The sequence below is a fragment of the Pristiophorus japonicus genome, chromosome 6 (assembly GCF_044704955.1).
Source record: "Pristiophorus japonicus isolate sPriJap1 chromosome 6, sPriJap1.hap1, whole genome shotgun sequence".
Taxonomy (NCBI): Eukaryota; Metazoa; Chordata; class Chondrichthyes; family Pristiophoridae; genus Pristiophorus; species Pristiophorus japonicus.
Window position 1 is genome coordinate 208,852,061 of NC_091982.1, and position 72,089 is coordinate 208,924,149.

General features: G+C 45.5%; 1 protein-coding gene across 1 annotated transcript; it reads left to right on the forward strand.

Annotated features, from left to right (window-relative positions):
* Positions 1-10,843: 10,843 nt before the first annotated feature.
* sptssb (serine palmitoyltransferase, small subunit B) lies at positions 10,844-51,380 on the forward strand. The gene is made up of 2 exons (XM_070882331.1): positions 10,844-10,912; positions 50,046-51,380. The coding sequence occupies exon 2, from the start codon at positions 50,082-50,084 to the stop codon at positions 50,322-50,324; it is 243 nt and encodes an 80-aa protein (XP_070738432.1). The 5' UTR covers positions 10,844-10,912; positions 50,046-50,081; the 3' UTR covers positions 50,325-51,380.
* Positions 51,381-72,089: the final 20,709 nt, after the last annotated feature.

Here is a 72,089-nt window from a genome sequence, read left to right on the forward strand (position 1 = left end):
TTCTCTATCCACGTCAGTACATTACCCCCAATACCATGTGCTGTGATTCTGCACACAAATCTCTTGTGTGGGACCTTGTCAAAAGCCTTTTGAAAGTCTAAATACATCATATCCACTGGTTCTCCCTTGTCCACTCTACTAATTACATCCTCAAAAAATTCCAGAAGATTTGTCAAGCATGATTTCCCTTTCATAAATCCATGCTGACTAGGACTGATCCTGTCACTGCTTTCCAAATGCGTTGCTATTTCATCCTTAGTAATTGATTCTAACATTTCCCCACTACTGATGTCAGGCTAACTGGTCTATAATTACCCGTTTAAAACCATTTACAAAAGTCTCATCCAAAAGACAGTGGGACAGATGTTCAACTTCCAGCCTGGTCGTAAAACTGACATCGCAGATAGACCAGAGCTCGGACTCAACATTTTCTATGGCCCCTATTTTCGCCACGATTGTGTACGATTTTTTGATGTGCGCCGTTTTTTGGCATGAAATCCTCCGTTTCCAACTTTTGCCAACGTTTGCGCTGACCATGAGCGTCAGTTTAAAAAATGTTGCTGCAGACACAAGTGATTGAGCGCCGTTTTTGTGCAGTTAAGCGACTTTGGCCGTTCACAGAGCACACTGCCCAGAAGCCCCGAAAAAAAACTTCTGTAAACTTAAGGAAATCGGCGCAGCGCACAAAAGGACATTGGGGCCAGGCAAAAGAAGCCAAAATAAAGTACAAATGCATGGATTGTTTTTGACAGGGTACTCTGAAAATAACTCGGAAAGTAATTTCCGAGTTTTTGGAGCGAGACAATGTAAAAAACAAAGGTGTAATTTTTTCTGAGGGAATTGAAATAACTCTGTCGGGCTGGGTTCTTTTTCACCCAAATCGTGACTGTCCGGCCCAACACAATCGTTGCTGACCAGGCTCCAGGCACGGGTCGAAGGAGTGCCGGCTGGGCCGGATAGCAAGCTCAGCTGCACACAAGCATCAAGCCCGGGCTGCTTTTCAAGCTGAGCGTCGAATTGTTGTGCCTGTGCTGTCGAACTTCAACTCACAGGGGGAACGAGACCGGGAGCGGGGGGCCATTTGACCTAGGATTGCAGCAGGTACAGCGGGGAGAGCGGGCTTCAGCTTGCTTCAGCTGTCAGTGTGTCTCTGGTTGCCCTAGCAACCTCAGCTTTTTGCACATGCCCCCAGAGTTTTTGGCGCACACTTGAAGCTCCACCCCCAGAATTAACTTTGGGTATCGCGGCGCCAAAATTACATTTTACTTTGGGGAAAGTTGCAAATTTTTTTTGCGCAATCGGGCAAAAAAAATCGTACATTATTGTATGCGGGCGCCAAAAATCAGGAAAGTGGATTTTCTGTTATTTTTGCATGCATAACTAATGGGGTAAGTGATTGGCTGGTGATTGGTGAGTAGCTTTTCTTTTTATTTTTATATCAGCAAGTAAACTGTAACATTGTTGTTACCAATTTAAGGGTATCTAAGGGTTAAGGCATGGCAGGAGAGCTCGGTAACGGGATATGCTCCTCCTGTGCCATGTGGGAACTCAGGGACGCTTCCGGTGTCCCTGACAACTACGTGTGTAAGAAGTGTATCTGCCTCCATCTCCTGATGGACCGCGTTGCAGAATTGGAGCTGAGGGTGGATTCACTCTGGAGCATCCACGCTGCTGAGAATGACGTGAGTAGCACGTGTAGCGAGTTGGTCTTACCGCAGGTGAAGGGTCCACAGCCAGCTAGGGAATGGAAGACCAGCAGGAAGAGCAGTGCAAGGAAGGTAGTGCAGGGGTCCCCTGCGGTCATCCCCCTGCAAGACAGATACACCGCTTTGAGTACTGTTGAGGGGGATGACTCATCAGGGGAGGGCAGCAGCAGCCAATTTCATGGCACCGTGGCTGGCTCTGTTGCACAGGAGGGCAGGAAAAAGAGTGGGAGAGCGATAGTGATAGGGGATTCAATCATAAGGGGAATAGATAGGCGTTTCTACGGCCGCAATCGAAACTCCAGGATGGTATGTTGCCTCCCTGGTGCAAGGGTCAAGGATGTCTCCGAGCGAGTGCAGGACATTCTGAAAAGGGAGGGAGAACAGCCAGTTGTCGTGGTGCACATTGGTACCAACGACATAGGTAAAAAAAGGGATAAGGTCCTACGAGATGAATTTAAGGAGCTAGGAGTTAAATTAAAAAGTAGGACCTCAAAAGTAGTAATCTCGGGATTGCTACCAGTGCCACGTGCTAGTCAGAGTAGGAATCGCAGGATAGCACAGATGAATATGTGGCTTGAGCAGTGGTGCAGCAGGGAGGGATTCAAATTCATAGGGCATTGGAACAGGTTCTGGGGGAGGTGGGACGGTCTGCACTTGGGCAGGAACGGAACCAATGTCCTAGGGGGAGTGTTTGCTAGTGCTGTTGGTGAGGAGTTAAACTAATATGGCAGGGGGATGGGAACCAATACAGAGAGACAGAGGGAAACAAAAAGGAGACAAAAACAAAAGACAGAAAAGAGATGAGTAAAAGTGGAGGGCAGAGAAACCAAAGGCAAGAAACAAAAAGGGCCACTGAATATAAAAGGGCTGCAGGAGGGGTAAAAACTAAAAATCATGGTTTAAAAACTAGGATGAAAATATTCTACCTAAATGCACGCAGCATTAGAAATAAAGTAAATGAGTTGACGACACAAATCATTACAAATGGGTATGATTTGGTGGCCATTACAGAAACATGGTTGCAAGGTGGCCAAGACTGGGAATTAAACATACAGGGGAATCTGACGATTCAGAAAGATAGGCAAGAAGGGAAAGGAGGTGGGGTAGCTCTGTTAATAAAGGATGATATCAGGGCAGTTGTGAGGGATGATATTGGCTCCAATGAACAAAATGTTGAATCATTGTGGGTGGAGATTAGAGATAGTAAGGGGAACAAGTCACTGGTCGGCGTAGTTTATAGGCCACCAAATAATAACTTCATGGTGGGGTGGGCAATAATCAAGGGAATAATGGAGGCATGTGAAAAAGGAACGGCAGTAGTTATGGGGGATTTTAACCTACATATCGATTGTTCAAATCAAATCGCAGGGGATAGCCTGGAGGAGGAATTCATAGAATGCATACGGGATTGTTTCTTAGAACAGTATGTAACAGAGCCTGCAAGGGAGCAAGCCATTTTGGATCTGGTCCTGTGTAACGAGACAGGAAAAATAAACGATCTCCTCGTAAAAGATCCTCTCGGAATGAGTGATCACAATATGGTTGAATTTGTAATACAGATTGAGGATGAGGAATTTGTGTCAGAAACGAGCATACTATGCTTAAACAAAGGGGACAACAGTGAGATGAGAGCAGAGTTGGCTAAAGTAGACTGGAAACAAGGACTAAAAGGTGGCACAATTGAGGAACAGTGGAGGACTTTTAAGGAGCTCTTTCATAATGCGCAACAAAAATATATTCCAGTGAAAAAGGGCGGCAAGAGAAGAGATAACCAGCCATGGATAACCAAGGAAATAAAGGAAAGCATCAAATCAAAGACCAATGCGTATCAGGTGGCCAATGTTAGTGGGAAACTAGAGGATTGGGAAAATTTTAAGCAACAGCAAAGAATGACTAAAAAAGCAATAAAGAAAGGAAAGATAGATTACGAAGGTAAACTTGCGCAAAAGATAAAAAGATAGTAAAAGCTTTTACAGATATATAAAACGTAAAAGAGTGACGAAAGTAAATGTTGGTCCCTTAGAAGATGAAAAGGGGAATTTAATAATGGGAAATGTGGAAATGGCTGAGACCTTAAACAATTATTTTGCTTCCGTCTTCACAGTGGAAGACATAAAAACCATGCCAAAAATTGCTGGTCATAGGAATGTGGGAAGGGATGTCCTTGAAATGATCACTATCACTAGGGAGGTAGTGCTGGACAGACTAATGGGACTGAAGGTAGACAAGTCCCCTGGTCCTGATGAAATGCATCCCAGGGTATTAAAAGAGATGGCGGAAGTTATAGCAGATGCATTTGTTATAATCTACCAAAATTCTCTGGACTCTGGAGAGATACCAGCGGATTGGAGAGCAGCTAATGTAACGCCTCTGTTTAAAAAAGGGGGCAGGCAAAAGGCAGGTAACTATAGGCCGGTTAGTTTAACATCTGTAGTGGGGAAAATGCTTGAAACTATCATTAAGGATGAAATAGCGGGACATCTGGATAGGAATAGTGCAATCAAGCAGACGCAGCATGGATTCATGAAAGGGAAATCATGTTTAACTAACTTACTGGAATTCTTTTGAGGATATAACGAGCATGGTGGATAGAGGTGTACCGATGGATGTGGTGTATTTAGATTTCCAAAAGGCATTCGATAAGCTGCCACACAAAAGGTTACTGCAGAAGATAAAGGTACGCGGAGTCAGAGGAAATGTATTAGCATGGATAGAGAATTGGCTGGCGAACAGAAAGCAGAGAGTCGGGATAAATGGGTCCTTTTCCGGTTGGAAATCAGTGGTTAGTGGTGTGCCACAGGGATCAGTACTGGGACCACAACTGTTTACAATATACATAGATGACCTAGAAGAGGGGACAGAGTGTAGTGCAACAAAATTTGCAGATGACACTAAGATTAGTGGGAAAGAGGGTTGTGTAGAGGACTCAGAGAGGCTGCAAGGAGATTTGGATAGGTTAAGCGAATGGGCTAAGGTTTGGCAGATGGAATACAATGTCGGAAAGTGTGAGGTCATCCACCTTGGGGAAAAAAACAGTAAAAGGGAATATTATTTGAATGGGGAGAAATTACAACATGCTGTGGTGCAGAGGGACCTGGGGGTCCTTGTGCATGAATCCCAAAAGGTTAGTTTGCAGGTAATCAGGAAGGCAAATGGAATGTTGGCCTTCATTGCGAAAGGGATGGAGTACAAAAGCAGAGAGGTGTTGCTGCAACTGTATAAGGTATTGGTAAGGCCGCACCTGGAGTACTGCGTGCAGTTTTGGTCACCTTACTTAAGGAAGGAAATACTAGCTTTGGAAGGGGTACAGAGACGATTCACTAGGCTGATTCCAGAAATGAGGGGGTTACCTTATGATGATAGATTGAGTAGACTGGGTCTTTACTCCTTGGAGTTCAGAAGGATGAGGGGTGATCTTATAGAAACATTTAAAATCATGAAAGGGATAGACAAGATAGAGGCAGAGAGGTTGTTTCCATTGGTGGGGGAGACTAGAACTAGGGGGCACAGCCTCAAAATACGGAGGAGCCAATTTAAAACCGAGTTGAGAAAGAATTTCTTCTCCCAGAGGGTTGTGAATCTGTGGAATTCTCTGCCCAAGGAAGCAGTTGAGGCTGGCTCATTGAATGTTTTCAAGTCAAAGATAGATAGATTTTTAAGCAATAAGGGAATTAAGGGTTACGGGGAGAGGGCGGGTAAGTGGAGCTGAGTCCACGACCAGATCAGCCATGATCTTATTGAATGGCGGAGCAGGCTCGAGGGGCTAGATGGCCTACTCCTGTTCCTAATTCTTATGTTCTTATGTTCTTATGTTCTTATAACACCCACTTAACATCTATTTTCCTGCTGAAATGAGGTATAATGCCCAGATATCGCCCATTTAGCCACAAGATGGAAACTGATGCCCATTTTTCGGATACTTATCGCCGAGCGGTACTTTCACCATGTACATAATGCTGGGAAAAAATAATACCGCCCACCCACTTTGGGCACCATTTTTCAAATCGCAGGTCGCTTCATTGAAAAAGCTGCTTCAACTTCAGGGGAGTTTGCATTGACTCTGGAGTCCTTCTCAGGTGAAGTGACCATCTCAACAGACATATTTTCAGACTCTTGACGATTGGGTTTTACTGTAGGTGTCTTTTAGTGTGGAAGTTATTGCTTCTGATCAATCGCAATTATACTTTCATTGGAATGGAGCCAGCTATTTCCTAGCCTGCATCAATTAATACGCAGATGCTGCAGCGTGCAAATGGCACAACGTCTAATGCACATCATTATGTGCCCAATCTAAGACATGCCAGAATGAGGAGGAGATCCAGACCATACACACCCCGCACTTACAGGGAGAAGAGATCTTACCTCGACGTGCCCGAGCACACCTGCCTTCGGAGACTGCGCTTCCACAAGATGGTGATCAATGAAATATGTGAGCTCATCAGGTCACATATGCAGCCTGCCATCAGGACATTACTGTCCGTCGAGGTCAAGATCACCGCGGCACTATATTTCTATGCGTCCGGTTCCTTTCGGGCCTCCGCGGTCGAGATTTCCCCTCTGTCTCACCATGCCACACATCGCTGCATTAGACAGGTCACAGAGGCCCTGTACGCACGTCGGATGGACGTTATCAGCTTCCCCATCACCACGGAGGCTCAGACTGACAGGGCTGTAGCATTCTACTGCATTGCTAAGTTGCCCAGGGTGCAGGGAGTTATACAGTGCACTCACATCACCATGCGGACACCTTCTCAGGACCCTGAGCTTTTTTGTAACAGAAAAGGATTTCACTCCCTGAAGGGTCAACTAATTGTCGACCACAACCAAATCATAATGGCAGTGAATGCCAAATGCCCGGGCAGCTTCGATGAGGCCCACATCCTGCATGAGAGCGCTGTCTCTGACATGTTTAAGAGTCAGCCACAAGGACAATGCTGGATGCTTGATGATAACCGATATGGCCTAGCCACCTGGCTGATGACCCCCCCCTGCGTGAGACCCATACCGAGGCCAAGAAGCGATACAACCAGAGTCACAGAGACACATGCAATGTGTTCCAGAAAACAATTACTGTGCTTAAGCAACACTTTAGATGCCTGGAGCACTCAGGAGGGGAGCTACAATACAACCCTGAGCAAGTAGGAAATTCGTGGTCGTGTGCTCCATGCTGCACAACCTGGTGATCAGTAGGGTACAATAATTGCCAGAAGAGACGGATGGTCCACCTCAGAAGAGGAAGAGGAGGACAAGGGGCTGCATGTTGACCTAGGGCCAGACAATCAGGCTGACTATACAAGCATGCCCACACCCCCCCCTCCAGACTGCAGAAAAGGGCCCATGGTGGCTACATAGCTGCAGGATTCTTACATCAGGAGCTCATAAATGAGCAATTTGCCTGAAAGAACATTGCTGTAATTGACAAAGATGACACACTGCTGTGTGTGTGCAGCTCAGACATCAATGATGCCCATCACCTTGGTGCTAGTTAAAGTTTAAGTTGATTCAAGTTAAGTTTTATTTAACCCTTTCATGTTAAGGAATCATCAATGTGTAACGGTCCAGCTATCTGAGACAATGCACAACAAGGTTATGTTGAATAAAAAACATTTTATACGACCATGGGCTGAAATCATAACTATCACGGGCAAAAACGTCCCACCCCACCCCACTTTTTCGACCATTGACATCAATCAAATGGTCAACATACCTAGCAACACAGAATACAAATGCAAAGCAGGAGGGTGGTTCCCTCCTCCCATATATTACAACAAATTGCATACACTGCGATGGAAATATAACAAAGCCATCATCTGCAGACATGTACCTCTTTTCCTTCCCCCCTCCACTTCTTCTCCCCACCTTTACCCCTTCCCCTCCTCATTCCATGCTGCCTGGCCAAAGAGCTCCTCAGGTGGTGCCTCATTGGGGGGAGATGAAGACAGAGGCAGTGGTTGTACGAGTACAGGAGCGGGGGGTGCCGAGGCAGGAACATTCTTGGATCCAGAAGCAGGATCTTGGTCCTGCCTCTCATGTGTCATTGGCACTGGTGGTGCGGAACCTAGGGATGGAATGGCGCGCTACGGGACCATTGAGAGGCCTGTACCAGCAGTGTTTCCTGGCTATTGCCTGCAGGGCCTCTGCCATCCGCGGAACGTACTTAGTCATGGTGCCAGAGATGGTGGCCAGCTGTCGGGATATGCCCTCCAATGCATTGATGAGCTGGTCACCAATGTCTACAGTTCTCCTGGACAACTTAACCATCTCTCCGCTCTCATCCAGCGCTCGTGGATCAAACCTGCCGCATCCACGAAACCTCCGCGGGGTCGGCGGAAAAATGGGGTGTCCTATGGTGAGTGGTTGGGCCCGGTACCTCTAGAATGGAGGCGGGAATGGCCGGAGGAGCACTAGATGGCCTTGGGGTGGAATGCCTTCTGGAGCATAGCGATGCAGGTTCCTCGAAGTCGGCACTCTCATCCGTGGAGAACAGACCCAACGGATTGATGGGCGACAATCGGAGCTCCTCAGCACCAGATGTAGGATCATCTGGCGAGTCCGGCCCCACACCCCCACCTTCTGGCCTCTGTGGTCTTGCCTGGGGCCACGCTGCTGGCTAAGCTTCAAAACACAAATGAGGTTATTAGAGGAGACGGGGATGCTAGGGTCACAAGGTGAGTCCAGCGCTACACACAGCATTTGCACGACAAAAGCACCATCGCTATCAAAATCATCACAGACATCACATTTCATGACCATCAACACATTATTCATTGCAATGATTTTCATTAGGCCAGCATTATTTATAGGACAATTTTAGAACCTATCTATCATATATTATTCTTCAGATATGTGGGTGTGGCATCAATTGAATTTACATCACGCAATGGTGTATAATTTACTCACGTGGCATCACTTCAGGGTCTACAGCTGCTTGCGAGGCTGTCCGGATGGTGCTTCCCCATGATATCGGTGATGTCGCTGATGACTGGTGGCCCCCCACCCGTTCACCTCTGCATGGACCTCATTGTCGATAGCTTCTTCTGTAAAAGGTAACAGGACGACATGGCATGAGATCATTATGTGATATTATTGCTAGGTACCATCACAGACACTGATACTACACATAACCGACAGATTTATTCATGCTTATTATGATCATTATCATTCTTTACCTAAAGACGTACACCGTGAACGTAGGCTTTGAGTACAACATTCCGATAAAAGTGAAAGACCTCACATTTGATTATAGTCACTGATGACTCTTACAAATCAAATTATATAAATATATAAGTACATGTAAATAAATGTAATACTTACTCTTGCGGATCCCACAAGGTTGTTCCATTGCTTGCGGCATTGGTTGCCCTCACGCACCTCGTTGGTCGCCGATGAGACCACCTCTGCTGTCTCGGCCCATATCTTCTGGTGTGCCTTTGGTGTGGGCTTCCCACGCCCTCCCTGGGTCAAATCATCCCAGCGTAACTCGACCTCCTGCAGGAAGGAGGCATTTGCCTCGTCCGAGAACCTCCTCGCTCTTTTGTGCCTTCCAATGTGCTCCTCTCCCAACTCACTGCTCTCTCCAGCGTCAGTCTCCACAGTGTGCTGTGTCACCTCCTCCTCTCCCTCCATTATAGGCACCAAATTTGGGCAAATATCTGGCTGGTAACAGCTAATTTTTTTTTCCCAATTTGCTCTAAAGCTCTATACTCTCCCTCCGTCCTCCCAAAGCAACCACACCACACCCACACACGCTTTCATTCCCTCTCAGCTCCCTCTCTCTCTGTCTCCTCTTATGAGCATGTCATGATGACCCTTGACCTCCTGAATCACGGGAATAGAGCATTGCCATGCCGTTGCTAAGGACGGCGACACTTTACGGCAGAAAGTCAAAGAGATTTAATGCTAACGCCCATTTCATATCGCTTGCGGTAACGCCCAATTTCAAAAATGGAGACTAGGGGCTTTGAGAATGGGCGATAAGCCGGATGGAAATAATGCCCATTTTTGGGCGATCTGCAGTGTAAAATCTAGCCCTATATGTTTTATAAAATCCCTCTTTCCTTTGAAAATGTAACAATGGGAAATATTACCGCTTACTGACATTGACGTTTAGTTCAGGGAGTGGAAATCTTCAAAAATTGCGAAGTCGGCATTTCCCGCAACATCCCAATCAACAGAACCAGGACTCGCCAAGAGAATCTATGTAAGAAAGAATTGCGGAGGCAGATAAATTCAAACTCCTGAAAAATTCATGGATAAAAGCGAGTTTGTTTCATTTTTCAATAAATATAAACATTAATTCAAGCCCTTGTCCAGAGAGAAAATAAAGCATGTATTTCAACTGCATAATGATTATCATTAGTGTTTAATATTCTCGTGTTGGGTAGCTGTCAATCTGAAATATTTATCTTGACCTACATCTGAAGTCTGCTGGCGCTTCTTGCTGCTATGTGATAGGGCCATAGACGGGATCACACACACGTGTCAGTTTATTTCGGGGAATCTTACTGACTTTTTTTTGAAAGGGACTCAGTGACACGCACAAAAACAGGTGTACAACTGGTATAACCAAGTTATTTCCAGCCTTCTCGGTCACATTTCAATCAAACAGCACTCCTGATTCGCATTTTATTCGCTAATGGTCGTAAAAAAAAAATTCTGAATATATATTGTGATGCACACAACGACAAAATACACCTTGAATATATAAAACAGGTTCCTACCTTTTTAGATATTTCCCATTCTCTGCCTGGCTATAATGTTGCAGTAACGCCACAGTCATTATTGTTTGTCACTGCATGTATCAGTCTAGGGTTGTGACAAGTGCGGTAGACCTAAGTAGCTGTCGGGTTACACAGCCGTCTTGGTGTCGCAATTCTCCCGTGGCCGGATTAATCCGTAGCATAGCGATAAATCTACGGTTCCTTTGATTGCATCAATGCAATCTTGGGGAATTTGGGAGGTGCCTGATTCTCCAAGGAGACGCGTGAGTTTCTGTATTTACTGCAGGTTATCAGCAACTCTTGTGTTTTTATTAGTCAGTCGCCTCAGCTGCTCGCAGTTACAGTAAATGGGGGAAGGTGTGGCAAAGACATCTGCCTAACAGGTACGGGACCAGTTTCACTTTAGATAAACTAACTTCACGCAGTTGTGCCTCTCCCATCCAGAAGCAGCGACCAGTTTTATTAAATATACCAAATTTTGGAAAGGTGAGACTTTATTCTTGTTGCTTAAATTCTGAATGAAATCTGTGTTAAAACTAAAATGTAGGTGAATGCAAGATGTTTCTGGTGCAAGTATGTGGCAGGACCTGCCTTTCTAGGTTTTTGTACAAAATCTAGTCCAAAGGTCCATTCCCTCAACAGGCGTTAGATTAACCGTTGTTTTTAGTTACTGTTCAAATTTACTGTAACTTAAATTAATACATACAAATAAACTAATCCTGATTCAATCTGTCCGAATGCCGACTTGCCATGTTTAGGCAAGCAGTGATTTGTTTAGGTGCTGGGACATTCGGGCTGTATAAATGACGTTGATTATGAAACTATAGTAACAAGTATCTCAAAAAGTAACAAGAAGATGAATAATGTAGGAAATGGTGAACAAGTCCCTAAAGGAAGGGTTAGAAATTGAAATGACTAGTGGCTTGTTTTACACATTGTTGTGACTGAAGGTTGATTTGCTATGTGTCACTTAAAAAAAAAAGTTGCTTGCAAGTCTCAAGTAATCAGAAGTAGAGGATATAAGATAAAGATTCTTATTTTTTTAAGGGATAAAATGCATGCTCTTTAGTATAATAAGCAGAATGTAAAAATGTGTTATGATGAACTAGCTGTGTTAATGCACCTGCAGTGATAATTATTTTGTGCTAATAAGCCTGGTGTAAATGTAAACAAATTGATAATCTAGGTGGTAAGTTCACAATTGTTCAATGCCATTTGACAACCCTGGTTTACCAACTAAGCATTGCGTATGCTGGTAAAGTTTGTTGCAGAGAAACGATAGATTTTTGGTGGGGAGGGCAGCTACCCACTATTCAAGGAAGGCACCAATATATTTCTGAAAGAGTTGGCACTGTCTCAACAATAACTTGCATTTATATAGCACCTTTAATGTAACAAATCATTCCAAGATGTTTCACAGGAGCATTATCAAACAAAATTTGACACCGAGCCACAAAAAGGGATATTAAGACGGGTGACCAAAAGCTTGGTCAAAGGTTTTAAGGAGCATCTTAAAAGAGGAGAGAGAGGTAGAGGGGCAGCAAGGTTTAGGGAAGGAATTCCAGAACTTAAGGTCTAAGCAGCTGAAGGAAGGCCACCTCCCCATTCGATTCCTCACCCCCCTTTATTTTGTTGTGCTAAAGTTGTACACTAATAATGCCACATTACTACAGTGGAGCAGTTCTAGTTGTATTCTTGTTATAAGTTTTGCAACACTAAAAGCAGTGGAAGAGCACCATCCCAAAAATGTTTTAACATAAAGGTTCATATATTCAGATTTGGTAAATATTAACCTGGAATTAGCTGTCCTGATGATGCTGAACTGGCAGTGTTCACCGTCATTTCGCCTTTGAAACGTACCGCAACTTCAGGATTTAGCACATGCTCAGCCTGATGCAGAAATCCTGAAGTTGCAGCCTGTCGTTCTCTACTCATCCACAGGCTGTGCTGTGCCCATCCAACGCCACCCCCGCCCCCCCCCCCCCCGTCCCCACCCCAACCCAAACCACCCCCCTCCTCTCTCCCAGAGCCGGCAATCACTGAAATCTGGGAAATTGACAAAAACTTCAGTTCTTCCACAATAATTACATTGTTAAATATACCACTAAAAGTTAGACACAAAGGGATTTGGTGTAACTGGGGTTTTAACAGGGTATTGACTGCTAAGCAAAGGTTATGGACCTGAAAAACTAATTTTAATTTTGTGCAGTGTCAAATTTATCATTTTAATAAAAAATAAACATATTAAGAAACTTAAAGTTTTTTCATCTTTATTTTAGGTTAGCCTTTTCCCCATATGAGAGCCCTAATCTTTGTTCTGCGCTCTCTAATATATTGGAAACATTAGAATTTTAAGAACTTACCCACTTCCTGGTTCTAAGCCTGTGAGAAATCTGCAATGTGATTGGTTGCTTAGACAGCTTGTTGACGTCACAGCAGCTCACACTATGGGATTCCCACTATACTATATTAATTTGAATTAAGCGACAGAAAACCCGAACTTCTCGACACAGAGACCGTGATATTTTTGTGCAAAGGTTACTTCGGTGTCAGCAGCAGAAGCCTTTGCTTCACCGCTGACCGCAAATTACAGGTTATTATAGAAGAAAAAATATCAATTTGGAAGGCTGTTACCAGTAAAACATGAAGGTAAGAATGCCTTAGATTGCTGTGTAGCACCATCATAAAGGAATTTATCAAGCTTTACTCTGTAAAACTAAATTCTTCTCGAAATTGTGTATCATTTTTCTAGAAATACAAGTACAGAACATCTTCACAAATGCATTGCTAATTTTGTTGTTTGACTTAATGACAAGCAGAATTCTTACCATTATTTGAAGTACCACTGGTATATTAGTTTTAAACCTACCCCTGTTCTGCAGTATATAGGGTTAAATAATAGATCCTGGTCTGCTTTTATAACTCACATACTAGAAAATTCAGTGTTGGTTAGATGACACTCTCCATAAGTTCACTTCTGTCCTTTGTCATCAAAGAAAGAAAAGAAAGACTTGCATTTATATGACACCTTTCACAACCACCAGACATCTCAAAGAGCTTTACAGCCAACAAAGTACATTTTGATGTGTTGTCACTGTTGTAATGTGGAAAACGTGGCAGCCAATTTGCGCACAAGCAAACTCCCAAACAGCAGTGTGATAATGACCAGATAATCTGTTTGTTTGTCATGTTGATTAAGGGATAAATATTAGCCAGAACACCACGAATAACTCCCGTGCTCTTCTTCAAAATAGTTGCATGAGATCTTTTATGTCACTTGAGAGGGCAGAAGGGGCCTCGGTTATCAGAACACAATCTGCTTCAAAAATTAAAATGAAATACTCCAGGAATTTTTGGCTTCATAAAGGATAGCAATAAAATGATCAGCCTAATACTTAAATCTCCATTGTGCAATACTCTAATGCTGGTGCCCATATTCTAATGCTGTTCTTTGAATCTTTTTCTTGGTTTCTGTTACGTGTGGGAGAAAGCAACTTCCAGAGTGTGGCTAGCATCATTGTAATTGTGCAAATTAGGCTACTGTGAACTTAAAGTTAAAAATTCAAACTTCCCTGTTCCATTCAGGTGGGTCAATAGTTCTTGTGAGGCTATACTACATGAGGTTTCCTCTGTAAAGATGGCTCCTGAGACATCCAGTAACTCTAACATTGACTGTCAGCTGAAACTTTCCATAAAGTAATTTTAAAAATTTGAAGTTTAATCCTAAAAATCTGTTGAATTGTGGAAAAGCTCCCTCACCTCGAGTGGTTCACTGACTTTTGTGGTAAGGATTTAACTTTCTTCAGTGCCAGTTTCAGTTTTGAATCTCCAGAATCCGTGTATTTGCAAAGTCAAATCTGAACCTGACATCCAAAAGTTGAAAGCACAAAACCCAACTCAGAAAGGCAGTGGTGATTATCCCACATTATGCATTCAATCATTTAAAAACCTTTATTAAAATGGTATAGCTTGAGTAAGAGTCACTTCTATTTTCAATGCTGAACCAAATTGGCACACTGCTATCACAAAATTGTCTACCTACAGCCTACCAGGACTGGGTGAAAGTACTAGAGATTTAATATGTTTCTGTTTGGAAAGCCTGCAGTTAAAACACTCACCCATTGGCTAAGCAATCATGTGGTTTTAAACAGTCACTCACATCAATCACCACAAACTTTATGGTAAAATAAATAGGGGACTTTTTGCATCTCTGCATCTGTATGTATATGTGTTTAATGGAAATTTCACTTGCGCTATTTCTACTGCACATTGTTTGGCTACAAAGCAATTTGGGCTACAGAGTCAAAAAATATGCAATATGATTTAGTCTGAAGCCAAATTGTTCAGGATGGCATCAGGTGTGAAACCATCTGGAGTAAGCTGCCTTACACTGCTTCAGCTTTGTGCTCACTGCAGTATAACTTCAATAGGTACAAAGCTAGCTTAAACATTAAAATGTAATTTGTTCGAATAGTCTGCTGGACTGACTTTAAAATGTTTAATGTTAAAGAACCATTCCATAGAAACATAGAAAATAGGTGCAGGAATAGGCCATTTGGCCCTTCGAGCCTGCACTACTATTCAATATGATCATGGCTGATCATGCATTTCAGCATCCCATTCTTGCTTTCTCTCCATACCCCTTGATCTCTTTAGCCATGAGGGCCACATCTAACTCCCTTTTGAATATATCTAACGAACTGGCCCCAACAACTTCCTGTGGTAGAGAATTCCACATGCCCACAACTCCCTCTGAGTGAAGAAGTTTCTCCTCATCTCGGTTCTAATTGGCTTACCCCTTATCCTTAGACTGTGACCCCTGGTTCTGGACTTCCCCAACATCGGGAACATTCTTCCTGCATCTAACCTGTCCAATCCCGTCAGAATTTTATATGTGTCTATGAGATCCCCTCTCATTCTTCTAAATTCCATTGAATACAAGCCTAGGTGATCGTCTTTTTTCATATGTCATTCCTGTCATCTCGGGAATCAGTCTGGTGAACCTCCGCTGCAGTCCCTCAATAGCAAGAATGTCCTTCCTCAGATTAGGAGAACAAAACTGTACACAATATTCAAGGTGTGGCCTCACCAAGACCCTGTACAACTGCAGTAAAACCTCCCTGCTCCTATACTCTAATCCTCTCGTTATGAAGGCCAACATGTCATTTGCCTTCTTCACCGCCTGCTACACCTGTATGCCAACCTTCAATGACTGATGTATCATGACATCCAGGTCTCGTTGCACCTCCCCCTTTACCAATCTGTTACCATTCAGATAATAATCAGCCCTCCTGTTTTTACCACCAAAATGGATAACCTCACATTTATCCACATTATACCGCATCTGCCTTGTATTTGCCCACTCACCTAACCTGTCCAAGTCACTCTGCAGCCTCTTAGCATCCTCCTCACAGCTCACACTGCCACCCAGCTTAGTGTCATCTGCAAACTTGGAGATATTACACTCAATTCCTTCATCTAAATCATTAATGTATATTGTAAATAGCTGGGGTCCCAGCACTGAACCTTGTGGTACCCCACTAGTCACTGCCTGCCATTCTGAAAAGCACCCGTTTATTCCTAGTCTCTGCTTCCTGTCTGCCAACCAGTTCTCTATCCACGTCAATACATTACCCCCAATACCATGTGCTTTAATTTTGCACACTAATCTCTTATGTGGGACCTTATCAAAAGCCTTTTGAAAGTCTAAATACACCACATCCACTGGCTCCCCCTTGTCCTTGTCCACTCCACTAGTTACATCCTCAAAAAATTCTAGAAGATTTGCCAAGCATGATTTCCCTTTCATAAATCCATGCTGACTTGGACCGATCCTGTCACTGCTTTCCAAATGCACTGCTATTACATCTTTAATAATTGATTCCACATTTTCCCCACCACCGATGTCAGGCTAACCGATCCATAATTCCCTGTTTTCTCTCTCCCTCCATTTTTAAAAAGTGGGGTTACATTTGCTATTCTCCAGTCCATAGGAACTGATCCAGAGTCTATAGAATGTTGGAAAATGACCACCAATGCATCCACTATTTCTAGGGCCACTTCCTTAAGTACTCTGGAATGCAGACTATCAGGCCCTGGGGATTTATCGGCCTTCAATGCCATCAATTTCCCTAACACAATTTGCTGTTTGCAAAAGCTTATCAAACTGAGTTTGCAAAGGCTGACCATGTGTGAGGAGCTTGAGGCATGCTTGTGGTTTCTTGCCTGCTCATAGGTATCTATCAAGGTCTTTAATTGTTGGACTGTGATCCCGAATGACAACATCTGGGAAAGTTAGAAAATGCAGGGATGTTCATTTTAATTTTACTTTCTGTCATCAGGAGAGATGTGGGCAGTTGCTCTATCTGCCCAGGTTAGGATATATGCCGTCCAGGGTGGGGGCAGGGGGTTGAAGGGAAGGGGGAAGGCTATTTGTATAAGCCAATAAGTTTAATGTTTTAAACTTTTAAATAATGAACTTAGAAAATCTGTTCCCTCTGGGTATTTTGAGAACAGATGACTACTTAACAAGATATGTGCTGCATATGTGGGGCCGTATCCTGGGTGAGGGCCATTCCTATGGATTTACCAAACTTTCCAATTTTACTTTTGTAAGATGTTGGAGTGTGAGGTTAGTTACGTCAAGTAGGATACCATCAGCATACAGTGATATATTGGTTTGGATTTTTCTCGGCTCCAAGTGGAAGGAGAGGGCCTTGTACTAGCCTCCTTCCTCTCCAACTCGCCTCTCGCCCAGCCAATGCCTTCAGTGGTCAACTAGGTCCAGTTCTTTGAAGTCTAGATTAGAGATATAGGTCCGTATGATGAACAGGAGATGTGGCTATTGCCTTTTTAACACATTAGTATGTGCTTTAAAAGTGTCTGGAAGGGTGCCGGCCTCTTCAACATGGTAAAGGAGTTTCAACAAAGGAGATGTCAGTTCAGGAGCAGGGTCTGGTAGAAATCAGCTGAGTAGATGTTGGTTCCAGTTGCTTTCCTGGACTGTAGGTACTATATTGCTGCTTTGATCTCCTTGGCTGATATTGGGGAATCCAGTGGCTGCATCACTTGGCAAATTGGGAGCACTTGGCAAGGTGGTCGGGAAGAGGGAGGTTGGTAGGTGGTGGGAACTTGCCTGATGGGTGGCCTGAGACTTTGAAGAGGTCAAAGAACCAAAGAAGTACATAAATCCCTTGTTGATCTCATTTGGATCTAAAGTTAGCAATCATTCTGAAGTTTTAATTGGTGCCACTGTTCATTCTACACTTGTCACAGGGTCTATGCAAGGAGCTTCCCAAGGTTTGTTTCCTTGTTTATAATATTTTGCCTTGGTGTAGCAGAGATGCTTTTTGGAATCCACTGTTAATGGGTTTAATTCACCACTGGCCTGTATCAGAGATCATTAATTGGTGTTGAGCTTCTAGGCCCACTGTTGGGTGCTGGGTTGCTGGCCTAGCTGAAACCCTCCATGGTGGCCCAGTGGGTGCAACAGTGCTGACCCTAGGCTTCGCAGCATCCCTCCCTTTTAAGAGAGGGGGAGGGATGTTGCGTCGCACTGACTCACAGCACCACATGCCTGCGTTTCTCTTGCCCCGGGAGCATCTGAGAGCACCAGCATCTTTTTTTTTCAGGTAAAGAGCCCAATTGCGGGCTCATGCCTCCTTCTACTGGTGGGCAATAAACAAATCGGATAAATCAAATTCTGCACCCCAAATCCAGCATGGGGCAATTTTGCCCCCATATCATCATTATCATCATCATCATAGGCAGTCATTCGGAATTGAGGAAGACTTGCTTCGATCCTGAAGTGAGTTCTTTGGTGGCTGAACAACCCAATATGAGAGCTACAGACTCTGTCACAGGATGGACAGATAGTCATTGAGGGAAAGGGTGGGTGGGACTGGTTTGCCACATGCTCTTTCCACTGCCTGCGTTTGATTTCTGCATGCTCTCCGCGTTGAGACTCGAGGTGCTCAGCGCCCTCCCGGATGCACTTCCTCCACTTAGGGCGGTCTTTGTACAGGGACTCCCATGTGTCAGTGGGGATGTCGCACTTTATCAGGGAGGCTTTGAGGGTGTCCTTGTAACATTTCCACTGCCCACCTTTGGTTCGTTTGCCATGAAGGAGCTCCGAGTAGGGCACTTGCTTTGGGAGTCTCGTGTCTGGCATGCGAACTATGTGGCCTGCCCAGTGGACCTGATCGAGTGTGGTCAGTGCGACAATGCAGGGGACGTTAGCCTGGATGAGGGCGCTGATGTTAGTGTGTCTGTCCTCGCAGGGAATTTATAGGATCTTGCAGAGACATCATTGGTGATATTTTTCCAGCGACTTGAGGTGTCCACTGTACATGGTCCATGTCTCTGAGCCATACAGGAGGGCGGGTATTACTACAGCCCTGTAGACCATGAACTTAGTACCCCCAAACCATTCTAATAAATACATAAGAAATAGGAGCAGGAGTAGGCCATTTGGTCCCTTGAGCCTGCTCTGCCATTTAGTAAGATCATGGCTGATCTGATCATGGAATCAGCTCCACTTCCCTGCCCGCTCACCATAACCCTTTACTCTCTTATCGCTCAAAAATCTGTCTATCTCCGTCTTAAATATATTCAATGACCCACTGCTCTCATGGGCAGAGAATTCCACAGATTTATAACCCTCTGAGAGAAGAAATTCCTCCTCAGCTCAATTTTAAATGGGCAACCCCTTGTTCTGAAACTATCTATAGATTCTCCCATGAGTGGAAACATATTCTCTGTATTTACCTTGTCAAGCCCCCTAATTATCTTATATGTTTCAATAAGATCACCTCTCATTCTTCTGAATTCCAATGAGTACAGGCTCAACCTGTTCAACCTTTCTTCAGAAGTCAACCCGTTCATCTCAAGAGCCAACCTAGTGAACCTTCTCTGAACAGCCTCCAATGCAAGTATATTTCTCCTTATATAAGGAGACCAAAGCTGTACGCAGTACTCTAGGTGTGGCCTCACCAATACCCTGTACAATTGTAGCAGGACTTCTCTGCTTTTATACTCCATCCCCCTTCCTATAACAGCCAACATTTCATTTGCCTTCCTGATTATTGCTGTACTAGCATACTAACTTTTTGTGTTTCATGCACAAGGACCCCCAGGTCTCTCTGTACTACAGCACTTTGCAATTTTTCTCCATTTAAATAATAATTTGCTTGTTTATTTTTTCTACCAAAGTGGATAACCTCTCACTTTCCCACATTATACTCCATCTGGCAAATTTTTGCCCACTCACTTAGCCTGTCTATATCCCTTTGCAGGTTGTTTGTGTCCTCCTCACAACTTGCTTTCCCATCCATCTTTATACTATCAGCAAACTTGGCTACGTTACACTCAGTCCCTTCATCCAAATCATTAATATAGATTGTAAATAGTTGGGGCCCCAGCACCGATCCCTTTGGCACCCCACTAGTTACTGTTTGCCAACCGGAAAATTACCTATTTATCCTGACTCTCTGTTTTCTGTTAGTTAGCCAATCCTCTATCCATGCTAATATATTACCCCCAATCCCGTGAACTTTTATCTTGTGCAGTAACTTTCTATGTGGCATCTTATCGAATGCCTTCTGGAAATCCAAATACACATCTACTAGTTCCCCTTATCCACCCTGCTTGTTACAACCTCAAAAGAACTCCAGCAAATTTGTCAAACATGATTTCCCTTTCATAAAACCATGCTGACTCTGCTTGACTGAATTATGCTTTTCCAAATGTCCTGCTACTGCTTCCTTAATAATGGATTTCAGCGTTTTTACAACAACAGATATTAAGCTAACTGGTCTATAGCTTCCTGCTTTCTGTCTGTCTCCTATTTTACATAGGGGCATTACATTTGCGGTTTTCCAATCCACTGGGATCTCCCCCGAATCCAGGGAATTCTGCATTTGTCTATGTAGCTGTGGCCATCAAAGCTGTGTTATTCAGCAAACTCGATCTTGCCATTGATTTAATGGGGAAGTGCTATGGTAATTAGCTGTTCAACTTTGTTGGCAAGGGTCTTTATGGAACAGCACAAAAGTCCCAGCAAATTATGACATGGTGTAAATAATGGCATAAGTCACTCATGCCATAATTTGCTGGAATTTCTGCACCAAAATAATGCCATAGATGAGGCATTACTATGGTGCAGGTTTTCAGTAAATTCTGGCTCATTAAAAAAATTAGAACGGATTATTATGTTAGCTTAAAATAGAAAATATTTGAAAGCAAAATTCAAAGTAAAAATAGTTTAAAGAATGAGAGTAGAATTAGTATTTAAAATGCATAAATTAGTTTTAAGTGGTTATTTTAGTGTTCTGGGCTAATAATACAGTGAGGAAACTGTTTACATTTGAATAGCTTTATTACTGTAATATTAGAATTTGTTTCAGCATTACAGTGCGTGATATGAAGCAAGAACTGAATTACCCTCCCAGTAATTACTGGCAATCTAAGGATTAACATACAAATCAAATAAAATCAACAATATCTATAGGATAGAATTTATATCCCACTTGTTTAACCATAACCTATTTATCAAGGCCATCATGAGTTACCATTCCTGGGATACTGTGTTCCACAAGTCTTTATAATATGTCTTCTACATTTACATAACCTTGTCAGTTTAATAGGAGAACAAACATTAGGGAAGGACATTTACCAGATCATAAATTGGCTGAATAATGGGGTGCAGTGGCAGAAGGTGGGTTTATTTGCAACATACATCAGAAGGCAGGATTCATGTAAACACTAGTTGTTAGAAAGCTCTGGAATTAATCACTATCTTGAGATTTGATAATAAACAAAACAGTTATTATTTGCATAAGGACCAAGAGTTTCCCATTCTCAATTAAACCCAGAAAAGTGGAGTAAAAATGCATTGTTAAGTTCATGTAAATTGAACCACCGTGAATTACTTTTGGCAGTGTTATCGTAACACTTGAACAGACATATAATGACTATAGTATTCAAAAGCTAATGTAAATAAAACCCTGGTTTAACCAGTTTTTAAGTACACTGCTAGCAACGTTTAGTCTATGCAGATCTTGTTTATCAGAAACTTGCCGCTGCACATGCGCAGATTGCGTGTGTATTTACATAGATGCAGCAGCACTCATAGTTGTGGAATAAACCAGAACAACTGGCATATGTGGCCTATTTCCCCTGAATACATGGCAAGTGTACTAGCCACAGAAAGTTGGACATCCAGCAAGCAGGGTGGTTTCAATATGGAGTAGGATGTTGGCATTATTGTATTATTTGAAGTTCTACCCTCTATACCTGTGTTCGGGTCATTATATATCAAAAAGAGCAGTTTCCTAATACTGACCCCTGGGAGACACCTCTGTAAACTTCCCTATAGTCCAAAAAACAACCGTTCACGCCAACTCTTCGCTTTCTGTCTCGCAGTCAATTTTGTATCCCACACTGCCACTGCCACTTTATCCAAAAACAGTTAACCAGGAAAGGATACATGGCAGTAATCTGTGTGGTTCGGGTGACATTATAAATTCTGAGCAAAAGTGCAGCTGTTTATAATAAGTATTTGATCCATGAAATTAAATTATTGGCCTGAAAGTAATTCCATGCACATTATGTTAATTATACACTGCAATAGAGTGGGATGTTTTTATTTTTTTTGGCTAGGGAATCTGTTTTGATTCAAAATCTTTTGACAGTGAACTCCTATTTCTGGCTGAACATTGACGGCCAGGACATTCCATGCACTTGAAAGAACGGGAGCAATCTGATAAGTACGAAGTTTTTAATTACCAGCGTATATCAACAACGTTTTGTTCCAAGCCTTACCCTGGAGCAAGGGTGTTAAACCTACAAATCCAGTTTAATTCATGACGCAGTTTAATCCGGCCCATGCCTGTTATGCTGAAGATTGCTGTATCTTTTGGAATGAACCTTTTAACCTTCATGTCACAGCAGCATCCTGCTGCCAGAGCCATAGACAGAGAGGCAGTCAGTGCCCGCTGGAAGGAGCACTTCGAAGATCTCCTTAACCAAGACTCTGTCTTTGACGTGAGTGTCCTCGACTCCATCCCCCAGCATGCTACCCGCCACGACCTCAGCACAACCCCAGCCCGTCATGAGGTGAAAAGGCCATCCGGCAACTGAAGAACAACAAGACCTCAGGAGCAGATGGAATCCCTGCCAAAGCACTAAAGCATGGTGGAGAAGCTCTATTGGCACGTATCCATTAATTCATTTCTCTTATTTGGAAGGAGGCGAGCATGCCAGGGGAGCTCAGAGACACTGTAATCATGACCATCTTCAGGGCAAGTCCGATTGTGATAATTACAGGGGAGTTTCCCTGCTGTCTGCTACAGGGAAAGTCATCACAAGAATCCTCCTTAGTTGCCTTCTCCGAGTGGCTGAAGAGCTCCTCCCAGAGTCCAATGCGGATTCCACCCACTAAGGGGCACATGGACATGATCTTCACCGTGCGTCAAATCCAAAAAAAATGCAGGGAGGAGCATCAACCTCTGTATATGGCCGCCTTTGACCTTACAAAAGCCTTTGACACTGTCAACTGTGAAGGATTGTGGAGCGTCTTTCTCAAACTTGGCTGCCCTCAAACGTTTATCACCATTCTCCACCTGCTTCACGATGACATGCAAGCCGTGATCCTGATCAATGGATCCACCACAGACTCAATACACGTGCAGACCGGGGTCAAGCAAGGCTGTGGCATCGCACCAACACTCTTCTTGATCTTCCTTGCTGCAATGCTCCATCTCACCCTCAATAAACTCCCCGCTGGAGTGGAGCTAATCTACAGAACAAACGGGAAATTGTTCAACCTCCATCGCCTCCAGTCCAGATCAAATGTCATCCCATCCTCTGTCACTGAATTACAGTATGCAGACGACGCTTGCGTTTGCGCATACTCGGAGGTCGAACTCCAAATCATTGTCAACACCTTCACCAAAGCGTACGAGAGTATGGGCCTTACATTAAACATTCATAAGACAAAGATTCTCTACCAACCTGCCCCCGCCACACAGTACAGCACCCCCCCACAATTATCAAGATCCATGACGAGGTCTCAGACAATGTGGACAATTTCCATATCTTAGGAGTCTACTGGCAACAAGGGCAGATGTCGATGGCAATCCCGTGTGGTGGCTGGTGTGCAACGGCCACCCCATGTTAAAAGAATCCACGCACAGGTATCTTCCACCCTTCAGTATGTAGTTCGGGACCTAGAATGTCAGGTCCCTCATTGAAACACCTGTGAACTCATCCCTTTTTGGTGTGGAAGTGGGTCATCCTCAATAGGAGGGACTGCCTAATAGTATACGATGGCAAAGTCCAAAAGCACCTTCAGTGTGCTAGGGCAGTCTTTGGTCGCCTAAGGAAGAGAGTGTTTGAAGACCAGGATCTCAAATTCGGCACCAAGCTCATGGTCTACAGAGCAGTAGCGATCCCCGCTCTCCTATATGCTTCAGAGACAATGGGCTAGAAGCTCCAGTTTTATTGCCTGCTTAACGCTCACTTAATACCCAGTTAACCGCTGAAATGACATATAACACCCAGATATCGCCCATTATGGCACACAATGGAAACTGATGGGCTTTTTTAGGAGACTTATCGCCGAGCGTTACTTTTCCAATGGGCTTAATGCCAAGAAAAAATATTACCGCCCGCCCACTTTTTTAGGGCGGAATCAGCAGAATGGACGATTTCAACGCCCATATTATCGCCCAGCGTTACTTTCCTCATGACCTTATCGGCGAGATTCAGTTTTAGTCGTAAAGAGCATATTTACTAGCGGCGATGGAGATCTTCCACTGTCAATTTCACCACCTCGCACACATATCGCCCAGAATATCGCCGCTCAAAAAAAACACCCACAAAAGTAGAACTAACCGGGACGGATGCCAACGGTGTGACTGGCATTTGTGTGTACAGCTCTGACATCAATGATGCTCATCATCTTGATGCCAGTTAAAGTTTACGTTGATTGATGTTAAGTTGTATTTAACCCTTTCACGGTAAGGAATGACCAGTGTGTAATGGTCCAGCTATCTGAGACAATGCGCAACAAGGTTATGTTCAATAACAAAAGTTTAATACCAACATTGGTCTGAAATCATAAGTAACACAGCCAATAACACCCAACCACTGCCTACATCCCACATTTTCCACCAGTGACATAAACCGCATGGTCAACATGTCCAGCAACACAGAAAACAAAGGCAAAGCAGGAGGGTGGTCCCCAACCCCCATACATTGCAACAAATTGCATGTACCCAGATGGAGATATAACACTGCCATCACCTGCGGACATACACCTCACTTTCTTTCCCCACCTCTATTCCTTCCCCTCCTCGTTCCACAGCGCCTGGCCGAGGAGCTCCTCGGGCCGTGCCTCATTGGGAGGAATGAAGGCAGATGTGTTGGTTGAACGGATACGCGAGCGGGGGGTGCCGAGGGGGCAACATTCTCTGATGCAGAAACTGGATCTTGGTCCTTGCTCTCATCTGTCGTTCGCAGTGGTGGTGCGGGACTTAGGGGTGGAGTGCCACGCTCTGGGACAACTGGAAGGGCTGTGACAGCAGTGTTCCTGGCTATAGCACCAGGGACTCCGTCATGCGTGGAATGTACTCGGACATGGTGGCCAGGTGTCGGGATATGCCCCCCAATGCTTCGATGAGCTGGTTACCAATGTCTACAGTCCTCCTGGACAATTGAACCATCTCTCCGCTGTCATGTCGCAATCATGGAACAGACCTGCCGCGTCCACATGGCTTCCGCGGGGTCGGCGCCGTCCTGGAGACAAATGGGGTGCATTATGGAGAGGTGCTTGGGGCCGGCACCTCCAGAGTGGAGGCGGGAATGACCGGAGGACCTATAGATAGCCTTGGGGTGAAATGGGTTCTGGAGCGTGGCGATGCAGGTTCTTCGAAGTCTGCGCTCTCATCCGTTGAGAACAGACCCAGCGGATTGACGGGTGACAATCGGAGCTCCTCAGCACCAGTGCAGTAGGACCATCTGCCAACTCCTGCCCCGCGCCCCCATCTTCTGGCCTCTGTGGCCTTGCTTGGGGCCACGCTGCTGGCTGAGCTGCAAGATACAAATGAGGTTGTTAGAGGAGAAGGGGGTGCTATGGTGACAAGATGAGACCAGCACTACACACAGCATATGCACAACAAAAGCACTACTGCTCTCAAAATCATCGCAGACATCACACTTCATGACCCTCAACACATTGTGGATTGCAATGATTTTCATTAGGCCAACATTATTTCTGTGACATTTTTAGAAATCATCTATCATATATGATTGGTCGGATATGAGTTGGTGTGGCATCTATTGACTTTACATCACGCAATGTTGTAAGCTTTACTCACGTGGCATCACTTCAGGGTCTGCAGATGCGTCCGTGGCTGTCCGGGGGTGCATTCCTTGCACTCACTCCTCCATCTCAGTGATGTCGCTGGGGACTGGTGGCCCCCCACCCGTTCGCCTCTGCATGGACTTCATCGTTGATAGCTTCTTCTGTAAAAGGTGAGAGGACAACATGGCATGAGATCATTGCGTGACATCATTGCTAGGTACTGTCACAGAGACTGACACAACACATAACCGACAGATGCAAACATGATATTATGATTATTATCATTCTTTATCTAAAGATGTACACCGTAACCGCAGGCTTTGAGTACAACATTTCCGGTAAAAGTTAAGGACCTCACATCTGCTGATAGTCACTCATGACTGTTACAAATTAAATTATATAAATACATAAGTACATGTAAATCAATGTAATATTTACTCTTGCGGATGCCACAAGGTCGTTCCATCATTTGCGGCATTGGTTGCCCTCACGCACCTCGTTGGTCGCCGACAAGACCACCTCTGCTATCTTGGTCCATATCCTCTGGTAGGCCTTTGGGGTGGGCTCTCCCTGTGTCAAATCATTCCAGCATGACTCGACCTCCTGCAGGAGGGAGGCATTTGCCTCGTCTGAGAACCTCCTGGCTCTTTTGCGCCCTCCAATGTGCTCCTCTCCCACCTCACAGCTCTCTCTAGCGTCAGTCTCTACAGCATGCTCCTCTCCCTCCATTATAGGTCAAATTCGGTCAAATATGTGGCTGTTAACAGCTACTTTTTGTTTGCCTACTTGCTGTGAAGCTCTAAAGTCTCCCTCCTTCCTCCCAAAGCAGCCACACCACACCCAGCCACACCTTCAGTCTCTCTGAGCTCCCTCTCTCTCTGTCTCCTCTTCTGCACATGTCATGGTGATCCTTGACCCTTGAATCGTGGGAATCGAGCGTTGCCATGCCTTTGCTAAGGACGGCCACACTTTATGGCAGAAGGTCAGAAAAATTTAACGCTACCGGTCATTTGATATCGCTCACAGTAATGCTCATTTTCAAAAATATAAACTAGGTGTTTTGAGAGTGGGCGAGAAACCAGCGATCTGAAAACCCTTCTTTACCGCACACGCCGGAAATAACACCCATTTTTGGGCGATATGCTCAAAAGTGGAGGTTCTATCCCATGGACTATGTACAGCAGGCACCTCAAAGCACTGGAGAAGTACCACTAATATTGCCTTTGCAAGATCCTGCCAATCCATTGGCAGGATAGGCACACCAACGTCAGTGGTCTCGCTCAGGCCAACTACCCAGCATCGAAGCATTGACCACGCTCTATCAGCTCCGATGGATGGGCCACATCGTCCCAAAACAAGCACTCTACTCAGAGCTCCGACATGGCAAGCGAGTCCCTCAAAGCTTCCTTGAAAAAGTGAAACATCCCCACCGACACCTGGCAATCCCTGGCCCAAGACCGCTCAAAGCGGAGGAGAAGCACCTGGGAAGGCGCCAAACACCTTGAGTCTCTTTGCCAGGAGCACATGGAAGCCAAACGTAAACAGTGGGAGGAGCGCACGACAACCCAAGCACCCGTCCCTTCAACCACCACCTGCCTCACCTGTGACAGAAACTGTAGGTCCCACATTGGTCTCATCAGTCACCTGAGAACTCATATATCAGTATGGAAGCAAGTCATCATCGACTCCGAGGGACTGTCTAAGAGATCCCGTTTTTCGCTCCCCCTACTCCATAAAGCCAGTCTACATATGGGGCATATTCAAATGTTTATTCAAACGTTTTCCAGAAAGGTCCTGACTGAAGCAGGTGCAGAACCCTTCTTTACATATTTAAATTGTTCCAATGCTGATTTGAGGCAGCCACCTGGTACGCCTAAACACAGTGAGGACCAATATGGCGCAGCCATACCACTGCCGCAGATTAGGCTCTAGAATTCCGCACTCAGAAATTTGTATACATTACACCTGTTTTACGGCCAAAAAGTGGGCGAGACGTATACCAATTTCTACCCCAGTGTGTCGAAATAGGTTTTGCTGAATGTGGCCCACACCAAGTGCCAGGATTATGGATCAGGCCCACCATGTAAATTGAGTTTGATACCCCTGCCCAAGAGTGCCATTTTAACAAGAACACATTTTATACCAACAATTCAATCTCTAAACCGTGCTGCAGTTAGTGCGTGAAATACAGCTGGAAATGGAATTAAAGGGAATGTGACCACGTCAATTGAGGAATGGTTCGAAGGGTAAGTTTCTCAGACTGAAAAGATGTGAGTGGAGGCCCATCGTCCTCTTCTTCGTTCTGCCTTCAACATGGCGTGCCGCACTTCTGCCCCTCCCTGCCTCTGCTTGATCAGGTTGAGCAGGAGGGCAGCCAGATCTCTGCAGACATGTCCGGCTTGGCAAGAAGGTAGGGGGCGTGACTGAAAGCAGCGGCATCTCCGGATCCTTAGGATCTGTGTGCCCTGAGGGTATGGGATCGGAGGCTTACACGACCTGCCCAGAAGCCATCGCTTGCCTCATTACCTCAGCAGACTGGGTGTTGCGCTCCACTGCACTAATGAGCCACTCCATGCTGTCAGAATGGTGCTGAGCGAGGGATTCGATGCTGGCAGCTATCCCAGCTATGGTCTGCAGCAGATTGCGACCTAGGTCGATGTTCGTCCTCGGACAGCTGGACTATTTCCTGAATAGCCATGAGCCGTCCTGAATCCTCAGGTGATTGTTTGGTCTGTGTGGGTGAATGCGGCGTGGTTGGTTTAATGCCAAGCCTCTGCTCTTGCCAGCATTTGTTGCTGGTTCTTCCAGTTCGAAGCCCATGAATTCAGATCCCGACGCCGAGACTCTCCGGACAGGTGGTACACATGTCAGGAGGCTGGTGTCTTCCTCTTCCAGCTCCTTAAGCTCAATTGGCTCGACCACAGGCCCTTCTCCCTCCTCTCCCTCCTGGTCTTCCTGACTCTGGCTGGCAGAGATGGGTGCGGTGGACATGGGTGATCTTTGGGGGGGGGGGGGAGGTGGAGGAAGGAGCCACTGTCTTGGGCTGGTGACAACGTCGGGGTGGGAGAAGTTGGGATCACACTACTCCTTTGTGTGCTAGAGGTGGATGGTGTGCATTGCTCATTGCTGTCCGACTCACCATCTGCAAATAAAAGACAACATTTCAGTCTATAGCTGGGGGCTGGGGTTGGTCAAGATGACATGAGAGCCGTCCAATCTCACATTGCGCCATCAAAGAGTTCCATCGCTACATCGGCACACCAATAATGGCCGACAAAGTGTGCGTTAAAACGCTTTTGACTTAAGATTGCATGATCTTTCATGACATGAGTGTCACGCACACCGGAGATTAATATAACCTTATCATGCTCTATCACGGAATCTGCATCACCCTTTGTGGTTGCACGGCGGTGGTCACCCACCAATGCCAAGGCACGCTCCTCCAGGCTGCTCAACTCTATCACCTCTGCTGGGCCCTCTCCCGTGGCACTCAGGCTTGCTGCCTTGGATGTATTTTTCTTCTGTCGAAAGAAATGTTGCAGCCTTTACCCCTCTTTGCTCATGCCCCACACACAAACTTACACACACAGACACATCTGGCACAGAACCTTTTGCAGTTGTACAGGAGGGCTCCAATAAATGGTTATTCACTCTTGCTGACGTCACTACATTGTTCCAGTGTTTCCTACACTGGTCTCCATCCTGCGCAATGTTGCCCATTGAGGACACGGCCTCACCAATCTCCTTCCAAATGCGTCTGTATTGCGGTGCTGGAGGTTGCCACGACCATCCCGAGTGAGGTCTTTATACCTGCGCTCCACCTCTGATACAAGCTCCTCCAGTTCTTCATCATTAAACCAGGGAGCTCTGGGCTTGGGTTCAACAGTCTTCCTTGAAGCTTTTCGTCCACTCATTTTAATTCCGTAGATGAATGGCTGCTGATCACTTTATATCGCTGTATTTCCAACACTCTCCTCTCTCCAACTGGCAGATACAAGGGAGTGATCAGCAGTTAAGCACATGCGCAGATGTCCCATCAACCCGAATTGCATCAACACTGAAGTAAGCTGGCGAATGAAACTACAAAAAAAAACAAGTCTCATGCATGTGCGGTGCACGGCCTCCGAAGTGTTCCGATTCAAGAGGCCTGCACCTACCGCCCACTGCTGCGGTGGGGAATTTGATGATGCTAATGTAAAGTCCTGTCCCCTCAGTACAGATTCACACAAGGCATGTAGTGAAGTCAAGGTCACTCTGGACCTGCACCTTTATTTCACAGCTCTGGAATGCTGGACTTGCCTGAGACCTGTCCTTATATACCTGTCTCTTGCAAGTGCACCCCTGGTGGTAAGGTATGCTGGTGGTTACAGGTCATATCTTATTACAGTCATGTATAGCATGTTAGGATACAGTTATATATAATAATGCAAGATACATGACATCACCCTCCCCCAAGGTCTTATTGTCTTTATAGGTTCAATCTCTCAGGTGGTCTACGCTCTCGCGTGGAGCGTCTGAGTTGTGGTTCAGTTGTTTGCCTTGGTGTCTGTTTTTCTTTGGGTGTGGTTGCTGGTATCTCGCCTAGGCTGTCTGTTTCGATTGATGTGATTGTTGTTGACTCGCCTGGGCTGTCTGTTGGGATTGCCCTTTCCTCAGGTTGTTCCCTCTGTCTGTCCACCAGGTGTGGTGCGAGTTCCACATTGTAGTCTGCCTCTGGTTCCGCAGTGTTGTTGGTAAATCTGCTTTTGACTTGGTCTACATGCCTCCGGCAGGATTTGCCATTGTCCATTTGTACTACCAGTAGCCTGTTTCCTTCCTTGTTCGTTACTGTCCCTGCAAGCCATTTGGGATCCCTGCCATAGTTTAGTACAAACACTTTGTCCCCTATCTCATTCCATCTCCCCCTCGAATTTCTGTCATGGTACTCAGTCAGCTTACGGCGCTTTGCCTCAACGATTTTGTGCATGTCTGGGAGGATTAATGAGAGCCTTGTTTTTAAAGTCCTTTTCATCAACAGTTGCGCGGGGGGAATCCCAGTCAGTGAGTGCGGACGAGATCTGTATGCCAGCAGCAGTCGGGACAGGCGACCCTGCAGCGTGGGACCTTGGATTTTAAGCATGCCTTGTTTAATGATTTGCACTGCTCTCTCCACCTGGCCGTTGGAGGCCGGCTTGAACGGTGCCGTCTTGACATGATTTATGCCGTGGTCAATTATAAAGTCTTGGAATTCTGTGCTGGTGAAGCACGGACCATTGCCACTGACCAATATGTCAGGGATTCCGTGCGTTGCAAACATGGTTGCGAGGCTCTCCACAGTGGTGGAGGTTGTGCTCGAATTTAAAATGGTGCATTCGATCCACTTTGAAAATGCATCTACAACTACGAGAAACATTTTTCCCATGAATGGGCCCGCATAGTCTACGTGCACCCGCGACCACGGTTTGGTGGGCCAGGGGCTCAGTGGAGCCTCCCTGGGGGCATTGCTGAGTTGGGCACAAATGGTGCACCTTCGACGCAGAGCTCCAAGTCTGCATCAATACCAGGCCACCAGACGTGGGATCTGGCTATGGCCTTCATGAGAACGATCCCCGCGTGCTCGCGGTGGAGCTCCCGGACAAATGCCTCTCTGCCTCGCAGAGGCATGACTACTCGGCTGCCCCACATCAGGCAGTCTGCTTGTAGTAATAGCGCATGCATGCGCCTGTGAAAGGGTTTTAATTCCTCGGGGCAGGCACCGCGAGCCTCTGCCCAGTCACCGGTTAGGACACATCTTTTTACTAAGGATAACGTGGGGTTGCTGGCCGTCCAGGCTCTGATTTGGCGAGCCGTCATGGGCGAACCTGTGGACTCAAAGGCATTGATTGCCATGACTATCTCACAGTCCTGTTCGTCAGACCCTTCCATGGTCGCCAGGGGTAACCTGCTGAGCGCGTCGGCACAGTTGTCTGTGCCTGGTCTGTGCCTTATGGTATAGTCGTAGGACGCCAGCATGAGTGCCCACCGTTGAATTCGCGCCGAGGCGTTGGCATTTATTGCCTTGCTCTCGGATAGGAGGGACGGGAGGGGCTTATGGTTGGTTTCTAATGTGAACTTGGCCCTGAAAAGTTATTGGTGCATCTTTTTGACACCGTACACGCACACGAGCGCCTCCTTCTCTACCATTCCGTACCCGCGCTCCGCCCGCGAAAGTAACCTGGAGGCATAAGCTATGGGTTGTAATTTGCCCGCACTATTGACATGTTGCAAAATGCACCCGACCCCATACGCTAACGCATCGCATGTGAGAACTAGCTTTTTACCTGATCAAAGAAAGTCAAAACACTGTTGGAACACAGAAGGTTGCGTGCTTTATTGAAGGCGCGTTCCTGGGCGTCCCCCCAAAACCAATCGCACTCCTTCCTGAGTAGCACGTGGAGAGGCTCCAGCAGCGTGCTTAAGTTCTGCATAAAGTTCCCAAAGTAATTGAGTAGCCCGAGAAAGGCGCGCAGTTCTGAGACATTCCGGGGCCTGGGTGCCAGGCGAATTGCTTCTGTTTTGGACTCTGTTGGGCGGATTCCATCAGCGGCAATCCTTCTGCCCAAAAATTCAACCTCGGGTGCAAGAAACAGGCACTTGGATTTCTTGACTCGTAGGCCTACCCGATCCAACCGCTTTAGTACTTCCTCGAAATTACGGAGATGGGAGTCGGTGTCCCTGCCCATGATAAGTATGTCGTCTTGAAATACAACCGTCCCCGGGATGGACTTGAGCAGACTCTCCATGTTGCGCTGGAATATGGCAGCTGCCGACCTGATGCCGAATGGGCATCGATTGTACATGAAAAGGCCTCGATGTGTGTTGATGGTGGTGAGTAGCTTGGATTCCTCGGTCAATTCTTGCGTCATATACGCAGATGTGAGGTCTAATTTTGAGAAAAGTTTACCTCCAGCCAATGTGGCAAATAAGTCCTCCGCTCTGGGCAGCAGGTACTGGTCCTGTAGGGAGACTCTGTTTATGGTAGATTTGTAGTCCCCACAGATTTGTACGGATCCATCAGGCTTCATGATTGGGACGATGGGACTTGCCCAGTCGCTAAATTCCACAGGTGATATAATGCCTTTCCGCAGAAGCCTGTCTAGTTCGTGTTCAACGATGATATGCCGGCTCCACTGTTAAAGAATGCTAACTTGTCTGAATCCAAGTCCCGTGAACTATATCTATTTGTTATTTAGTACATGCGAAGAATGTACAAGGATGCCAGACTGCTTCATGCTGATCTCAGTGAATTTAACCTGCTGTACCACAATGGGGAGATTTATATAATTGATGTATCACAGTCAGTGGAACATGATCATCCATGTGCCTTGGAGTTTCTCTAAGGGTTACGGAGAGCGGGCGGGTAAGTGGAGCTGAGTCCACGGCCAGATCAGCCATGATCTTGTTGAATGGCGGAGCAGGCTCGAGGGGCTAGATGGCCTACTCCAGTTCCTAATTCTTATGTTCTTATGTTCAATCTTTTCCCTCATCACATCGGGTACAGCTCTGGCCTTGTGATGGACCGGTCTAGCATCCTGTGTGATGTAGATTTTGACTTTGGCCCCTTTGAAAGTGCCCACACCTGGCTGAAAGAGATGTTCAAATCGCTTTATAACTGTTGAGCAGGAGGTCCGTTCCTCTAATGACATGGCATGGACATCATCCCATTTCCAGTTTAGTTTTGCCAGCCAGCTTCTCCCCAGCAGTGCTGGGGGCTCTCCGGGGACAATCCACAGGGGAAGTCGGTTCACTGTCCCTTTGTGTGTGACAGAGAGCATGGCACTGCCGAGGACTGGTACGATTTCTTTGGTATAGGTCCTTAGTTTGGTGTCGACCCTTGTGAGTTTTGGTCTGTCTCTTTTATGCAGCCACAGTTGTTCAAATTGTTGAGCGCCCATGAGAGATTGACTCGCTCCCGTATCCAGCTCCATGTTGACAGGTATCCCGTAGAGTAGGACCCTCATCATTATAGGAGGTGTCCTGTTGTAGGAGCAGCGGCCATTGATCGTGTTGACCCGCTGTACATCGGTGTCCCGGGTACTGTCCCCACCAATATCTGGTCCGCTTTCCGACCCATCCGATTTGTATACCAGCTGAGCTGCCGTTTTTTTGCACATGCGGGCCAAATGCCCTGTATATTCACAATTTCTGCAAACAGCCTGCTGAAATCGACATCCCCTTGATGAGTGCCCACCCCCACACCTCCAGCTCAGACCTGTTCCATTGTTCAAAGTGTTCCCAAAGAATGAGCTGCGTCTGGCTGATCTCTCTTGAGCTTCTCTCAGTTTGCAGTTGATTGCTCGCATTGTGGGTTGATGAGGTGTGAACGCCGTTCCTGTGGCCCTTGATGGCTTCTGCCTGCTGTCGAGAGCCTGTTCTCCCGGTTTTGTCTGTGTGTGGAAGTAGCAGCTTGTTTAATACTGTGAACTTCTTGTTCCGATATTTCGTTAGTTGTCATACCTGCATTGTAAATCAACCTCGTCTCTTCTTCTCCTACCAAGAATGTCTGTGCAACCAGTGCTGCTGCCTCCAAGGTCAGGTTCTTGGTCTCTATGAGCTTTCGGAATATGCCTGCATGGCTTTTTCCTTCAATGAAAAAGTCTCTCAGCATTTCTCTCCTCAGTTCATCGGAGAACTCACATAAACTAGCCAACCTCCGAAGTTCCGCCACGAAGTCGGGTATGCTCTGGCCCACACAGCGTCTGTAGTTGTAGAACCTGTGTCTGGCCATGTGTAGGCTGCTTGCTGGCTTCAGGTGGTCTCTTACCAGTGTGCTCAATTCTTCAAAAGACTTGCTTGCTGGTTTCTCGGGTGCCAACAGATCCTTCATTAAAGCGTATGTTTTCGAGCCACAGCTGGTCAAGAGATGGGCTCTTCTCTTGTCTGCCTTATCGTCGCCTAACCAATCTTTGGTTACAAAGCTTTGCTGGAGCCTTGCTGTAAAGTCCTCCCAATTGTCTCCCGCATTGTACTTTTCATCTGATCCGTTGTTCGCCATTCTGTGGATTCTGTAATCCCGTAACTCGTCGCCACTGTAAAGTCCTGTCCCCTCAGTACAGATTCATATGAGGCATGTAGTGAAGTCAAGGTCACTCTGGACCTGCACCTTTATTTCACAGCTTTGGAATGCTGCACTTGCCTGAGACCTGTCCTTATATATCTGTCTCTTGCAAGTGCACCCCTGGTGGTAAGGTATGCTGGTGGTTACAGGTCAAATCTTATTACAGTCATGTATAGCATGTTAGGATACAGTTATATATAATAATGTAAGATACATGACAGCTAATGCCATTGAATATCATGGGGAGGTGGTTAGACTCTCGCTTTTTGGAGATTATCGTTGTTTGCCACTTGCGTGACCCCAATATTACTTGCCACTTAACAGCCCAAGCCTAAATGTCGTCCAGGTCTTGCTGCATGCGGCCATGGACTGCTTCATTATTTGAGGAGTAGTGAATGGAACTGAACACTGCAGTCATCCGCGAACATCCCCACTTCTCACCTTATGATGGAGGGAAGCAGCTGAAGATGGTTAGGCCTAGGACAGTGCCCTGAGGAACTCCTGTCGTAATTTCCTGGGGCTGGGATGATTGGCCTCCAACAACCACAACCATCTTCCTTTGTGCGAGGTATGATTCTAGCCAGTGGAGAGTTGTCCTCCTGATTCCCATTGACTTCAATTTTACTGCGGTTCCTTGATGCTACGCTCGGTCAAATGCTGCTTTGATGTCAAGGTGTGTCATTCTTACCTCACCTCTGTAATTCAGCTCTTTTTTTCCATGTGTGCACCAAGGCTGTAATGAGGTCTGAAGCCCAGTGGTCCTGGCGGAACCCAAACTGAGCATCGGTGTGAAGGTTATTGGTGATTAAGTGCAGCTTGATAGCCCTGTCGATGAAACCTTCCATCACTTTGCTGTAGACTGATGGGACGGTAATTGGCCGGATTGGATTTGTCCTATTTTCTGTGGACAAGACATACTTGGGTAGTTTTTCACTCTGTCGGGTAGATGCCAGTGTTGTAGTTATATTGGAACAGCTTGGCTAGAGGCACAGCTAGTTCTGCAGCGCAAATCTTCAGCGCTACAGACGTGATGATGTCGGGGCCCATAACCTTTGTATCCAGTATGCTCAGCCGCTTCTTGATATCACGTGGGGTGAATCGATATGGCTCAAGTTTGACTTTTGTGATGATGATGGGGTCGATATGAATCATCCACATGGCACTTAGAAACATAGAAACATAGAAAATAGGTGCAGGAGTAGGCCATTCGGCCCTTCGAGCCTGCACCGCCATTCAATGAGTTCATGGCTGAACATGCAACTTCAGTACCCCACTCCTGCTTTCCCGCCATACCCCTTGATCCCCCTAGTAGTAAGGACTACATCGAACTCCTTTTTGAATATATTTAGTGAATTGGCCTCAACAAATTCCACAGGTTCACCACTCTCTGGGTGAAGAAGTTTCACCTCATCTCCGTCCTAAATGGCTTACCCCTTATCCTTAGACTGTGACCTCTGGTTCTGGACTTCCCCAACTTTGGGAACATTCTTCCTGCACCTAACCTGTCTAAACCCGTCAGAATTTTAAACGTTTCTATGAGATCCCCTCTCATTCTTCTGAACTCCAGTGAATACAAGCCCAGTTGATCCATTCTTTCTTGATATGTCAGTCCCGCCATCCCGGGAAGCAGTCTGGTGAACCTTCGCTGCACTCCCTCAATAGCAAGAATGTCCTTCATCAAGTTAGGAGACCAAAAAGTTACACAATACTCCAGGTGTAGCCTCACCAAGGCCCTGTACAACTTTAGTGACACCTCCCTGCCCCTATACTCAAATCCCCTCGCTATGAAGGCCAACATGCTATTTGCTTTCTTTAGCGCCTGCTGTACCTGCATGCCAGCCTTCAATGACTGACGTACCATGACACCCAGGTCTCATTGCATCTCCCCTTTTCCTAATCTGTCACCATTCAGATAATAGTCTGTCTCTCTGTTTTTACCACCAAAGTGGATAACCTCACATTTATCCACATTATACTTCATCTGCCCTGCATTTGCCCACTCACCTAACCTATCCAAGTCACTCTGCAGCCTCATAGCATCCACCTCGCAGCTCACACTGCCTCCCAACTTAGTGTCATCCACAAATTTGGAGATACTACATTTAATCCCCTCGTCTAAATCATTCATGTACAATGTAAACAGCTGGGGCCCCAGCACAGAACCTTGCGGTACCCCATTAGTCACCGCCTGCCATTCTGAAAAGTACCCATTTACTCCTACTCTTTGCTTCCTGTTTGCTAACCAATTCTCAATCCACGTCAGCACACTACCCCCAATCTGGTATTGTAGAATGCCAGTCTTATGGAAAGAGCTGAAGGATTGTGGTGTCAGATCTAAGTGTCCTACCAGATGCTGCAAAGGAATTCAACATACCGTCACTGTTTCATATAAGATTATGAGGGGGCTTGACAAGGTGGATGCAGACAGGATGTTTCCACTGATAGGGGAGACTAGAACTAGAGGGCATAATCTTAGAATAAGGGGCCGCCCATTTAAAACTGAGATGAGGAGAAATTTCTTCTCTCAGAGGGTTGCAGATCTGTGGAATTCGCTGCCTCAGAGAGCTGTGAAAACTGGGACATTGAATAAATTTAAGACAGAAATAGACAGTTTCTTAAACGATAAGGGAATAAGGGATTATGGACCTGAGTCCATGATCGGATCAGCCATGGTCGTATTAAATGGTGGAGCAGACTCAAGGGGCCGTATGGCTTAATCCTGCTCCTATTTCTTACGTTCTTATGTTCTTATCTCCTTAGTTCACTTGATGGCTTGCTTTTTCTATCATCTTAGCTCCATGAGCTGCTCACATATACGTCCAGAGTTCCACCACAGAACCTCACCGATAGAATCTAAAATGCAAAAATTGACATGTCATCTAGCGAGCTCCCCCACCCTTGAGTTCAAGAAGCCTTGGCCAAATTGGAGAATCGTGATATGTGGCATCACTCTCTAAAACTCCTGAAAACATTGATGAAGGCATTATCAATTCCCTGTTGAAGCTATCAACTCAAGTATTGATAGATGAACTGTTCCCTACCAGTGACGCCAAGGCATCCTTGTGTATTTTTACAAAACCAAAGGATTCAAAACACACCAGTAAATACAGGCTTATTACCCTGCTGTCAACAGTGGTTAAAGTATTTGCTTGCCCACATCAAGAACCCTCAGGGACAAAAGCCAAAAATAGGCCGAATTCACAGAAAATAGGTCAACCATTGAACAAATATGTACGCTACTGTAGGTGGCAACCAAATGGATTTAATTCCAGATTGCTTTGCACACTACTAAAGGCCAAACCTCAGGACAAAATCTTAAATGAGACTGTACCTAACTTGACTAATCAACCAGTGATAGAAACATAGAAATTTACAGCGCAGAAGGAGGCCACTTCGGCCCATCGTGTCCGCGCCAGCTGACAAAGAGCCACACGGCCCTCGGTCAGCAGCCTTGAATGTTACATATAAACCTATGAACAATGATGTCCTGGATGGTTGATCCATAGCAACTCCTCTGGTATAAACACCTCATGCACAGCCTCGAGTTTAACTCTGTCTGAGCATTTGCCACTAAACCACCATGGAAGAGGCCATGGGGCAGACCAGAACAAGATGGGAAGACAAGTGTGAGACGCTCATGGACTTCTTCGTTACTAAGTTTGAGACCATCTGTTCAGCTGCCTTTGTCACTACCCTCCCTTCCCCTAGCCCACCGGGCCAAACGTCCTTTAAGGTTCCCCCCGGCCCTAACCCTGAACTTGCAACTTTCTCTCGTTTCTCTCCTATCCCCCCTCTTTCCCTTTCCGAACTCATCTTGTCTATGAAACCCACCTCCTGATCCCTCGACCCTATTCCTGTCAAACTGCTGACCACCCAGCTTCCCTGCATGGCCCACACGCAAGTTGATATTGTTAGCAGTTCTCTCTCCTCGGGTACTGTCGTCCCCCGCCCCCCCCCCACCCCCCGCCCAAATCTGCTGTCATGACACCATCCTCAAAAATCCCACCCTTAACCCCTCTGTCCATTAAACCACCGCCCATCTCCAACCACCCTTTCCTTTCCAAAGTTCTTGAACATGCTGTCACTTCCCAAATCCGTGCTCATCTTTTCTGGAATTCCATGTTTGAATCCCTCCAAACAGGTTTCCACCCCCTGAAAAAAGCTAATTTCAAAGTCACAAATGACATTCTATGTGACTGTGACAAAGGTAAACTATCCCTGATCATCCTTCTCGACCTGTCTGCAGTCGTTAACACAGTTGATCACACCATCCTCCTCCAACGTCTCTCCTCTATCGTCCAGCTGGGTGGGACTGCACTTGTCTGGTTCCAGTCTTATCTATCCAGTCAAAGCCAGGGAATCACCTGCAACGGCTTCTCTTCCCTGTCCCACAGCATTACCTCTGGAGTCCCCCAAGGCTCTATCTTTAGCTCCCTCCTATTTCTTATCTACACGCTGCCCATCGCGACATAATCTAAAAACACAGCGTCTGATTCCACATGTACGCTGGTGACATCCAGCTCAACCTCACCACCACCTCTCATGACCCCTCCACTGTCTCTAATTTATCAGACAACTTGTACGACATCCAGTATTGGACGAGCAGAAATTTCCTCTAACTAAATATTGGGAAAACCGAAGCCATTGTCTTTGGTCCCTGCCATAAACTTCACTCCCTAGCCACCAACTCCATCCCTCTCTCTGGCAACTGTCTGAGGCTGAACCAGATCATTCCCAACTTTGGTGCCGTATTTGACCCTGAGATGAGCTTCTGACCACATATGCGCTCCATCACCAAGACTGCCTACTTCACCTCCGTGACATTGCTTGACTCTGCCTCGCCTGAGCTTACTTGCTGCTGAAGCCCTCATCCATGCCTTTGTTACCTCTAGACTTGACTATTCCATCGCTCTCCTGACCAACCTCCCATCTTCCAACCTCCATAAATTTGAGCTCATCCAAAACTCTGCTGCCTGTATCCTAACACGCACTAAGTCCCATTCACCCATCACCCCAGTGCTCACTGGCCTACATTGGCTCCCAGTACGTCAACCCCTCAATTTAAAAAAAACTCATCTTTGTTTTCAAATACCTTCATAGCCAACACTCCCAATCTCGCTACTCTTTTTCAGCTCTACTACCCTCCGAGATCTCTGTGCTCCTCCAATTCTGGCTTCTTGCGCATCTCCTATTTTAATCGCTCCACCATTGTCAGCCATGCTTTCAGCTGCCTAGGCCCTAAACTCTGGAAATCCCTCCCTAAACCTCTCCAACTCCCTACCTCTCTCTCCTTAAAACCTACCTCTTTGACCAATCTTTTGGTCATCTGCCCTAATATCTCCTTATGTGGCTCGGTGTCAAATTTTGTTTGATAACGCTCCTTGGAACGTTGTCCTATGCTAAATGCATGATAAAAATGCAAATTGTTATTATTGACAACATAAAGGGAGCGAAATTCGGCAGTGCCACATTTGGGGTGCTAATTTTTATATGATTCACCATTTAGCACCTGGCAAGATGGGCTGCAAAATTGTGGATAATTAGAAACAGAGAAACATAGAAAATAGGTGCAGGAGTAGGCCATTCGGCCCTTCGAGCCTGCACCACCATTCAATAAGATCATAGCTGATCATTCCCTCAGTACCTCTTTCCTGCTTTCTCTCCATACCCCTTGATCCCATTAGCCATAAGGGCCATATCTAACTCCCTCTTGAATATATTCAATGAACTGGCATCAACAACTCTCTGCGGTAGGGAATTCCACAGGTTAACAACTCTCTGATTGAAGAAGTTTCTCCTCATCTCAGTCCTAAATGGCCTACCCCTTATCCTAAGACTATGTCCCCTGGTTCTGAACTTCCCCAACATCGGGAACATTCTTCCCGCATCTAACCTGTCCAGTCCCGTCAGAATCTTATACGATTCTATGAGATCCCCTCTCATCCTTCTAAACTCCAGTGAATAAAGGCCCAATTGATCCAGTCTCTCCTCATATAACAGTCCAGCCATCCCTGTAATCAGTCTGGTGAACCTTCGCTGCATTCCCTCAATAGCAAGAACGTCCTTCCTCAGATTAGGAGATCAAAACTGAACACAATATTCCAGGTGAGGCCTCACTAAGGCCCTGTACAACTGCAGTAAGACCTCCCTGCTCCTAAACTCAAATCCGCTAGCTTTGAAGGCCAACGTACCATTTGCCGCCTTCACCGCCTGCTGTACCTGCATGCCCACTTTCAGTGACTGATGAACCATGACACCCCAGATCTCGTTGCACCTCCCTTTTTCCTAATCTGCCTTCGTGTTTTTGCCCCCAAAATGGATAACCTCACATTTATCCACATTATACTGCATCTGCCATGCATTTGCCCACTCACCTAACCTGTCCAAGTCACCCTGCAGCCTCTTAGCGTCCCCCTCACAGCTCACACCGCCACCCAGTTTAGTGTCATCTGCAAACTTGGAGATATTACACTCAATTTCTTCATCTAAATCGTTAGTATATTGTAAAGACCTGGGTCCCAGCACTGAGCCCTGCGGCACTCCACTAGTCACTGCCTGCCATTCTGAAAAGGACCCGTTTATCCCAACTCTCTGCTTCCTGTCTGCCAACCAGTTCTCTATCCACATCAGTACATTACCCCCAAAATCATGCGCTTTGATTTTGCACACCAACCTCTTGTGCGGGACCTTGTCAAAAGCCTTTTGAAAGTCCAAATACACCACATCCACTGGTTCTCCCTTGTCCACTCTGCTAGTTACATCCTCAAAAAATCCGAGAAGATTCGTCAAGCATGATTTCCCTTTCATAAATCCATGCTGACTTGGTGCGATCCTATCACTGCTTTCCAAATGCGCTGCTATTTCATCCTTAATGATTGATTCCAACATTTTCCCCACTACTGATGTCAGGCTAACCGGTCTATAATTACCTAATTACCCATTTTCTCGCTCCCTCCTTTTTTAAAAAGTGTTGTTATATTAGCTACCCTCCAGTCCATAGGAACTGATTCAGAGTCGATAGACTGTTGGAAAATGATCACCAATGCATCCACTATTTCTAGGGCCACTTCCTTAAGTACCCTGGGATGCAGACTATCAGGCACCCGGGGATTTATCAGCCTTCAATCCCATCAATTTCCCTAACACAATTTACCACATAATAAAGATATCCTTCAGTTCCTCCTTCTCACTAGACTCACTGTCCCCTAGTACATTCGGAAGTTATTTGTGTCTTCCTTCATGAAGACAGAACCAAAATATTTGTTCAATTGGTCTGCCATTTCTTTGTTCCCCATTATAAATTCACCTGAATCCGATTGCAAGGGACTACATTTGTCTTCACTAATCATTTTATCTTCGTATATTTATAGAAGCTTTTGCAGTCAGTTTTTAAGTTCCCTGCAAGCTTTCTCTCGTACTCTATTTTCCCCCTTAATTAAACCCTTGGTCCTCCTCTGTTGAATTCTAAATTTCTCCCAATCCTTAGGTTTGTTGCTTTTTTGAGCCAATTTATATGCCTCTTCCTTGGCTTTAACACTGATATGTCCTTACTCTACAGTATAAATGCACACGAGGCCCATACTTGAGAGAAGGTCACTCTGTGACTAGTCACCTTTATTCCCAAGACCTCAAATGATGAAGGTGGGTGGAGCTTCCCCTTTTATACCTGAAAGTCCAGGTTAGGAGTGTCTCCCACAAGTTCACCTCCTTGTGGTCAATGTTCTCAAGGTGTACAACTTAGGTCAGCTTATACATGGGTTACAATGATAGTTGAATACATGACATCACCTCCCCCTAAAGGTCTTATTGGGATCACAGGTTAAGTCTCTCTGGTGGTTTACGCTCCCTTGTAGAGCGCCTGAGTTGGGGCTCCGGTTGTTGGGCGCTGGCCTGAGTGTCTGCTGTTTGCGGTGCCTCAGGCCTGTCCGGACTGCCCACAGTGACTGGGCTCTCCTCCACTTGGTTCCAGTGTTCAGTCACCTGTGGTGGAGTAAACTCTACCTCGTGTTCTTCCTCTGCTTCTTTTATGGGGTTGCTGAACCTCCTTATAGTTTGATCCACGTGTTTGCGGCAGATTTGTCCATTGGTAAGTTTAACTACCAAAACCCTATTCCCCTCTTTGGCAATCACAGTGCCTGCAAGCCATTTGGGCCCTGCAGCGTAATTAAGGACAAAAACAGGATAATTGACATCAATACATCATGCCCTCGCATTCCTGTCATGGTAGCCACATTGTGACTGACGCCTGCTCTCAACAATTTATTTCATAGTAGGGTGTATAAGGGATAACCTGGTTTTGAGTTTCTTTTTTCATTAGCAGCTCTGCGGGTGGAACCCCTGTGAGTGAGTGTGGTCGGGATCTATTGGCCAACAGGAGGCGTGATAAGCGGCTTCATAGGGAACTTCCTTGGATTCTGAGCATCCCCTGTTTGATTATCTGCACTGCTCGTTCCGCCTGGCCATTTGAGGCCGGCTTGAACGGTGCCGTTCTGACATGGTTGATTCCATTGCCTGCCATGAAGTCCTGGAATTCAGTGCTTGTGAAGCACGGTCCATTGTCGCTGACCAAGACATCCGGTAGACCATGGGCGGTAAACATTGCCCGTAGACTTTCTACCGTGGCAGAGGATGTGCTTGAATTGAGAATGTCACACTCGATCCATTTGGAGTAGGTGTCTACTACAATCAAAAACATTTTTCCCATGAAAGGACCTGTGCAGTCCACATGGATGCGTGACCATGGCTTGGCAGGCCAGGACCAGGGGCTAAGGGGGGCTTCCCTGGGTGCGTTGCCCAGCTGAGCACGTGTTGCACCTGCGAACACAAAGCTCCAGGTCTGCATCTATCCCTGGCTACCAAATGTGTGACCTGGCAATTGCCTTCATCAGACAATGCCCGGGTGCTCATTGTGAAGTTCTCTGATAAACACCTCTCTGCCCCTCTGCGGCATGACTACTCGGTTTCCCCATAGTAGACAATCGGCCTGAATCGAGAGTTCATCCTTGCGCCTATGAAACGGTTTAAATTCCTCAGGGCATGCCCCGTATGTGGCTGCCCAGTCCCCATTCAGGACACATTTCTTAACTAAAGACAGTAGCGGGTCTTTATTTGTTCAGTCTTTAATCTGATGGGTTGTCACAGGTGAGCCTTCGCTTTCGAAAGCTTCAACAGGCATGACCATCTCAGCATCATGCTCGGTTGCCCCCTCAGTGGTGGCTAGTGGGAGCCTGCTGAGTGCATCGGCGCAGTTTTCAGTGCCTGGTCTGTGCCGAATTGTGTAGTCATAGGCAGCTAATGTAAGTGCCCACCTTTGTATGCGGGCCGATGCATTCGCATTTATGGCCTTGTTGTCGGCCAAAAGGGACGTTAGGGGTTTGTGATCTATCTCCAGCTCAAATTTCCTGCCAAACAGGTACTGGTGCACTTTTCTTACTGCATATACACATGCTAGCGCTTAATTTTCTACTATCCTGTAGCCCCTTTCTGCCTGGGACAGACTTCTGCAGGCATAAGCTATCAGCTGTAACTGACCATTGGCATTCACATGCTGCAAGACACACCCGACCCCATAGGACGACGCATCGCACGTTAGAACAAGTTTCTTACACAGGTCATATAACGGTAACAGTTTGTTGGAGCATAACAAGTTGCGTGCTCTATCAAAAGCCCTTTCCTGGCTGTCCCCCCAGACCCCATCGCGACCTTTACATAGGAGCACGTGTAGTGGCTCTGACAGCGTGCTCAATTTGAGAAGAAAGTTGCCAAAATAGTTCAGGAGCCCAGGAACGAACGCAGCTCCGTCGTGTTACAGGGTCTGGGTGCTCTCTGGATCGCTTCCGTTTTGGACGCAGTAGGGCTGATCCCGTCTGCTGCTACCCTCATCCCCAGGAATTCTACCTCTGGAGCTAAGAAGACTCACTTCGCCTTTTTCAGTCGCAACCCTACCAAGTCCAGTCTGCGTAGCACCTCCTCCAGGTTATGGAGGTGTTCTTCAGTATCGCGACCCGTGATGAGGATGTCGTCTTAAAAAACCACCGTCCTTGGAATCGCTGAAAGATCGCGGCGGCCGAACGAATCCCGAACGAACATCTGTTATACTCAAACAACCCCTTGTGTGTCGCGATGGTGGTCAGCTTCTTCGACTCACTCGCCAGCTCCTGGGTCATGTAAGCTGAGATCAGGTCCAATGTTGAAAGATGTTTGCCACCGGATATCGTCGCAAAGAGATCCTCCGCTCTCGGTAGCGGGTACTGGTCTTGGAGTGACACCCGATTGATGGTGGCCTTGCAATCGCCACATATCCTGACTGACCCATCTGCCTTGAGCACCGGCACGATCGGGCTCGCCCAGTCACTGAATTCGACTGGTGAGATGATGCCTTCCCTCAGCAGGCGGTCCAATTCGCATTCTATCTTTTCCCGCATCACATATGGCACCGCTCTGGCCTTGTGGTGTACTGGCCTGGCGTCCGGGTTTATGTGAATCACTACCTTGTAAAGTGCCGATGCCGGGTTGAAATAACGAGTCAAATTTGTCCAGGACCTGTGAGCATGATACTTGCTCCACAGAAGAAATTGCATTGACATCACCCCATTTCCAGTTCATGGTGGCAAGCCAACTCCTCCCCAGTAATGTGGGACCGTCCCCCGGGACAATCCAGTGTGGCAACCTGTTCTCCGAATCTTTGTGGGTCATGACTACCGTGGCACTGTCTAGCACCGGAATGATCTCCTTTGAATATGTCCGTAGCTGTGCATCAATCGGCAATAATTTTGGCCTCCTGGCCTTGGACACCCACAACCTTTTGAACTGTTTGATACTCATCAGGGACTGGCTGGCCCTCGTGTCTAGCTCCATTAATATTGGGATGCCATTGAGAAGCACTTTCATCATTATCGGTGGCGTCCTGGTATATGAACTGTATATGTGCTCCACATGAACTTGCTGAACTTCAGCTTCCAGCAATTTCCCCCAGTATTCATTTGGCCTCGTAGGGCTTATATCGGGCCCGTCCTACTCGTACATCAACCTGGCTGCAGGCTTCCTGCACATACGCGCCAAGTGACCGCTGACATTGCATTTCTGCAGATATATTGCTGATACCTGCAAGCTCTGGCTGGGTGTTTGCCTCCACATCTCCAGCATGAGCTGGAGGCCCCGTTGTTGGAAACAAAAGGTCCATTACCAGTCGATCATCTCTGACTGTCTCTGTAACTGTCCTTAAGCCCACCATTAACCGGTGTTGATGGCCCCATTACTGGCCGCATTGTCCATTGCGATGGCATGAATCGCTGTTCTGCTAGCCATTGCCTCTGTTGAATTTCCCCTTTGGGTTCGACTACATGCTGGGGCATGTCCGATTGCCCTTGTCTGCCTAGAGAACTGTGTGCCGTGTTAACAATGTTGACTCTCTGATCGTTTGTCGCATTTGAGCCAAGATTTTTGTCATACATCATTCTGGTCTCTTCCTCCCCTGAAATAAATGTCCGGGCTATCAGAGCCGCCGCTTCCAAGGTCAAGTCTTTGGTCTCAATCAGTTTCCTGAAAACCCCAGCATGCCCGATGCCCTCAATAAAAAAAAGTCTCGTAGCATTTACGCTCTGCATGCATCTGTGAACTTACATAGGCTCGCCAGTCGCCGGAGATCTGCCACAAAGTCAGGAATGCTTTACCCTTCTCGCCGCCGGTGCGTGTAAAACCGGTATCTCGCCATGTGCATGCTGCTCGCTGGTTTAAGGTGTTCCCCGATCAACTTACTGAGCTCTTCGAACGCCTTGTCCACTGGCTTCTCTGGCGCTAGAAGGTCCTTCATCAGGGAGTATGTTCTGAAACCGTCAGGAGATGAGCCCTGCGTTTATCGGCCGAATTCTGTCCCAACCATTCCTTAGTGACATACCTTTGCTGTAGTCTCTCAATAAAGTCGTCCCAATCATCACCAACACAGTACCTCTCTTCTATGCTGCTAGTGGCCATGCTCGCGTGGTTTAAATCCCAGTTTCTCATCGTCAATGATATGTCCTTACTATACAGTATAAATGCACACGAGGTCCATACTTGAGAGAAGGTCACTCTGTGACCAGTCACCTTTATTACCAAGACCTCAAGTGATGAAGGTGGGTGGAACTTCCTCTTTTATACCTGAAAGTCCAGGTTAGGAGTGTCTCCCACAAGTTCACCCTCTTGTGGTCAATGTTCTCAAGGTGTACAACTTAGGTCAGCTTATACATGGGTTACGATGATCGTTAAATACATGACAAACACTATCCTTAATTTCCCTTGTTAGCCATGGTTGAGCCACCTTCCCCGTTTTATTTTTACTCCAGACAGGGATGTACATTTGCTGAAGTTCATCCATGTGATCTTTAAATGTTTGCCATTGCTTATCCATCGTCAATCCATTAAGTATCCTTTGCCAGTCTATTCTAGCCAATTCACGCCTCATATCGTCGAAGTTGCCTTTCCTTAAGTTCAGGACCCTAGTTTCTGAATTAACTGTGTCACTCTCCATCTTAATAAAGAATTCTACCATATTATGGTCACTTATCCCCAAGGAGCCTCACACAACAAGATTGCTAATTAGTCCCTTCTCATTACACATCACCCAGTCTAGGATGGCCAGCTCTCTAGTTGGTTCCTCGACATATTGATCTAGAAAACCATTCCTAATACACTCCAGGAAATCCTCCTCCACCACATTGCTACCAGTTTGGTTAGCCCAATCAATATGTAGATTAAAGTCGCCCATGATAACTGCTGTACCTTTATTGCACGCATCCCTTATTTCTTGTTTGATGCTGTCCCCAACCTCACTACTACTATTTGGTGGTCTGTACACAACTCCCACTAGCGTTTTCTGCCCTTTGGTATTCCGCAGCTCCACCCATACTGATTCCACATCATCCAGGCTAATGTTCCTCCTTACTATTGCATTAATTTCCTCTTTAACCAGCAATGCCACCCCGTCTCCTTTTCCTCTCTCCCTATTCTTCCTAAATGTTGAATACCCTTGGGCACTTTTCCCTCAGAAATGCAGGGAGGCAGTATCTGAGGCGCTAATGGACTCAGTGGGGCATTGCAGGGCTGCTAATGCCGGAGATACACCCAATTTCAGTTGACTTTCAATCACCGATCATGAGGCTGCTGTTCATTCCATTTCTTAATGGGGATGTTGTTTCAGGCAGCACCTGGTCATTCTCATCATTTCTTGAGTTGACTGAGCTGCAAGGAAGCTGTGTGATGGCTGCTCCAAGAGATCATGCAAAGGCCACTTGGTTCAATGACCTGGCATTGGAGACATTGGTGGGGGCAATGGAGAGAAGGAGCAAGGCATTGTTCCCGCCATCTGGGAGAAGGCCAACGCCGCAGGTTTTTGGGCTTTGTGGGCAGGCGTGGCTGTGGAGGTGTCGACCAGCACGGTTGTGGATAAAACGCCAACACAGTGTCACAAAAAATTCAACAACCTAATTCGGGTGGTCAAAGTGAGCACATGTTTCCACAAATCTTACATACCAGCCTCTGGCTATGCACACTCTGCAAACCAGCACTTAACCCAGCAGGCAACCACCACCAACCATCTGTGGCTACTCACAGCCACAGTGTCATTTCATGCCTTGCCTACATTCACAGCTATTTAACCACAGCAGGCATATCTTCCACATACATACAGCTTCCTTTCTTTTGCAGGCCAAGATGGCACACAACAGGATGGAGCAGCAGCAGACTGAACGGGGGGAACTGCGCCTGTTTTCTGACCTGGAGGAGTGAGTACTGCGGTTTATTGGCCCGCAGGTGGTGGGCACCGTGGCCGGCGGAGAAGTCGAGCCTGCTGGGGGCAACAATGGCATTTTATCCCCTCTTCTCATCCCACTTCCCTGTTAAACTACAAGGCCTATCACTTTCCAACTCCTCATTCTGTCTGCCTTCCTTGCTCCATTCCTGCCCTCACTTTAACACAACTCTTGTGGCATTTATGCTTTCAGATAATCAGCCAGGAGATGAGCAGACTGTGCCTGAGCCCCCCCCCCCCCAACCCAGTCTTGAGGGAGAAGAAGAGGGGGATGAGGAGGAGGAGGAGAAGGGGGAGCCAAGCACTGCGTCACTGCTTCTCTCACCTGCAGGCACCAGCACAGATACTGCCACAATGCGGTCATTAGAGGCTAGCTTAGGATACGGTATGCTCTGGGTGATGCACTGGGGCCTAGCGGGCTGCAGCACAGTCAAGGGGAAAGGGAAGTGCAGGAACCATCTTGGAAGGCAAGTTTGCACGCGAGTTCTGCTGCGCAGGACTCCGATGAGGACCTCGATGGGGAGGCATTCACATGAAGGGCAATGGCCATGCACTCCGACTTGCTAGGGGCAATGGCAAGAGTGCCTGAGAGCCTATCGCAAGTGGTAAGGGGTGTGGAAGAGTCCGCCTCCCGTATTGTAGACAGCTCTGCGCACACCATGGAGCCCATCATTGCCAGTGTGCAGACAATGGTGGACTCTCAGACAGACTGTGCAGATCCAGACCTCATGCCGCATGTCATGGGCAATGTGGCAGCTTCCATTGCAACACAGGCGAAGCAATGCAAGGTCTTGGTGCTGCAATAGAGTTAATGGTTACTCACATGGATTCTCGGACAGTTCTAATGCAGTCTCAGCTTGATGCCACGCAACGTCTTGGTAATGTTATGCAGTCTCAGCTGCATGCCACACAAGTCCTGACTGCTGCCATGCCCCCCTGGGTCCACCCATTACAGTTACATGACACATTAAGGATCATATGTTGCTGCAGTAAGTCTGTTGTGTATATACACTCTACAGGTATATAAAGTTAGAGATATTACTGATATTAAACTCATTAATTTACAAATCTCTCTATCTTTTTACTCCTCCATCTTCTATTCTATTTAGCAGGATGATTTTGTCTATTAATTACGATTCCACATTTGAAATATTGAGTAATACAGCTGCAGGAAATGGGTGTGCTATGGTTGGGATTTTTTTAAACCAGTAAAATATTTTAACCTATTTGGATTGTTCTTAGAAATGTCTTGTTTAAATAGTCTTTATTTTCCCTAGTTAATTTTCAAGAAGTGACACTGGACAGTTTTTCAATTGTGCAAAGGTAAAGCAACAATGACAAGTGTTGCATTTATCTGTGGCTTTTATCCTAATTTAGTTCTCTCTTTATTCAGGTAAACTTTCCTCTGCTCACAAACAAAGTGAGAAATATGGATGTGAAAAGCGTGAAGGAAACTCTGTCCTGGCTGTATTACCAATACCTGCTTATTACATGCAGCTATGTGCTGGAGCCCTGGGAACAGACCGTTTTCAATTCTGTTTTGCTCATCATCGTGGCTATGGTTCTATATACAGCGTATGTCTTCCTTCCAATTCACATTCGCCTGGCACTGGAGTTCTTTTCTGGCCTAGGAACGGGCCAGCCTGAAAGTACAGTTGCCATCATGACTTAGCCCATATGGTTTTAAATATCAAGACTTTTTAAAAAGAAAAATCTGGTGAATGTAAGGACCTGCTGACAACTCTGGGATGGGCTTTGAACTTGTTTCGTGGCTACAGTCTTAATTGCACCTTAATCATCTTGTGATCTAAATAATGCAGTAACTGGCATTCTATGTATAAAAAAAGAAAGCGGACAGTAGTTAAAGTTAGGAATCCACAGTCACGAGGTAACAGAAATGTCACTTCAGTGTGAAACTAGCTATAATATAATAACATCCACAAGGAACAATAGCCACGGGAGTTAAATATTTACTTGTCAAATTTTATATTTGTCTAAATTCAATTCTGACAAATCGTTCATATCTACTACCTTCCCTATTTGTGTTTTATGCAGACCTGTTATTGTAATGCTACAGTTACATTTTAGTTTTTTTTAAATAAAGAAAAAGATTCAATTTGCTAAGACATATTTGTGTAAGTTACTCATGGCTTTGAATCTGATTGTCTCAAAGTGAACAAATTGTGAAGGACAAACAGCTCAAACATATCAGGCCATAATACAAAAGGTGACATTTGGGTACGATAACAATGTTGCTGCTTGATGTTAAAATTCAGGGGTTGCTCTTTAATAATTCTAGCTATTTGCAAAGAAAGATTATTGAGATATATCTATCTGTTTAAGAAGGGAGCCTTTTTTATAATTAAATTGATTCAATGCTAGACTGATTATAAAGAAACATAGAAACATTTTAAAATGTCTTTTTTTTTAATTCTGTTTTACAGCAATGCATGAAATGTGCTTTATGGCACTATACTCCCAATGGAGTAGAAAATGCCAATGATTGTAGATTAATACTTTGCCAATAAACCATGAGGTAGCTTACCATATGAAAACCTTGTATGCAACTAAGGTCTGCTTAAAGTATTGTACTATTCTCCCTGTGCTGGGAATAATTAATCAAATCCGATCCAGTGGAATATTTGTTGCATAAGCAATGTGCCTATTGTCCAGATAAATGCCTTGTAAATGAACATTAACTTTTTTACTACTGTATTACTCAGGAAAATTGATGGTTATACTTTATGGATTTTCAATAAAGTTTGTTTAAAATATCAGCTTTCTCATGTCACAATAGTTTGATACGTTTAGATTCAGTTCTTCCTTATTTTGTAGCTGCAAATACAAGAACAAGCAGAGGGTAACATAGTCTCAATCTGTGTGAGTGCACAGGTGGTCTGTTCTTCCAACTCAATGCATACATAGAATCATAGAGGAGGTCATTCAGCCATGGTGTTTGTGCTGCCCTTTTGAAAGAGCTATCCACTCGCACTCCCCTGCTCTTTCCCCATAGCCCTGCAATTTTTTTCCTTTTCAAGTATATATACAATTCCTGTTTGAAAGTTATTATTGAATCTGCTACCACCATCTTTTCATGCAATGTATTCCAGATCATCATAACACACTGTAAAAACATTTCTCCTCATTTCCTCCTTGGATTTTTTTGCCAATTGTCTTAAATCCGTGTCCTCTGGTTATAGAGCCTCCTGGCAGTGGAAACAGTTTCTCACTGTCTACTCTATCAAAACCCTCATAATTTTGAACACCTCTATTAAATTTCCCTGAATCTTCTCTGCTTTAAGGAGAACAATCGCAGCTGCTATAGTCTCTCCACATCCTATAATACATGAATCCACAAGACCTTGGATCATTTGTACACAGGAGAAATGATTGTGTGCATGTTCCATAAGACCAGAAATGTTCTTCTATTTATATTTTAGGGGTTGTTTGTATTTAACTTTTAATGACGAGTTTTTAAATTTTGCTTTATCAGAGAGGTGGAAAATGACGAATGGTTGGAGGAAAGTGCTCTGTAGATGCTTTCAGCAATTTGTTCAGCCAGCATCTGAGCACGCAGTCACCAGCTACTTTGTATTTATACTACAGAGAGAGGGGAAATTCTGACCTAAAGGTAGTCTAGATTTTGTGCTCATAGCAGGTATAAAATGTATTGTATTTGACATCCAACAAATAGGGTATATTTTTGAATCCTAATCCACTATCAGAAAATCACAGTTGAACTGCCCTCAATTTTCTGATGCAGGTATCTGAACTTTTCTTGTTCAAGAAGATGTTAATGGGGAAACTTTCCTCGGTCCGTACCCAGTTGCACTTGGTTGCCTGGATGCAGTCAACATTGGCAAATTAGGCGTGTCAGAGCGCATAACTTTTAAAAGAACCCACCCAGAATTATTATTCTTCTTCTTAGGCAGTCCCTCGGAGTTGAGGATGACTTGCTTCCACACTAAAAGTGAGTTCTCAGGTGACTGATGAGTCTGATGCGGAACCTACATTTTCTGTCATAGGTGTTGTCCATGAGGGTCCTGACGTTCCAGGTCCCAAATTTGGGTTTAAATGATGGAAGATGCCTGTGCGTGAATACTTTTAACGTGGGGTGGCTGTTGCACACCAGCTACCACACGGGCTTGACAGAGCAAAGACTTGGTCCAGTGGCAAGGGGATCCAAGACAACTGGAGACCAGGCTCTGCTGCATGGGTCTAGTACATACACACAAACGTACTCCAGAATACCCAACCTCTGACCTGCTCTTGCAGCCACAGTATTTATATGGCTGGTCCAGTTAGGTTTCTGGGCAATGGTGACCCCCAGGATATTTATGATAGGGGATTTGACAATTGTAATGCTATTGAATATCAAGGGGCAATGCTGAGCACAAATTTCACCTACATGCAACTTTTCATTCCCACCACTGCTGTGCACAATCATGCACTGGGCTAACACCAGACAGAGTGCAAATAACACATTATCATTCGGATGAGATTCACACCAATTCTGCAACAATCATTTAAAATGGACATACGCCAGTACATGCAAATAGAAAAAGGACGAGGCCATTTAGCCCCTTGAGCCTGTTCTGCCATCTGTAATGACCATATCCAACAAGCGAGAGTCTAGCCACCTCCCTTGACATTAAACAGCATTACCCTCATCGAATCCCCACCATTAGCATCATGGGGGTCACCAGTGACCAGAAATTTAACTGGACCAGCCACAAAAACACTGTGGCTACCATAGCAGGTCAGAGGCTGGGTATTCTGCCATGAGTGACTGACCTCCTGACTCTCCAAAGCCTTTCCACCATCTCAAAGGCACAAGTCAGGAGTGCAATGGAATATTCTTCACTTGGATGAGTACAGCTCCAACCACACTCAAGAAGCTCGACACCTTCCAGGACAAAGCAGCCAGCTTGATTGGCTCCCCATCCACCACCTTAAACATTCACTCCCTCCACCACCAGTGCACTGTGGCTGCAGTGTGTACCATCTGCAAGATGCACTGCAGCAACTCGCCAAGGCTTCTTCGGCTGCATCTCCCAAACCCACGACTTCTACCACCTAGAAGGACAAGGGTAGCAGGCACATAGGAACACCACCAGCTGCAAGTTCTCCTCGAAATTACACATCATCCTGACTTGGAAATATATCGCCTCCTCGCAGCGGGTCACCCTCGTTCTGGCACCAACTCCCGCCTGCATCAATATGAGAGCTTGGCGAGCGGGAGGTCAGTTGCGCCACTTGGCCATCCACTGATGTCAGCGGGTGGCTCTCCCCTCCCACCCGCTCCAGGCCAACTCGAAAGTGGCACTGGGCGGATCTGCAAGAGCAATGTCGGCGGCAGTGGGCGACAGCGGGTGATGAGTTGATGAATTTCGGCCTCCATGTATGGTATACATTCAAAGGGCTGTATTGTAGGTTTCTTTTAATTATTCATTCTCAGTATATGGGCGTTGCTGGCAAGGGTGATGTTTATTGTTCAGCCCTAGTTGCCCTTGAGAAGGTGGCGGTGAGCCTTTTTCAGTCCGTGTGGTGAAGGTACTCCTACAATGCTGTTCTGTAGGGCATTCCAGGATTTTGATCCGAAGACAATGAAGGAATGGCGATATATATCCAAGTTAGGATAGTGTATTAACTTGGAGAGGATTTTGGAGGTGATGGTAATCCCATGCACCTGATGCTCTCGTCCTTGCCACTTTTCCTGTCTATCATTTCAAAACAATTATTTCAGAGTGTTGCATCATGGATCGACTGCAACATTATGTGAGATGTGGCAGTAGAAAGTGGGTTCATGACTGTGATTCGTCACCCATGTAACCATGAACAGGTCCCTATTGGAGGCTGAGTGCATTCCTACAGAGAATAAAGGACAATCAGAGGAACAGTCACTCATAGTCATTAGCTACACATTGGCATTTATTTCATCCAATTTAGATAAATCATTTTCAAGCATGGTAAGTCTTACCTAAAATCATTTCACACATTTTGACAATAGGTAAATGCAATTTATTTACTGATGTCAGAGCTTGAGAGCTGCTCAAACATTGCACTTCCGAAATAAGTCTCTGGAAAAGCACGAGCTAAACATTAAGCTCTTTGTGACTATAGAAGTCATCACATTTATCAAACAGGTTTTAGTATATATGCCATACTTAAACAGATTTAGTACTGCAGAGCATCAAGGACATGGTCAATGACAGCCAGGCAGTGAGCTTCTAATGAGGATTTATTAAAAGCTGAGCGACACTTTTTTTATTTTATGTAGCATAGCTAAAATCCTTATAATACTTTATTCTGTTTCTTACAGAAATTAGATGAATATCACTTATTCTTGTGATAAATATTGTGCTAGGTTGCAATTATGCTTTTGTGATCATTGATGTTATTGTGTGGATATTCTGGGAGTGAAATTTATCTCAGGTTGTTGAGACAAGCCCCCTAAACCCCCTCCCCCCACCCCCACCGTCCCCCGTCCCCCATCCCCCCCCCACACCCGCTCCCCCCATATGATTGTGAATGGGACATGGGAGTGGAAATATGGGTTTCAGAGATTTTATTCAGGCTTTTCTTTCTTCATACATTTAAAATGAGCATAGCATAAGAACATAAGAAATAGGAGCAACAGTAGGCCATCTGGCCGCTCGAGCCTGCTCCACCATTCAATAAGATCATGGCTGATCCGATCCTGGCCTCAACTCCATTTCCCTGCCCTTTCCCCATAACCCTTGAGTTTCTTATCTTTCAAAAATCTTGTCTATCTCCAATTTAAATATATTCAATGACCCAGCCTCCACTATTCTTTGGGGTAGAGAAGTCCAAAGATTCATGACCCTCTGAGAGAAGAAATTTCTCCTCAATTCTGTTTTAAAGGGGCAATCCCTTATTCTGAGACTATGCCCCCTAGTTCTAGACTCCCCCAAGAGATTAACTATCCTCTATGCATCCACCCTGTCAAGCCTCCAGAATCTTATATGTTTCAATAAGATCACTTCTCAGTCTTCTAAATTTCAATGGGTATAGGCCCAACCTGCGCAACCTTTCTTCATAGGACAACCCCTTCATCTCAGGAATCATCTCATGAACCTTCTCTGAACTGCCTCCAATGCAAGTACATCCCTCCTTAAATAAGGAGGCGCATACTGTACGCAGTACTCCAGGTGTGATCTCAGTACAATTGTAGCAGGATTTCCTTACGTTTATACTCCATCCCATTTGTAAAAAAGACCAACATTCCATTTGCTTTCCTAATTACTTGCTGTACCTGCATGCTAACTTTTTGAGTTTCATGTACAAGGACTCCAGATCCTTCTGTACCACAGCATTTTGTAATCTCTCCCCATTAAATAATAATTAGCTTTTTTATTTTTCATTCCAAAGTGGATAACCTCACATTTTCCCACATTCTACTCCATCAGCCAAATTTTTGCCCATTCACTTAGCCTATCTATATCCCTTTGCAGATTCTTTGCATCCTTCTCACAACTTGTATTCCCACCTGTCATTGTATCATCAACAAATTTGGCTACATTATACTCGGTCCCTTCATCCAAATCATTAATATAGATTATAAATAGTTGAGGCCCGAGCACTGATCCCTGTGTCACCCCACTAGTTACAGTTTGCCAACCTGAAAATGACCCATTTATCCCGACTCTCTGTTTTCTGTTAGTTAGCCAATCCTCTATCCATGCTAATATATTACTCTCAACCCCGTGAACTTTTATCTTGTGCAGTAACCTTTTATGTGGCACCTTATTGAATGCCTTCTAGAAATTCAATACACCACACCTACTGGTTCCCCTTATCCACACTTAATTATGACTTCTCAACATGCACCTAATCACTTCTGCTGTACCATTCCTTTTTAATTACTTTGTTGTGTGTGAGCTTTCGTTTTATATCTTCTGCTGAAATCTCCTTAATTTCTAAATGATACCAGGGCACAAAAGAGGAAAAAATAAATCTTAGAATGTGGAAAGGGTGTAAGATGCAGTAAATTTCATGATAACTGTACATTAATACAACATTTGGTCCATCAAGACACCTAAACTGTGATATAAACATGCGAAAGGCTCCCTGGCTTGCATTTGTTGGATTGATGAGCCGCAATTTTCCTCTAAACTGCCTGTGATATATTCACAGAGCACAGCACACACAGCTTCCTACATAGCAGGCAGCTCTCTCGGAAGCCTCCGGAAATCTGCCTGGTTCTGTTTATTATTAACCCTGCAATTGCAGTACACAATACGTCCACATCCACAGTGTGGAGCTACAAACATTACAAGCTTACAGACATTACAGTGCCCTCCAAATTTAGAAAGCAAAATCATCAGCCAGATGTAATGGGCATAAATGCTACCTTCCACCTGTACCCTTGGTGGGCTAAAATCTGTCCCAACCTTCCTACATATGGAAAATTGAAAGAGTAAAGAAAATGAAGTAAATAAAGGTCCAGGATAATGTTGTATTATTGGAGCACTTCAAGAACTGGATTTTCATAATATGGCTCAGCCCACAGTTTCTCCTTGCTGGACTTGGATCTTGCATTCTCTAACCCATAAGAACATAAGAAATAGGAGCAGGAGTAGACCACCTGGCCCCTCAATCCTGCTCCGCCATTCAATAAGATCATGGCTGATCTGATCATGGACTCAGCTCCACTTCCCTGCCCACTCCCCATAACTCTTTACTCTCTTGTCGCTCAAAAATCTCTCAATCTCCACCTTAAATATATTCAATGACCCAGCCTCCACAGCTCTCTGGGGCAGAGAATTCCATAAATTTGCAACCCTCTGAGAGAAGAAATTTCTCCTCATCTCAGTTTTAAATGGGCGGCCCATTATTCTGAGACTATGGGCCCGAACGTGGTGGCCTTATCGCCCGCTGCCGACGACTGCCGCCGAGTTTTTTGGGCAGTCTCCCCTCAGTGCCAGTTTCCACTAGGCCTCCTGCCGGCGAGAGGGGAATACCGCTGGGAACTGCCCACTGACGGCCACTAGTGCGCAAGGCCCGTAATTGTCCTCCCACCCACCGAGCTGGTAGATTCCTCCGGGCAGGAGTCAGCGGCAGCAGGGGAAAGGACCGCTGCATGGAGACATGTCTAGCCCCAACTATCATCATCGTAGGCTGTCCCTCGAAATGAGGATGACTTGCTTCCAAGCCAAAAAAGGATGAGTTCACAGTATTTCAATGAAGGGCCCGAACTACATCCTGAAGGGTGGAAGATGCCTGTGTGTGGATTTTTTTAACATGTGGTGGCCATTGCACACCAGCCACCACACGGGCTTGACAGAGCTAGGTCTTGGTCTAGTGGCAAGGATTAACCAAGACGACTGGAGACCAGCTCTGCTGCACGCGCATATATCGCAGTGTGGGCTGGCCTGCCCTGTGCTCCTGGCCCCGAACTCACGCCTCCCCTGGGCCCCGATCATGTCACTCTACATTCTCTCGCTGCTCCTTCACCACGACCTCGCTGCTCCTGCTGTATCTGCCCACGCTCCAATCACCGACCTGGACCTTGGTGACGTCACTCTTCGCTGCCATCGCCCTCCTGCACCAGCTCATGCTGCTCCCTGAAGGGGCCTCCATGCCGCTCCTTTTATGGCCCCGACATGCCACTGGTGTTCTCACGCAGGTCGGGGCCTCCACACTGCTCCAGGGACCACACCCCAATGGTAAGTATGAAGACCTGCAAAAAAAGGTTAGTGAACTTCTTTTATTTTTTTCACCGATTTATGTGGATGGAGTCCCCTTAAGGTCTTTAAATTATTTTTTTTTGTGTAAGTTTTTATTTTTATGTGCTCCCCACTCCCTGGTGGCAGAACTTAGCTTCAAGGTCCCCTAGTTTTAGTTTCCCCGATGAGTGGAAATATCCTCTCTGCATCCACCTTGTCGAGCCCCCTCATTATCTTATATGTTTCAATAAGATCACCTCTCATTCTTCTGAACTCCAATGTGTATAGGCCCAACCTACTCAACCTATCCTCATAAGTCAACCCCTTCATCTCTGGAATCAACCTAGTGAACCTTCTCTGAACAGCCTCCAATGCAAGTATATCCTTCCTTAAATACGGAGACCAAAACTGTACGCAGTACTCCAGGTGTGGCCTCACCAATACCCTATACAGTTATAGCAGGACTTCTCTGCTTTTATACTCTATCCCCCTTGCAATAAAGGCCAACATTCCATTTGTCTTCCTGATTACTTGCTGTACCTGCATACTAATTTTTTGTGTTTCATGCACAAGGACCCCCAGGTCCCTCTGTACTGCAGCACTTTGCAATTTTTCTCCATTTAAATTATAATTTGCTTTTCTATTATTTCTGCCAAAGTGGATAACCTCACATTTTCCCACATTATATTCCATCTGCCAAATTTTTGCCCACTCACTTAGCCTGTCTATACCCCTTTGCAGATTTTTTGTGTCCTCCTCACAATTTGCTTTCCCACCCATCTTTGTATCATCAGCAAACTTGGGTACATTACACTCGGTCCCTTCATCCAAGTCATTAATATAAATCTCAATCTTATTCAAGTTATTTGCAGGAGGTAGATATAACCATGCATGCGATATGTATAATGTTTACGATGGACTAGCATGGGCTGACTAATTATGGATTATCTGTGTGTTGTGTTGTGTTAATAATGAGATGATATCTGTCAATAATCTGCTATCTGTTTTAATTGTAAAAGTACCTAGCAAGATCTTATGCCATGCCATGCTCTTGTCACCTTTGCAGAAGAAACTTTCGAAGAATAGGGCTGAGCAGCGGCGCACGGGTAGCGGCCAAGCAGAGCTTTGCGCCCTGACTGATCTTGAAGAGTGGGCGTTAGCACTGGTGGGTGTCCACAACCGGTCGGCCATCCATGCAGCATCTGAACCCGTTCTTGTGCCACGTGAGTAAAGTATAAACCATTGGATGATTTAAAGTAATTCAATGCCATTCATTTCCGTATAATATATGATGTATATATGATTGATGTAATGTTATGTAATGTTATGTAATTCATGATGGTATCATGAAATATCATTGTAATGCAATGCAGATTCTGTACTATCATGATGTTAATTATATGTGATGTCTGTCAGTATATTTATAGCAGTAGTGTTGCTCTCGTGCATATGCCGTGTAGCATAAGCATTCCCATGTGATCCTAGCACCCGCTTCTCTTCTAATTACCTCATTTATGTTTTCTAGCTCAGCAGATAGTGCAAGCCTTGCAGGAACCCCAGGCGCCCCAGGATCTTGCTATAGCAGTTGTGTTAGGAGGCAAGGACGCGTGGGTGTTGTCCGTCTTGCTGCAGGTCCTCCTCTCCACTGAGGATAGTGAAGAGGTGGAGGAGGAGCCTACAGCCCCGTCTACAAGTGTTCCTGTGGCCACGTCCTCTTCGACCGAGAAGGTAGCGGGGCGAAACGCTTTGCAGCAGGGCACCCCGAGTGGTTCCATGCCGGCGCCAACCCCGCATGGTTGGTTCGGCACAGTCGGACTGCTCCAAGAGTGGTAGATCTGAGTGTGGACATGGTAAACTTGTCCAGGACAAGCGTCGACATTGGTTGGGAACTCCTCCAAGAACTGGGTGGGTTACCTGGCCAGGTTGGCACTCTAATCGCGATCGTCAATGAGAAGATGACGCAGATAGCAATGGTACTGGAGAGAATAGCCGGGAACACGGATGCCAGAGGGCTATCAGTGGTCCCGGAATCCGGCACTGCACCCCAAGGTGCCGCACCCCCATTGCTCGAGACACATGCGAGTCAGGAGGAAGCTTTTGCTTCTGGCTCGGAGGACGCTTCCTCGGAAAACCTCATCTCCATTAACTGCCCAATCAATAGATTTGCTGTCACCCCCCCAATCCCCCCCACCGAAGCAGTGCCTACAAAACAACTTGGAGTTGGTAGGGGGAGGGGAAGAGGTGGGTTACTGACCCGGGGGCTGGGGGGAAGGAAAGGAGGGGCATGGCCGCAGGTAGGGAGGGAGGGAGGGAGGGAAGGTTATTGTCATTGTTAATGTTTTAAAATTTGTTGAATGTTGGGTGGGTGAGTGTTTGAATTGTTTACATTGTTTGTTGCTGTTGTTGTTGTTCATTTATCAATACATTTTAAATTTTTTCTCTGTTGGGTTGGATTGGGGGAGGGGGTGTACATGCGTGTTTATAAAAATTGTTGTTGTTGTTGTTGTTTATAAAATGTATTGTTATTTATAAATATTTCATAGTTGGGATGGGGGAGGGGGTACTGTTGTGTTATGTTTGTTAAAAAAAAGAATTTCATTAATAACATTAAAAAATTTTTATTTAACTTAACATTATTGAGCATTGTCTTCAGCAGTAATGTTAAGGATATACAAATACTGACGAGGCCAGGCCATGAAAGGCAAAGATTAAATGTAACGTAAATCAACTGTAATTGTAACTGTCACCAACGTAACACAATCTGTTCATTTATGAGCTGCAGACACAACAATCTTGCAGCTGCGTAACCACCACAGGCCATTTTCTGCGGTCTAGAGCGGGGTGGGGGCATGGTTTCAAAGCCAGCCTGATTGTCTTCCCCAAGGTCATCGTCCACCTCCTCTTCTTCCTCTTCTGCCTCTCCTCTCTCCTGAGGTGGACCGGCAGTCGCATCTGGCAATTCTTGTCCCCTCCTGATAGTCAAGTTATGCAGTATGCAACACACCACAATGAACTGAGCGACCTGCTCAGAGTGATATTGTAATTCGCCTCCTGAGTGGTCCAGGCATCTGAAGCGCTGCTTAAGCACTCCAATTGTCTTTTTGACGATATTGCATGTGGTTATGTGGCTTTCGTTGTATCGCTTCTTGGCTTCTGCCTGGGGCTTACGCAGGGGGTGTCATCAATCAGCTGGCAAGGCTATATCCTTTATCCCCCAGCATCCAACCGTGACCTTGTGGCTGACTCTTAAACAGGTCAGAGATATCTCTCACGCAAGATATGCGCATCATGGGTGCTCCCTGGAAACTTTGCATTTACTGCCATATTTACTTGTGGTCGACAACGAGTTGCACATTCAGGGAGTGGAATCCCTTTTGGTTCCGAAACGCCTCTGCATCCTGTAAAGGTGCTCGCAGGGCAATGTGCGTACAGTCTATTGCTCCCTGCACCTTGGGGAAGTTTGCTATTCTCGTGAAACCTAGAGCCCTCTCAGTCTATGCTTCCCTGGTCATTGGGAAGCTGATAAAGTCCATCCTTCGAGCGTAAAGGGCTTCAGTCACCTGTCGAATGCAGCAATGTGTGGCGTGCTGAGAGATAGCACAAATGTTGCCAGCTGAGGCCTGAAGGGAGCCCGATGCATAGAAGGAAAGTGCCACAGTAACCTTGACCGCAACAGACAGTATGGTCCTGATGGTGCTGGTAGGCTGCAGATCTCCCTTAATTAGTTGGCATATCTCACTGATGACTTCCTTTCGGAAGCGCAGTCTCCTAAGGCACGTGTTCTCAGACAAGTTCAGGTATGACCATTTATCCCTGTAAGTGCGTCAGGTGTAAGTTCTCCTCCTCATCATCAGTCTGCCACCTCTTTGATTGGGCACATAATGCTCTTCAATATACATTCTCCCATCTCTAATCTGCAGCATGTGAGTAGTCATCATTACTGGCTGAGAAATTACAGACCCCATTACAATTACTATTATATGTATTCTTCAGAAATAATAAATTGTCCTCCTAAAACTCATATAAAAAATTCAAATTGACTACAATATGATGAGATGGTTGTTCAGATTTTAAAATCACCTTAAAAGCAATCACAGATTAAATCAAAACTCCCAGAACTTGATCAGCCTTTTATTTGAAAAGTCATCCGAATTACAAAATAGCTTCTATACCGCTGGGTTAAGGTCATGTGAGTGCAGCTTTTTTTCAGCGTTTTTTTGGGCGAGCGATGTTTTCGGCGATAAATAGGCGAGTTGCCGAAAGTGACCCTCAGCGATATTCTAGGCAGTTTCTGGGCATTAGTTTCCTTTAAAAACTGTATTCTGGGCGATGCACTATTGTTGACGTCATAATTTTTTTAAAAAATACAGGCGGATGGTTTAACTAATTCTTGGCGTTAACTTTATGCCGATACTAACGCTGACGATAAATGGGCGATAAATGTGCATTAGTTTCCATTTTTAGGGAAAATGGGCGATTAGTGGGCATTATACTTCATCTCAGCGATTAAATGGGCGGTATGTGGGCGGTAGCGAGGCGAAACTGATGGAAAGTCTAGTCCTGAGATTTCAATCTGACATATTACACATACTCTTCAAAACCAGTGATCCTTCAGGATTGTGGGAAAGATGTTCTTGACCAAGGATTAGTAACCTAATGTACATTCTGGCACATGGAGAACTGACTATTGTCAAATAAATTTCCAGTAGAGAATTGTAAAGAGCCAGTAGCTGAGGCCAAATATCAGTTTCCCTGCAGCAAGAAAGACTTTACTATTGAAGTGGCCCCAAATTCTCCTGTGAGTCAGTATGTAAATTATTTAATGTATAAATCTACATTTAGATGATTACTTTGAGTCAGGAAATTACAGTAGGTCCAACATAGCCAAGGGGATTAGTTCCTCCTCAGACTTCTGCTTCTGGCAGCAGTTGCCAAACACAGATCAAAATAAAATTTTTAATTGTCAGGAGGTGATGGTTTCCTTGTGCCTTTTGGGCTATTTTATATGGCTACACGATCAAGAACAGCTGTTGGACGATTTAATTGATGTCGGTGATTAGTGCTGAATGGCTGAAGCAAAACAAAAACTATCGAAAAATGCATGCCCACAACTTATGCGGCCTTTAAAAATTTTCATTTTCCTCAAAGGAAATATCTGCCTTATGTAAAAGTTAATTTTCTTTGAGATTAGATGCGGCTGTTTTTAGTATTAATAATGATAGATACTATGCATTACTAGCCTGTAAAAGATAAATTCTGGAGCAAAGCATTCCATTATGTTAATGCAATTGATGTCTGATACACAATTTAAAAATATTGTACCTGCTGTAAGTACATTAGCAATGCAGTGCTAAATGGAATCTAATCCCAACGTATGTTGTGCCCTGTATTCGAATCTGTTTATTCTAAACATGTGCTCTTCAGCCTCATTTATGTAGAAAGATAAAGCTGGAAGATGTTGCTGCTGGAGACTATTTAGCTGTCATTCTGGTTCTCATTTTAGTTTATTAATAAGCAATTAATTTTACAGTTTATATAAATAGTTTGGTATCTTCATTCTTAACTGAAGATTTTTATTTCTCTAGTGCTAGATTTTTTTCTAATATATATGGATAGTATATGGTATAAGATTCTGGTAAACCTGGAATAGAATACTTTTTAATTGTTATTATCGTTCTTATTTAAAATTGTATAGAAAGCACATTTATGACCTTAGACTTAAATGGGTTTGGTATATAAATCTCGATGTTCATCAAAATACGCTGCAAGCAGATGGAATTGCATTGCCAGACCCTACTGATGGAATTGTTTCATTTGCTGTAGCATTATCAAGATCAATTTTGTGTGTAATGTAAAAATATAAATCTTTTGCGAATTTGGTTGCGCCTTTCTTATAGAAGCAGTTTTATTTTAAGCCTCATTTGTCACTCCTTTAAGCTCCCTTGCGAATCCCTCACTTCAACAGCCTTCTCTGTGTATATCTTCAGTTACAGTTACATATAAGCTCCAACAATATAATTTACAAATTTATAAATTTGTATAATTTTAAGGTATTTGATTGTTTATTTAATTCTTGTAACAATGCATGAATGTATTTTATTGTGTCACTTTCTTAATATATTTGATTATAAAAGTTCCAATCCCAGAAGGGACAATAACATAGCCCAATGTCCTTCCCACATTTCAGAATCTTGCACAACCATCAGAAAGCTTTAAGACTCAGCAACCAAGTGTCACTTTGTACTATTTGAAGCACAAGGACACAAAGCCCTTACTGAAATGGAATGCATTGTTGACTGTCTACGGTTTTTGATACTTCCTTTGAAAATAGGCGTATTCAGGTCAATACCTCAGGTCAATACCGCAGGTACCTGGTTACACGTTTATGCATTTCTAATTTGTTTTTTGTGGATTTTCTTTTCCCGAGTCAATAGTGCCAACAAATTAAGCAGCTGTAAAATAACTGAGTAAACAATAAACAGTGTAATATAACTTGGCATATCTTTCTAGGTTATTAGTCTTCTGGGCTGTTCCCTCCTGTAAATATGGTATTTTTATTTTCCATGGCACCTAGGCAGGTTAAATAAAGTGCAATGAGATTGCAATCAGTCCAAATAATTTTCCTAAGCTAAAGAGATCTGAGTTAGATCCTGGCTCAAGAATGGATGAATACTTACTTTCACTTTCAATGTCTGGTTATTGATTTTAAAGTCACTTTTTGAAGATTTAGGCTGAATTAGTTGAGATGGAAATGTAACTGAGGAGCTCCGATTCTCACCCGTCAATCCGCTGGGTCTGTTCTCTACGGACTTCGAGGAAACTGCATCGCCAGGCTCCAGCAGCCATTCCACCCCAAGGACATCTATTGGTCCTCCGGTCATTCCAACCCTCACTCTGGAGGAACCGGCTCCAAGCACCTCGCCACAGAGCACCCCATTTGTCCCCAGGACGGCGCCGACCCCGCGGAGACCTCGTGGACACGGCAGGTCTGTTCCACGAGTATCATATGAGAGCAGAGAGATGGTACAAATGTCCAGGAGGACTGTAGAACTTGGTGACCAGCTCATCAAAGCATTGGGGAGCATATCCCGACAGCTGGCCACCATGACTGAGTACATTCCACGGATGGCAGAGGCCCTGGATGCGATAGCCAGGAACACTGCTGGCACAGGCCTCCCAGTGGTTCTAGAGCACGACTCCATCCCTAGGTTCTGCACCACCACTGCGAACGACAGATGAGAGCAAGGACCAAGTTCCTGCTTCTGCATCAGAGAATGTTGCCCCCTCGGCACCCCCGCTCCCGTACCCATGCAACCACCGCCTCTGCCTTCATCCCCCCCAATGAGGCACTGCCTGAGGAGCTCCTCAGCCAGGTGCCATGGAGTGAGGAGGGGAAGGGGTAGAGGTGGGGAGAGGAAGGGGAGGGTTGAAGGAAAGTGAGGTGCATGTCCGCAGGTGATAGCTGCGTTATATCTCCATCTGGGTGTATGCAATTTGTTGTAATGTATGGGGGAAGGGACCATCCTTCTGCTTTACATTTGTATTCTGTGTTGTTGGATACGTTGAACATTTGATTGATGTCAATGGTGGAAAAAATGGGATGTGGGCGGGGGTTGGGTGTTTTAGCCTGTGATACTTATGATTTCAGATCAATGTTGGTATAAAACATTTTTTATTGCATTTTACCTTGTTGTGCATTGTCTCAGATAGCTGGACCATTACACACTGGTCATTCCTTAACGTGAAAGGGTTAAATAAAACTTAACTTCAATCAACATAAACTTTAACTGGCACCAAGGTGATGGGCACCATTAATGTCTGAGCTGCACACACAGAGCAGTGTGTCAGCGTTGTCATTCACAGCAACGTTCTTTCAGGCAAATCGTTCAGATATCAGCTCCTCACGTAAGAGTCTTGCAGCTACGTAGCCACCATGGGCCCTTTCCTGCGCAATCTCCAAAGGCAGGTGTGGTCAGACACGTCGAAGTAATACTTCTTTTCCTTGTATGTGCAGGGTGTGTATGGTCTGGCCCTCCTCCTCATTCTTGCACGTCTTAAATTGGGGACATAATGATGTGCCATCACACATTGAGCCATCTGCACTCTGCAGTATTTGCATAATAATCGATGTAAGCTGAGAAATGGCTGGCCCCATTGCAATCAAAGTATAATAGCGATTGATCAGAAGCAATAATTTCTTTACTAAAATACACCTAGAGTAAACCCCCAAATAGTCCAGAGTCTGAAAATATGTTTGTTGTTTTGGTCACTTCACCTGAGAAGAACTCCAGAGTCAATGCAAACTCCCCCAAAGTTGAAGCAGCCTTTTTAATGAAGCAATCTGTGATTTTAAAAATGGCAACCACAGTGCTGGTTTTAGTTCAGAACAGTTCCACTTTTTCTGGGCGTTTTATTGGGTGAGCGATATTGTGGGCGATATGTGTGCGAGGCGGTGAAAGTGACGGTGGCCGATCTCCTGAGCATTAGTTTCGGCAAATGTGATCTTTACGACAAAAAAAAATGGGCAGACAGTATTATTAATTCTCAACGTTAATTCCGTGCGGAAAGTAACGCTGGGCGATATTATGGGCGTTAATTTCGCCCATTCTGATGATTCTGCCCCAAAAAAGTGGACAGGCAGTATTATTTTTCCCCCGGCGTTACGCACATGGGGAAAGTAACACTCGGCGATAAGTTTCCGAAAAATGCCCGTCAGTTTCCATTTTATGGCTAAATGGGCAATATATGGGCGTTATACGTCATTTCAGTGGTAAAATGGCCACAAAAAAACGAGGAAACTCTAGCCCATAGGGTTGGATGGGGCCATCGCCTGCCCAACTCGACCTTTGGCAGTTTGAAGTTACACCTGTGCAACCCCCACCCCACTACTGAAAAGCCCAGAAACTGGAGAGAAAGTAGGCTGGATGGAGGTAGGAGGGGAGGGGGGGTTGATATTAAACGATTGTTAGCCTCTCAGCTTGGACCCCTAAATGGGCCCCACTTCCACCCTTTACAGCCAGGTATACCTGGTCAGACCAGGCATGCTGGTGTCAATGTTACACCAGGTCCTGATTGAGGGCCTCGGGACAGATACTCGTGATGTGAGTCCCCACCCGTGATCCTGTTTCCCTTATATCATTGGCCTCGTTGGGGCAGGCAGAGTCCCCACCCATGGTCCTGTCTCCCTTATATCATTGGCCTCGTTGGGGCAGGCAGAGTCCCCACCCATGGTCCTGTCTCCCTTATATCATTGGCCTTGTTGGGGCAGGCAGAGTCCCCACCCGTGGTCCTGTCTCCCTTATATCATTGGCCTTGTTGGGGCAGGCAGAGTCCCCACCCGTGGTCCTGTCTCCCTTATATCATTGGCCGTGTCGGGGCAGGCAGAGGCTCCACCCCCACATGCCAACTCAGAATTAGTGGTGCAAGGCCAGCACCTGATATATCTGGATCCTAGCTGAAATTGCAATGGATGCCCACCAGACTTACGGTGGGAACACTGTGGATTTTCAGGACCTAAAACTTTACATTGACTACTCTGACTCCTGTGTCTAGACTATCACTATGGTATCCCTTCAACTTGTCTTGCCTTTCCAGTCTTCTGCTTCTATTCAAAATTGGTTTAAAGCTCAGAGTAGTTGGTATTTCCTCCTTCAAACCTGTTTAAGTCTCATCTCCATTTCCATCAATTACCTTCATCTCCTTCCCTTCAACTATTCTGTCAGAGAGGCTGAGTCCCTTGTTCACTTTCAGAGTTAGGCACGATAAATCTGTTGCTCTGTTAGAGAGACTACTGATAAATAATAAGGCCAATTCAGAGTTTAATAGATGTTAAATCAGTCTATAACCTAAGGACATGGGTGAACACAACAAACATTTTGGATCGATCTCCAGTAGTCTTGAAGGGGATATACCCAATATCTTTCCTAAGGGTCCTATTAATCCTAATGCTAAAGATCAGATGGACAGAATCACCATCATTTGATTACTATCTCCTCCCCCTCCCCATTAGACTATCAGGAATGGAATGTTCCCAAACACAAGCCTGACTACTTGCTTCAAATTGAACAGTTGGTTGTGCCTTTCCCACATTAGTGTATGGTCTCTACCTTATTACATTTGCAGGTGGGCTTTTCCTTTTCTATACCTGCTAGAAGTGTCGGTATTTTTAAAAATATTTGTTCATGGGATGTGGGCGTCGCTGGCAAGGCCAGCATTTATTGACCATCCCTAATTGTCCTTGAGAAGGTGGTGGTAAGCCATCTTCTTGAACCATTGCAGTCCGTGTGCTGAAGGTACTCCCACAGTGCTGTTAGGGAGGGAGTTCCAGGATGTTGACCCAGCGACAATGAAGGAATGGCGATATACTTCCAAGTCAAGATGGTGTGCAACGTGGAGGGGAACCTGGAGGTGGTGGTGTTCCCATGCGCCTGCTGCCCTTGTCCTAGGTGGTAGAGGTCACAGGTTTGGGAGGTGCTGCGGAGAAGTCTTGGCGAGCCACTGCAGAGCATCTTGTAGATGGTACACACTGCAGCCACAGTATGCCAGTGGTGGAGGGAGTGAATGTTTAAGGTGGTGGATGGGGTGCCAATCAAGCGGGCTGCTTTGTCCTGGATGGTGCTGAGCTTCTTGACTGTTGTTGGAGCTGCACTCAACCAGACAAGTGGAGAGTATTCCATCACACTCCTAACTTGTGCCTTGTAGATGATGGAAAGGCATTGGGGAGTCAGGAGATCAGACACTCACCGCAGAATACCCAGCCTCTGAACTGCTCTTGATGCCACAGTATTTATGTGGCTGGTTCAGCTAAGTTTCTGGCCAATGGTGACCTCCAGGATGTTGATGGTGGGGGATTCGGTGATGGTAATGCCATTGAATGTCAGGGGATGGTGGTTGGACTCTCGCTTATTGGCTATAGTCATTGCCTAGCACTTGTGTCATGCAAATGTTACTTGCCACTTATCAGCCTAAGCCTGAATGTCATCCAGGTCTTGCTGCATGCGGGCATGGATTGCTTCATTGTCTGAGGAGTTGCAAATGGCACTGAACACTGCGCAATCATCAGCTAACATCCCGACTTCTGATCTTATGATGGAGGGAATGTCATTAATGAAGCAGCTGAAGATGGTTGGGCCTAGAACACTACCATGAGGAACTCCTGCAGCGATGTCCTGGGGCTGTGATGATTGACCTCCAACCACCACAACCATCATCCTTTGTGCTAGGTATGACTGTAGCCAGTGGAGAGGTTTACCTCTGATTCCCATTCATTTCTGTTTTACTCGGGCTCCTTAATGCCCCTATCGATGACACGTTCCATCACTTGGCTGATGATTGAAGATAGACTGATCGGGCGGTCATTGGCCAGATTGGATTTGTCCTGTTTTCTGTGGACAGGACATATATAGGCAGTTTTCCACATTGTCGGATAGGTGCCAGTGTTGTAGCTTTACTGGAACAGCTTGGCTAGAGGCGCAGTTAGTTCTGGAGCACAAGTCTTCAGCCCGACACAAAGATAGGTGGGGAAGAAGTTGTGAGGAGGATGCAAAAGGATATAGATAGGCTAAGTGAATCGGCTAAGATTTGGCAGATGGTGTCTAATGTGGGAAAATGTGAGGTTACCCACTTTGGTAGGAAAAATAAAAAAGCAAATGAATGGGGAACGATTACAAAGTGCTGCGATACAAAGGGATCTGGGAGTCTTTGTACATGAAATACAAAAAGTTAGCATGCAGGTACAGCAAATAATTAGGAAGACAAATGGAATATTGGCCTTTATTGCAAGGGAGATAGAGTATAAAAGTAGGGAAGTCCTGCTCCAACTGTAAAGGACCTTGGTGAGAACACATCTGGAGTACTGCATAGTTTTGGTCTCTGTATTTAAGGAAGGATATACTTGCACTGGAGGCTGTTTCGAGAAGGTTCATGAGGTTGATTCCTGAGATGAAGGGATTGTCTTATGAAGAAAGGTTGAGCAGGATGGGCCTATATTCATTGGAGTTTAGAAAAATGAGAGGGGATCATATTGAAACATATAAGATTCTGAGGGGGCTTGACAGGGTAGATGCAGAGGGAGGAAATCTAGAACGAGGGGACATAGTTTCAGAATAAGGGGTCGCTGATTTAAAGCAGAAATGAGAAGGAATTTCTTCTCTCAGAGAGTCGTGAATATATGGAATTCTCTACCCCCAGAGAGCTGTGGGGGCAGGGACATTGAATATATTTAAGTTGGAGATAGACAGATTTTTGAATGATAAGGGAGTCAAGGGTTATGGAGAGCGGGCAGGGAAGTGGAGTTGAGGCCAAGATCAGATCAGGCATGATCTTATTGAATGGCGGAGCAGGCTTGAGGGGCCAAATGGCCTACTCCTGCTCCTATTTCTTATGTCCTATTCTTATGTTCTTATGACAGCTAGGATATTGTCAGGGCCCATAGTCTTTGCTGTATCCAGTGCACTCAGTCGTTTCTTGATTTCATGTGGAGTGAATCGAATTGGCTGAAGACTGGCTTCTGTGATGGTGAGGACCTCAGGAGGAGGCTGATATGGATCATTCACTTGGCACTTCTGGCTGAAGATGGTTGCAAACGCTTCAGCCTTGTCTTTTGCACTCACGGGCTGGGCTCCGCCATCATTGAGGATGGGGATATTCATGGAGCCTCCTCCTCCCATTAGTTGTTTAATGGTCCATCACCATTCACAACTGGATGTGGCAGGACTGCAGACCTTTGATCTGATCCGTTGATTGTGGGATCGCTTAGCCCTGTCTATGACATGCTGCTTCTGCTTTATAGCATGCATGTAGTCCTGTGTTGCAGCTTCTCCGGGTTGGCACCACATTTTTAGATATGCCTGGCGCTGCTCCTGGCATGCTCTTCTGCACTCCTCATTGAACCAGGATTGGTCCCCTGGCTTGATGGTAATGGTAGAGTGTGGGATATGCCAGACCATGAGGTTACAGATTGTGGTGGAATACAATTCTGCTGCTGCTGATGGCCCGCAGTGCCTCATAGATGCCCAGTTTTATGCTGCTAGATCTGTTCTGAATCTATCCCATTTAGCACAGTGGTAGCGCCACACACCATGATGGAGGGTGTCCTCACTGTGAAGACGGGTCTTCGTCTCCACAAGGACTGTGCGGTGGTCACTGCCACCAATGCTGTCATTGACAGGTGCATCTGTGACAGGTAAATTGGTGAGGACGAGGTCAATTAGGTTTTTCCCTCGTGTTGGTTCTCTCACCACCTGCTGCAGGCGCAGTCTGGCAGATATGTCCTTCAGGACTCGGCTAGCTTGGTCAGTAGTGGTGCTACCGAGCCACTCTTGGTGATGGACATTGAAGTCCCCCACCCAGAGTATATTCAATGCCCTTGCTCCCCTCTGTATTTCTTCCAAGTGGTGTACAACATGGAGGAGTACTGAGTTATTCTGTGTATGTTTGAACTACTTAATTGCAGTGGTTTTTACTTCTGCATTCCCTTGCCACACAAACCCCAGTCTACATCTTGTTTACTGAGAATGTTCTGTCCAAGGCAATTTAAACACAATTTGACATCTTGGTGTACTTACAGTCTCTTTCATTTGGGGGTGAGTAATGTTTACTTTTCAGTAATCTTTTTTGTGTCATTAGTATTATACTCCTGCTTCCCTTTTTGGCACCAATACTTTGTGGTCTGTTTGTACAGGCTGAGTAAAGAAATGTGCAAATTCATCCTGCTGTGCTACGTATGTCATTTACACCTTCACACGCAC

What these genes read in the sequence shown, in the direction of transcription:
- sptssb (XM_070882331.1), top strand. Translation starts at nt 50,082, where the DNA reads ATGGATGTGAAAAGCGTGAAGGAAACTCTGTCCTGGCTGTATTACCAA.